This window comes from Misgurnus anguillicaudatus, chromosome 24, assembly GCF_027580225.2.
Source record: "Misgurnus anguillicaudatus chromosome 24, ASM2758022v2, whole genome shotgun sequence".
Lineage (NCBI taxonomy): Eukaryota > Metazoa > Chordata > Actinopteri > Cypriniformes > Cobitidae > Misgurnus > Misgurnus anguillicaudatus.
In genome coordinates, this window is record NC_073360.2 from 13,906,590 (window position 1) to 13,978,678 (window position 72,089).

Here is a 72,089-nt window from a genome sequence, read left to right on the forward strand (position 1 = left end):
TATTGTGGGGTCATTAAGTCCCTCCACCCAATTGATGTTACAAAAATCAACTTCCTTTTGGCAAAAATTTTGTAAGCGCAACATGTAGCAATCATAGCTGGTATGAACTTGAAATAGAAGTCACTCCTCTTAAGAAGCCTCCATCTAAAGCCATTTCAATGCTCACTCGGACTGAGCTAAGGTACACATTGAATGACTCTTGGGCTGAGGACAAATTAGGGGAGTTGACATAGCCTTTCATTAGCCAGAGAAAGAAAATGTATTCCTCAGTCTGGTGTGTATTTCGCATGACATTTTATAGGCCACTAAAGTATTATGAAATGCATTTCTTGGTCTAAATACAACATTATACATGTTAAGTCATGATTTCTTAAATCATGCAAGACAACTGGAGCGTTTACAGTGATCTAGCCACAATTTGTCTTGGGTACACTCTTAAAAAAAACACTGCATTTTTCCATTATTCAAACTTGAATTATTTTTAGTCACACCTGTTCCTTATCAACTGCGTTAAGTAATGTCTTACCAGCATCTGTCATCGACTACAGTCTGCAGAACATATAAAGGCCAGCCTTTTCTATTGGTGAAAAAGGATAGGGATAAGACCTATTACTTAAGGGTTAAAATGAGCTTCCTGAAATCTCTGTGCGATTTCTGATGCCTCCTCTTCACCTGGCATTTGTGTCAGATTTCTTATTGGCCCATTCATAATTCCATTGCAAAAGATATACACAAACTTTTTAACTGTGCTCTTGTGAACACCAAATTGATTTGCCAGAACACGATATTCCTCACCGCTTCTGAGTTTGTATAAAACAACCTCGACACGCATAATTAGAGGAATTGGATTTATTACGGTCTCTTTCTCTGGTGCCATAAATTTCTCTACCAGTCCACACAAACGCGTGAATGACCGGCGACTTATGCGAAAGTTTAGTTTCCATTCCAGGTTACTAAATTCCAGCAATACAACTTGCTCCCTCCAGTCCTTACTATGGACCTTCATCCAAACACTTCTGCTTTTAAGAGGAGTGAGGGTAGTATTGAGATGCTCCTTAAACCCCATTCACACAGACCTCTGGTCCCAGAAAATACCCGTAAAATTGCCAGACAAGCGTCTGTGCGAACAAAAACTCGTTCCGTTAATCTACTGGGATCGTTGCCGGAAACAGGACCTAGTAAGATACGCGGGTAACCCTCTGTGTGAACAAGAAGCCGCAAGAATGCCGTTATGGGCGTGTCGAAGTGAGGACGCGCGCGTCATCATCACGACACAAGTTATGGTTCAGCTCCTTACAACGAGAGATAACATGCATGCAAACATTCACCACGAGAAATGTTGCAAACTAGATTGAAGCAGTTATCAGGAAATTATAAATGAGACGCATAAACAATGACGCACATGCCGTAGTGAGGACGCGCGTGTCATGGCAACATGAAGTTGGTTCAACTCTTTAAAATGAGGGATTTACAACATTCACGACGAGAAATGTCAGCAAACTGGACTGAAGCAGATATCAGGTAAGTTAGCTCGTTACTTACTGCGTTGAAACGGAGATCATTCAGCTGCATAAAAGAATATCGCGTCACGTCCTCATTTGAGCTATAATAACGAAAATACCCGCACGTCATCCCAACAAGATATATCGTGCAGCTCCTCAAAATGCGGGTTTTAAATGCATATAAACAATCACGATGAGAAATGTCTGAAAACTGTATGAAAGCCGAAATCAGGGAGCTCGTCAAATATCCACTCTGAAGCTGAGATCATTCACCAGAATAGAACTGTGCGTTCACGCGATCCTTTGTAGTCTTATCATAAACAAAAATGCACGCGAGTTGTTTCTCGAGAGAGAAAAAATAAATAATATGCAAACTTCAGACGCTGCGTAGAAGAGAGGGCGGGACTTTGAACAGGTCACGTGTCTTTCCGGGACCAGGTAATCATGTCAGTGTGAATGAATAAAATATCAAACGGTCCCGGAAAATTCCAGGATGCCTGTCCCGGGTATGTTACGGAATATCTGTGTGAAAAGGGCTTTAGAGATGCACAGCCACCAAAAAGGTCAGCATCCTGCGTTCATCTTTCTTCATACCTTCAAGTAGTAGTATGCCTACAAGTTCACACTGTTGCTTAAATAACAGCAACACTTTACATAAATAGCACGCATTATAAATAATGGACCCCTACACTGACAGGAATTAAAGACGACAAACAGATCAGGCAATGTGCGCATTGTTGAAAGTTGTTCTTCCGATTGAAAGCGCTGGCATGTTACGATTTCAGCAGTAACAACATAAACAAATGGCTTTTTTGGAACACAAGTAACTTCCGGTAAACTTCACAAAGAACCAATAACAACAAAGTTCTTTTAGAGTAGTTTATTTCTGATAATAAACACCACGTAGATTACCTAAGTTCAAATCATAGCTTAAGTGTATCAAAAAATTACACTGAGCTAACATTACACTGTAAAAAAATCCGTAGAAATTGCAGCTGGGTTGCCGGTAAATTACCGTAGATTTTAATTTATGTTTTTTACTGGCAACATTTTGTTCACAGTTAAATGAACATTAAACATTTACAAGTCTTTGTCTTTACAGAGTGAAACTAAAAAAAAAACTGCATCAAGCAAAACATTCTAGGAAAAAAATCTGAAGCAAAAACAAGAAATAGGTTGATGATGATTTCTGGTTCCCAGAATGCTTTGCATGAGGCCATTATTGTATGGTTTTATTCTGTAAAGATAAAGACTTGTTAATATTTCAAATTTACTTTGAGCAAACTCTTGCCGGTAAATGACATGGATTTGGATCTACGGTAAATTACCGGCAACCCAGCTGCAATAACAATGTAATTTCTACTGATTTTTTTTACAGTGTACTGTGTAAAATGTGTACTATATAATTTATGCAATTGTCACAAGAGTGTGTGGAGTGCAGTGGGTGAGTCTTTTCCTTTGCTGTGTGTGTCCACTTGGAATTTGCTGTGTCCATGTCGTCAGCAGCCATCGTTTAGGCCGGACAGAGTCCTGCGAAGGAAGTGAGCATAGAGGCTGGCGAAGCAACCATCTTCATCTAGATGCCGTTGGTGACATCCTGACTTCTTTCCCCCCACGTGATGGTGGTGAGCCAGCAACACCAAGTAAAGACCCGGTTGCCCCTCCTGTATAGTCACTGTACGCCCAACGCTAAAGCCAGCCTAATGTGTCGTAATACCCACCCGTATGCCCAAGTGAAGCCACAGTTTGCCCTTCTATATACTCACCGTATGCCCCAAAGCTAAAGCCAGCATATTGTGTCGTATACCCACCCGTATGCCCAAGTGAAGCCCTAATTTGCCCTTCTTTATACTCACCATATGCCCCAAAGCTAAAGCCAGCATATTGTGTCGTATACCCACCCATATGCCCAAGTGAAGATCCAGCTGCCCCTTGTATGCTCACTTGTATGCCCAAGTAAAGACCCAGTGCCCTCCTGTATGCACACCGTACGCGCGGAGCAAAGAGTCCAGAGCACCTAAAGCCCCACTATGAGAGCCCAAGGACAGAGACCTCTTTTCTTAAGTATTTAATCCCCCCCACATGCTTTTTAACATTTAATAAAACGTGTAAATTTTTATTCCTTTGTCTGTCTGGTCATTGGGGTGTTTTGGGACCTCCTCAGGGAGGAAACAGGAGGAGCGTGACCCGCGACAGGGGCAGTCCGCTTCTCGACCTGTGACACAATCTTAACTACAGATCCGCTGCCAAACCTCCCATCAAATAGCGGCAAACCATGATCACCGTCTTCCCTCGTCTTTAGCAAACCAAAACATTTGTTATTTTCAACGAGTTATTTGTTCCAGAGTTCAGTTTAACAACTAGTCAGACCATTAAACCAACAGAGACAGGAAGTAAAGTTCCGCTCAGACGTGTAAACGCGTCACCACATGTGCATTCAATGAAACCATCTATAGACATCAGTTACAACATAAATAAACGGCTTTCGTGGAACACACGTACTTCCGGTAAACTCCACTAAGAATAAATAACAACAAGTCTTTTTAAAGTAGTTTATTTATATAACAAGCAAAATAAACCACACGTAGATTACCTAGGAAACCAAAACATTTGTTATTTTCAACGAGGTATTTGTTCAAGAGTTCAGTTTAGCATCTAGTCAGACCATCAAACAAATAGAAACCGGAAGTAAAGTTCCAACCAGACGTGTATACGCATGTGTGTCCGATGAAACCGTCTATACACCATATCGAATCTTTAAATCTGAATTATTTAAATCAGAATGGCAAAAAAGTATACATGTAAACGTGGCTACCGTGTTCTGATCAAAGTTAAAGTATAAATGATAAAATATAAAGGTTACCAAGTCAAGTCAGGAAACTTATTTACTATGATTTAAGTAAGGAATTACAAGCAACTACACAAGCTGCTCCCCTATGACTCAAACAAATCTACTCCAATAAAGGACAGCTTCCTCCTATCTGTGGGTTAATGTCACTCTTGCCGTAGGTTAGTTTTTGTTTTCATGTGGTATAAAACGAGTCGCTGAAGTTGCTTGTTCATAACTTTATACAGTAATGGACTCAAGTCTCATTATCTTGTGGATGCTCCTGACATCCACCTGCACTGGAATTAAACTTGAGGGAAATGGATACACTGATATTGTGGTTGCGATCAGTTCAGCAGTACCAGAGGACAACACACTCATTAATAAAATTGTGGTAAATATATAGGTGTTTCACTCTTTAATGAGCAACATCTGTTGTTTTTAGATGCCAATATGTATGTTTAAATATTTTCTTACTTATGCATTTTATTTTATTCACAGGGCATTTAAAGCATGATTATTGTATAGGCTGTGCTTACTTAATATAAATGCATATTTATTTTTATTTGGACAGGAAATGTTCTCTGAAGGTTCTTTGTATCTATTTGAAGCAATGGAGAAAAAGGTCTATTTCAGACATGTGACAATATTAGTTCCACCTCACTGGAACAGTAAAGAATATACCAAAGCCAGAACAGAGTCATATGAAAAGGTAACGAACATTAAAACACTTGTCTTTTAATACAAAACAGCGATTTCATTCACATGTTTTTGACACAACTGCATCTACAGGCTGGAATAAGAATTGATAAAAAAAATCCAGTACATGGTGATGATCCATACACTAACCAGTATGAAGATTGTGGAAAGGAGAGTCAATACATTCACTTCACCCCAGACTTTATCCTAAATGATGGACACATTCAGACTTATGGCTCAAGAGGTCATTAGTATTTCATTATCAATATCATGAAATTATAAAAAGTAAATATACATATATGCTGCACTGTCAGAAAAAAGGTACAAATCTGTACATTTTTTTGTCGTGGTGATACCCTTAGGTATCGTTTTGTTCCTTTACAGGTATATAAACATAATACAATGTTGTACCTTTTGGGGTACATTACTGTTCCTTAAGGATCTATTTTGTACCCCTAAAATTTAACTGGTACAAAATTGTTCCTTAAGGTACACAATTGGTCCTTAGTGTATAATATTGTACCCCATAAGGTACAACATTTTAATGTGTTTTATACCCATAAAGGTACAAAAAGGTACCTTTTAGGGTACCATCCCAGTGACAGAAAAAAGGAACAACTTTGTACCTTTTTTTCTGACAGTGTGTAGTTTTTTGTTTCATCTGCTGGGCTGTTTCATTTATAGGAAGGGTCTTGGTGCATGAGTGGGCTCATTTGAGATGGGGGGTGTATGATGAATACAATGAAGACAAGCCATTCTATTTCTCCAATCGTGTCGAAGCTACAAGGTGAAAAAACATTTACTCATTAACAAAAAATGTATACTTCTTCTTCTTTTTATTATTATTATTATTTTATTATTATTATTTAGGAAGTACAATCAACATGGTCTTCTTATTTATTTATAGATGTAGCAAACACATTACAGGCCAGCATAATGATTTCTCCGCTGGATATCTTCAGCCTTGCCACAATGATCCACAAACTTCACTACCTGACAAAAACTGTCAGTTTTTTCCAGACCATAATCAAAAAACAAAAAGCCCCATAATGTATTCACCGAGCATGGATTCTGTAAGTACTCATTTTAGCTAACCATGACAATGATGATCCTAGTCAAGAAGTTAAGTGACATTTATAATGTAGTGCATCAGTGTCAGACCAACATGAAAATATACACCCTCAGATTTCAGTCAAGTTGCTATAATATGAGACCCTGAACCAGCATTTTTTTAAATGTAGATTTATGCATCATTTAAAAGCTGAATTAGTAAGCTTTCAATTGATATGTTTTGTTTATTGGGATAGGACAATATTTGGTTGAGATACAACAATTTGAAAATCTGGAATCTGAGGGTGCAAAAAATCTAAATATTGAGAAAATCACCTTTAAAGTTGTCCAAATAAAGTCCTTAGCAACACATATTACTAATGATAAATAAATTTTTTATATATTTACTGTAGGAAATGTACTGTACAAAATATCTTCATGGAATGAGATCTTTTCTTAATATCCCAATTATTTTTACATTTAAAAAAACTATAATTTTGACCCATACAATGTATTGGTGGCTATACAAATATTGCGAATTATGACTGGTTTTGTGGTTAAGGGTCACATTATTCACATATAACATGAAATGAAAAAGCATTAAAAAGCAGAAACATATTTAAAAAATGCGCAATGAAAGTTTTGAATCTTATATCTGCAATTTAGCCATAAACTTAAACATATTTTTTAGGTAGTTGAATTTTGCAGAGAAGATGAGCACAATGCCGCAGCCCCAAATATGCAAAATGATAAATGTGGTAACAGAGCTACATGGACAGTAATATTTGAGGATTCTGTGGACAGTGCTGCACTTCATTCTTTGCAACCACTGCAATCTCCTGCACCAGCACCATCTTTCAATGTTGTACAGAGAAAACATCGTGTCGTTTGTCTCATCCTTGATGTCTCTGGAAGCATGCAAGTATGTAGAAACACACATTAAAAATTTTCATTTTTGCTCTATCAAACCAAACCAACCAGAACTGTAAAAATAGTGATTATTAAAAATAATGATAATTTAGAAATGTTATTATTAAAGATAAAAAGGTATTGTAATTTTCAGATTCTCTATTAAAAAACCTTCAAAGTGATGTATAAAAATCGAGTAAAATCACTGCAACCATACTTTACAACCACTGGTAATACCAATATTCATAGTAAAAATATATGAAGAGTTTGGTTCCAAAACGCAATAAATCCATTTTGACAAATTTTGGTAAAAACGTGTTTTCTATACCAAGAAAGTGACAAGATGAAAACAACTATTTTCTGTTGCAAACTTTCACACAGCATCTTTAGGTTATAAAAACATAAAAAATTCAAATCCATAAGTTGATTTTCAAAGATTTATTATAAAAACGGATTATTTTTTCCACAAAATGCAATAAATCCATGACAAGTTTTTATTCAAAATGCTATAAATCTATTGAATCAATAGCCTATATAAATGTGCATTCATCTTTGCCATGTTATATTCATTTAGTTGACTAGTTGTACACACTAATTAAAAATATAAACATTAATGTTATTAATCAAAACACTTACTTTGTCATATTAAGAACCCTGTCATTGCGGTTATACTTGACGTCTTCGCTTAACGTCTTTCACAGCGATCAGCTGTAAAATGTTTTTGGTCCTGCTCGATTTTCGTTGACTTTGAGTAAAATTATGGAAAGTTTTTCATAAGATCCTCTGGGGTTAATGTGTTAGAAGCTTGATGCTGTTGGGAGAACAAGCACCCGTCTCCCGAGTGCCTCTCAGGGAAATTATTACATGTTGATGGCTTACGTTTCTTTCCCATCACAGAAAACCATCACAGGTTTATCAATGCAATTAAAGTATTATTTTGTTTTGTTTGTTGATCACAAAGTACAAAGTAGATGAGGAAAACTAGGACTCCATGTACTCAGCGCGCCGCCATGTTTGTTTACATTGCGTGAATGGTGCGCTGTGGGATTTATTGCGTTCTGTAAAAAAGGGGGAGTGGCGTTTATCGCATTTTGGGAAAAAAGGGAGAAAAGATGACAGAATAACACGGCGGATATTGGATTTTGCGTAAAATTAAGAATTTACTTTTAACTGCTGACCTGATATAATGCTGATTTTGGCAGTAACTCATTTTTTTCAAAAATGGCGTTTATCGCGTTTTGGAACCAAACTCTTCATATGTTAAACCCTTTTTTTATTATTGTTTCATTTTTATTTTTTTTGTTTCTGGCTATTTTTAAAACTGAAATCCTGTGTATCTCGTGCTATACATGGATTTGTTGGCTACGTCAGAACTGCTTGTGCACGCAACCGAGAGGCAGTTGTTGTGTTGTAGGATAGTGGTGTCCGTAAGTCAAAATGCCAAGTAGTTGTTGCATGGTTAATTGTACAAACAGAGCCAGTGCTGGGTGCTGATGTTTAACATACCAGTAGATGCAGCTATTACGTTACTAGCTTAACATGATAATTCATACATGTATTAGCCTGACATTGTCATACTCAATTCTAGTCAGAATTTGAGTCTGATACCGCTCCATTGGGCTATGATTATGAGGCGTGTCTCAACCGAAAAATGCCTCTGCACTCAATTGGATAGACCTATGACCAATCAGAGCAACGGAGTGTGTGACGTATGTTGAAATTACGTCTTTTGCAGCCTGACCGAACTGCTAGTTATTTTGCTACAATGACACTAACATTGTGATTATACTAAGTCTGAGTAAGCGAACGTACATCAATACCTACTATGTTTACAACATTTAATTTATATCACAACATTAAGTATTTACTAAGTCATACAGTAAGACTATCTCTTACCATTTGTACATTAGTTGAACTTCATCCACAACGATACCCATTATGTTTGCTTGAAAAATATCAGAGCCTAGCATGTCCCTCCACTTATTCAGCAGCCACGATTCCAGGGTTCCGAAAAGAATCTGGCAACGACCGCTAATTATATCCTTCTCGTTGTGCACGCCGAGTTGCATCGCCGTGATACAGATTTCAGTTGCTTATTTAACTTGGTCCTCCATAAGTGCGACCAACTTTTGCAGAATCCCGTAGAAAGGACGGTAAAAACATCTTTCCGATCAACAAATGCCTTGATCGCGTTTCTCTGTTCCTCTTTCAAAATCAATGCTCTGTCGATATCTTTTAGAACAGACTCAATGTTAGAATCCATACATCTGAATTCTACAGCGGCAGCCATTTCATCGTACACAGATTCAACACACGCGCTCTTTGGTGACGTGGTTGATTATGTTACCATTGATCACGTTACTGTTGATCATCATATAAAGCCCGCCCTGACAATTTGATTGGTCGAACAGCTTTGGGTCTTGCATAGTATAGTATAGTATAACAATAAATCACCAAATAAATACATAACTTAAAAGTTTTTACATTTGTTAAAAATTAAAGATGATAGTTTTATCACATATCTGTAAAATATAAAGGGAATCACAAAGTGTCCAGATTTGTTTACTTACAGCAGATTAGTGCAGTTTTAAATAACAGCACTTGAGGGTTAAATATTTCATTACTATATGAAGCATTGTGATCGCTAGACAAGGGTGGGTCACATATTGTATATCAGTGCTTCAGAATAATTTTGATACTCATTTGTTTTCAATTAATTTTCAAGGGCTCAAGGATTCTTCGACAGCAGCAAGCTGCCACACATTTCCTGCAGTACATCATTGAAGATCAAGCTTATGTTGGAATCGTAACCTTTAGCGGTGAAGCTTACATTCTTAAAAATTTGACGCTAATTGACAATGATATCACAAGAAAGGAGCTGATCAAATCATTGCCAACCACAGCAGGTGGAGGGACATACATCTGTACAGGACTCTTTAAAGGCTTAGAGGTGCCCTATTAGTTGTATTCATATACATTTTGTGTTGTTGGTGATGTGTAAAGTATAAATGTTTAATATCAGTAATCTGTATCTCTTTTAAAACCATCAGGTACTTAAAGCGGACAATTTGGATGCACTAGGAGATGAAATAATTTTTCTCACTGATGGTGAGGCATCGGACGACCTCAAAACTTGCGTTCCAGATGCAGTACAAAGTGGTGCCATTATACACCTGTTAGCTTTGGGTAAAGATGCTGATCCAGCTCTGACACAAATGGCTGAGAGCACTGGTAAGTGACAATCGCACAATTTAAAGCAATCAACAGTTGGACATTTTTGGACATTTAAGTCTTACAGTTTTTTCTCAATTGCTTTGGCTCATTTCTTGAAACAGAAATTACGTTTTCAAAACTCTAAGATCATTTGGCAAAAGATTCTTACAGTTCAGCACAACACTATGGGCCCTATCTTGCACCCAGCGCAATTGACTTTGTCAGTGACGCATGTATCATTCATATTTTGCACCGGCACACAGCAGGTTTTTCCCTCCCCAGACGCACGTCGGCAAACTAGGGAATGAACTTGTCCTCCCTGGGCGGTTCAGCGCAAAAAAGGAGGCGTGTTCCGGCCCAAATCATCCCTGATGCTATTTTGCAGTATCAAAAAACAATTGCGCCACTGACCAAAAAAAAAAAACTAGTCTAAAGTCAGTGGCGCGTTGCGCGTGGTTCATTATGCTAATTCTAGGGCACATGCTTGACCATAATAGCGTGCACAACGCGCACACACTTTGATTATCTAATCTACACAGAGGCCACATTTATTTTTGCAAATCATAAATTTTTACAATAAAAAATATGAACACATGAGATAAGGGAAATCATTGTGGTGAGCATTGTGGTGATAGTTTTTATTTATTGTGTGGCTGCGTTAAAAAATTCTCATGCAAATAACGATTAAAATATTTTCATAAGTTGGCTGTATTACGTTTATTTTATGTAAATAATAATTTAAATGTTTTCATAAGAAACCTTAAAGGAATAGTCTACTCATTTTCAATATTAAAATATGTTATTACCTTAACTAAGAATTGTTGATACATCCCTCTATCATCTGTGTGCGTGCACGTAAGCGCTGGAGCGCGCTGCGACGCTTCGATAGCATTTAGCTTAGCCCCATTCATTCAACCATTTAGATATAAAGTTAGAAGTGACCAAACACATCAACGTTTTTCCTATTTAAGACGAGTAGTTATACGAGCAAGTTTGGTGGTACAAAATAAAACGTAGCGTTTTTCTAAGCGGATTTAAAAGAGGAACTATATTGTATGGCGTAATAGCACTATTACGCAGTAACACCCTTCCTCTCCCATAATGAGAGTGAGAAGGGGAGCGGACTTTTCAGGCGAGTCGAAGTACTCCCAAAAGTGCTATTACGCCATAAAATATAGTTCCTCTCTTAAATCCGCTTAGAAAGCGATACGTTTTATTTTGTACCACCAAACTTGCTCGCACAACTACTCGTCTCAAACAGGAAAAACGCCGATGTGCCCGGTCACCTCCAACTCCATCTCCAAATGGCACCATTGAATGAATGGGGCCAAGCCAAATGCCACCGAAGCATCGCAGCGCGCTCCAGCGCCCACGTGCACGCACACAGACGACAGAGGGATGTGTCAGCGGTTCTTAGTTGAGGTGGTAACATATTTTAATGTTGAAAATGGGTAGACTATTCCTTTAATGTATATGAACTTGATTTGTAAGTGTACTTTGGGGTTGGACCTTGCTTGCGTTTCTTGGGTCTGATTTCAAACTCCCTAAACTACCAGCGGTGAGGGTGGACGCAGCGATGTCCTCTGCTGGCGTCAGGTCCTGTGTAGAGGCAGATCCACCTCCCGTTACACGGCGTGCCCGATTTATGCTGGCAAGCTTGGGATTCCCCCGTCTCCTGACATCATTGTAGCGCTTGGCGCAATGATGGGGATGCCAGCTGATGAGACAATTGTGGCTATTTTCTCTCACGCCTGTTTAACCTACACTGAGTTGGGTGGGTTTCTCCCATCCCCATACAAAACAACTTCTCTGTCTTTGACTGCTCTTACAAGAACGTGGGTCTCCTCGGCTGTAAACCGCTCCTGGCAAATCCGTCATAATAATAGCAACCCGCCATGGAACTTGCGCCCTTGCGTTTAAAAGGAATGTTGGATAGCGTTCTGATTGGTTTATTTGACGTTACGCCCAAACCACACCTATGAATAATGAACCTACTTCCGACCAACCCCTTATTGATTTGCGCCTGGCACAAAAGTTATTTTTCCCGCCGGGAAAATAGCAACAGCGCCCAAGATCCGCCCACAAAGTCACTTGCGCTTTGCGCTTCGCACTTGCGTTTCAGATCGTTAAAATAGGGCCCCAGAGCTCACTTGCAAAAGCTCATACCTCTCCCAAAACAGTTCACTCATTTGTCAAAACTAAATTTCTTTCTCATTTAAACAGTCAGTGCCCCCAAAATGCTTCGTCCCTGTGGCATTGTGTGAGCACTGCAAGTCAAAATGTTTAGATGTTTTGTCACTATGGCAGAGGACCATTGAAATATCCCTCCTGTCCACCTTTCAGTCTTAGCCCAGTCCTTCATTGACAATGGTTACTGTACTGTTTTTTGTCTAGCTAACAAAACACAATTGCGTATAAAACTGAAAAAAAAAAGAATTAGGATTTTAGGGTAAGAGTAGCCTCCAAGGTTTGACATCACATATTGCACTCATACTGCCAAGGAAATTGTAACCATTATCATTCACACACATAAAGTAACTTCCATACATCAGAGTAAAAAATACAATGTATACAGCATAATATGCTGTAATATAAACACACAAACAAAAAAACAATGAAACTTATATGCAGCCTACAATGCTGTAAATAAAGCTGAAGTTTCACAACTAACAGTTCTTCACTGGTAGCTTTCCTCACCCTCATGGCCACACCCTCATGTCTGCTGTCTGTCTGGCCATAGATTCTCTTCCACATCACAGCGTTTATTCTCCCTTGCGATGCAACGAGGGAAGAAACAGCGTGCATGTCGCAACCATCACCTACACTGATCTCCTGTAATATCCTAACACACTGTGTCCATTGCATGGAGCAGGAACCTCTGATATTGAGCTTGATGCACATACACTCTTCACCTCCAAGGGGAGAAAAACTACTCATTAGGAATGAGGAAAGAAGAGTAAGGTGGTAGGAACACTATGATCATCCTTTGATGAGTTGTGAACCAGACCCTGATGAGCGGGCCACAGTGGAAATTCACATTGTTCCATACAATGACATATTGTGGTTGTGGTACGAGACCTCTCTCATTTTTAGAGATCAAATCAAAATAAAGGCGGTCCAAGAAGATGAGGAGCTGGATATGTTGAAAGGGCATATAAAGTGGATCTAAGGAGAGGAAGCGGAGATGGAGGACAGTGAAGCAATTTGTTGGACAAAAGCTTCGGATAACTGGGACGAAGAGTGAGCATCAAGTGTTTATTCACCACCCAGTCTGTTTGAGTCACTGTTGTGCGTGGGAGTTAACGGAGGAGAAGAAGGAGGAGTCCTAGGATCGTGGCTTCTACGCTTTCACGTGCTGCCCTCCTGCCTCTGTCGTTCACTTATCCAGGTCTCTGAACCCTAGCCGAAGCCATGACACTGACCCTAATTCACTGTGAGTGTAAGGATTGTGGTGGGTGATTTTATTGAAGTGAGTACATGTGGAGAAGTGTAGTGCTATGCTGTCATCAGTGTTTGTCAGTGGTCATATCCTAGGCTGAGGAAAGAGCCCTGCGTATGAAGAGCCGAGTGGTGGCATTGGACAACGGTTTCCATACACGTACATGACCGAAGGACCAGTTCTACCTCCCTCCCGTCTGGTGGTGGCGCTGTGGCTGTATAAACTAGGACTGATTCGATTATTGTGCCTGGTGTCAGAAGAGAGAGAGTTTGTGTTTACCAGAGGCGTACCTTGTCAACAGGCAAGGCAGGCAACTGCTTGGAGCCCCGAGCCACTAGAGGGCCCCCGAGTTTGTTTCTCGGATGGCCAGCTACACCCGGTAGATGAAAATAGATACTCAACATGACTGCCTATCAAAATTCCGATTGGATGGAATGTTGATTGACATGGCTTAGCCTAGTCAAAATCCAACCCAGGTGGATAACTTGCTAGTTTCGAAAATGAACGTAGCGAATTGGTGACGTTGTATCGTTCAGTAGAGCTGTCGCACGACCCATGGTTAGGCTCGCATGTGATTCCCAGATTAATACGCAAATTTAAATAGGAAAAGTTTATCACTCAAGTGATTTAAAACAATTTAACCACAAAAAGGCGCTAAAGTGAGCATCTCTCTTACGCACATGTAGTTAAATGTGTCCGGTCCAGCTCCAGTCAGGCACGTGCCCGAATGTAAATCTTTTGTGCCCCGGTGTAAATCTCAAGTTTAAATTTTATCAGTTAACTATTGCAATCCTTTACAAAGACAATCGCGGCAAAAACGGATCTATATGCAATTTAGTTACCTAATTTTATGCTTGTAAAAGCGACAAAGCAGTCGCAATCACGCGTGCATGCACGTATTCATGTCCGTGCGCGTCTTTGCGTTCATTCGCGCACAACCGCAATCAAAAGACACCACGCGAGTGAGTTAGCTTATGAAAACATGACGAGACTAAAGGAAGTTTCTAAATAACAATGCTAATCTTATTTTGACTCGATCACTATTGGCTTCTGAAGATGTACATCAGAAATGTTTTGTGCAAAGCAGGGAAAGGAAAGAAGAACGGAGAGATAATGAGATTAAGGGAGGTAAGACAAACTACATCCTCACCCTGTCAGGTCTCAAACATTATCAAACAAATCTCAGGAAAACCTTTTGTCAAGTCTATAGAATTGCATAGTTGCTGAGAAAATCAACAGATGTATGTGTTATACTGTTCTGTATTTTTAGATGTATGAAATTAATATTTAGTTTACTAATATTTAACTCTAGGACACTAACTTAGTTAGCAGTAACTATGACTAAGATTATTTAGTTTAGCTTCATAAAATGACTGGTTTCTTAAAATATTCTTGTAAAATATTCTTGTAAAAATAAGTTATGAATCATTGCTATCATTGTATAATTTAGAAAATATTTCTCTGCTGTCATTATTTCCCAACATGTTATGCTATTTATGCATCCAAACATGTTAATAATGTTAGGTATGATGAAGATTACACTTGTATATATGTATCTTTCGCAGTAACTGTTGCACTGTAGAATAGTGGGTTAAGCAAAAGACATTGTATAGAAGTTTTGCACACTTCTTGCACACAGGGAATTTTCTGCTTGGGGCCCCCATAGACCCTAGAATCGCCTCTGGTGTTTACCTGTTGAGTGCTTCCAGATCCCAGCTTGTGCTTAAACGCCCCTAAAAGCCCAGTGTACTCACCTGTATCCCCAGAGCTAAAGCCCAGTGTATCCACCTGTATGCCCAAAGCTAAAGGTCCGTGTACTCACCTGTCTGCCTAAAGTTAAAGGTACTCACCTGTACGCCTGAAGCTAAAAGCCCCGTGTACCTATCTGAATGCCCCCCGTATGAGTCCGAGAGACGAAGGCCCGAAGACCTGCCAGCCCATGTGCGAGGCGAGGAGATGGCGCCAGAAAACTCTTTTTTTATATTTAAACCTCCCTTTTCCTTGTTTTTAATATTTTATAAATTTGTTAAATTTTATACCTCTCGTCTGTTTGGTCATTGAGGTGTTTTGGGACCTCCTCAGGGTGGAAACAGATGGGGTGGTCCGCTCTGACCTGTGACACTTAGACATTTGCAGTTTGATGAAATGAATGAGAAATTGAATTCTGTTTTGAACAATTGCCAAGTGGTTTGGAGGTTTGTCCATGTTGTTTTGAAAATGTAATTTCTGTGTAGCAAATGGCTCGGAGTCAGATTGAGGCCATTTGGCATCTGGATCGTAAACAGCCCTAAAATTGTGACTTTAGATAACCCTGTGTCCTGATAACACAATCACCCAGATATCTACCACCTATCAAGGCTGTAAAGTGGGCGACAATTAAAACAAATGCAGTCTTCAAAGGAGGTTCAAAGGGATCCCACCAGAGAAACCTGAGCGCCGTTCGTTCGACGAGTGCCAGAGACACAGCTGGGGGCACAGACTATATGTCTGTGATGAAACCACATTTAAAAATCACAATGAGCTGTTTTAATGTATATATATGTTATATCCCTTTACTGCATGATCATGTATGTGTGATGTAACTGTGTGTTAACACTTTAGTTAGATTTTGTTCACTGTAGCATGGTTCATATCTTAGGTATGAAAGTATTATTCAACGTGATCTTAAACCCATGTCTTGTCTAGTATCAAATTAATCTACTCTTTATTTCCCAATCATTTCTATGTATCATATTACCATAAGCCGCATCAATGTCATTTAGTATCGATTTGAAGAGTTATGGAAACAAACTTTTATCATAATGCAAATGTGTTGTCTGAAAGAAAAAAGGCTTGTTAAACCTCGCACACATTGGCCGTACACCCAAAATGGGCTGGGCGTGTGAAAGCTCAAAACGGCCTATCGCCCAACTCATTTAGCTCATTTGCTCGTTGATCATCGCTCAATCGCTCAATTCGAACGATTCGCTCAGTATCTCAGTCAGTGGCTTAGTTCACTCATGAGCGCCCAGTCGCCCGGTTACCCAGGTAACCCGTCAGCGCAGTTTGGAAACTCGCTGAGACTCACCCAGAGTCCCTTGGATTTATCATCTTTTCTCTGAGCCCTGTCCTACTCTTCGGGACAGTCTTCCTGGCTTGCCCTTTGCGCTAGAGTTCGGAAAACCACGCGGACCAATCCGCCCTACGAAACAACTTACGGACTTCCATCTTAAACGAACACACCTGGATTCTCTCTCTCTCTCCTTGCTCGCATCGCGAGCATAAGAAACTTCGCACCGCATCACAAAGAGCCAAAGCAAGTATAAACTCGTTTTACTCGCTCATGTTTAAGCTTTACCCCTTATGAAAATTAAGGCGATCCTTAGAGATTATCCGATGGTTTGTGCAGATGTTAAGCAATAGTGCTTTGCCAATCTTTTACTCTCTCTCTCTAGCTCTTTCAATCTTTTCTTTCTCATCTATGTTTTATGTTATTGTATGTGTGTATGTTTAGTTAGTCGTTATGTGTACTTCATTTTATAGTTAATAAACCGGTTTGCATTTTCACAATTGAATTGTTTCTGTGTTCAATGCTCCTGAAAGTAAAGTCACTAATTCTGCCTTTTGATCCAGCTACACGCTGCGAGTAGCACTGTATATCAGTGAGAAGGTTAATTTTAAAGGCCATGAAATTAACATTTCTTAGACGTTAATATACGATTATGGATATATGTCTTCGGTGGACGAACATATTAATTAATTGTTATTATTAATTCTGCTACGCCAGGTAAAACCTGATAAACTTGTATAATTAATTACAGTTAATTATATTCCCTTTTGAACTAAAATCTAAGATTCCCTTGGGAATCCCCGTAGTGTTTCGGTCGGAGGTTCATAGTGTTTCAAATAACGTTATTTCCCTCCTCCCGCAAATTCGCTACATATAATGGTGGAGAACGCGCGGGCAGATTTAAACATTATTGTCTGAGCAAACCAGTTACAAATCAAATGTGTTTTTGCATTGTGTGAATGAAAAAGAACTATCAGCTATAACTGATTTCGTTCTTTCTTTGTATGAATGAAAATGTATTTTCCTGTATCATTTTCAGGACGTAACAGACTCGCGCCCCTGTTATGTATAGTTAACTGCAGTCTTTAAGGTAACCGTATTAAAAAAAATACGCTGCATTACCGTCTGATTCCGCCTAATAAAGAGTAGAATTCCTTTATTTAGAGCGAAGCGGTGGTCGAGTGAGCACTCCCATCTGATAAGGCCTTTTTGTTAAATCTCCAGGAAATGATTTACAATTAGAGAAGCTGTCTATTGTATTTTTCCATTTTATTCACGTACGTGGATTTTTAAAATTGTAAGCACCGAGGGTAAGACTTTTCAATTTTAAAGGAGATAAAAACTTGATCAAGTATTTATAGTCACAACGTATGATAAAGCACGTTGGATTCTTGTTTATTTCGTGTCCCGGTAACGTAAGCCAAAAGAGGCACCGGCTGAACACGAGCAAATTACATCCGTCGTCTTAGCAACGCAGCGGCCGCCGATGTAATTACTGTATAGAAGCGAATCTTTGTCAGTTTAAAGCGTACTACCTAGTTCTAACACTAGATGTCAGTCTTGAGTATCTAACACTTCTTCTTCTCCATTACTCTACGTCTGACTTCCGCTTTCTTTGTTTGTTGGGCGAAATATCGCCATCTAGTGGGAAAAGCTCGTTTGGTCCTCTCATAAACTCTTTTGGGAGTGTGTGACAGGAATCAAACTTGGATTTTTGACCTTACTTCAATAACTAGGTTATTCTACTACTTTGTAGTTTTATTTCCTACATATTGAATGTTATGGTCTTAAATTATAAATAATAATTAATATTGCTATGGCTTTATTAATTTATTATTTCTTTATTTAATTTTTATTTTCATTTTGATTTATTTTATTTTTATTTTATTTCATTTTTTTTTTGCTGGTCTCTCTCACTCCTTACTCTCCTGTTCTCTTTTCTATTGTAGAGATTTTATTTTTAATTAAGTTTAAATTTAAATTCAATGCAGTTTGATTTATTTTAAATTTTAATTGAATCAATTCTTTACTGTGAATAGAATTCAGCCCCATAAGTCCCATTCTCAGTGAATTCATTTATGTTTTAACTGGTGCAATAGGATAAGCCCCTGTGCATCTCTTGAAAGCTAACACTTGATAGATGAATCAGAGGCTTCGCCAGCGGTGAGTTCTACAAGAGACCGGTCCCGCTGAACTGACTCGAGTGTGTACAGTCGGGGTGCTGCGGTAGCTCCCTCCTTAGCACCTTAGGCAGCAAGACACAGTGCAACCTCTGCCACCGGGCACTCCAATCGCTAACCTTGCCAGCTGACACACAAAAGCCCTAGCGGCAGTGCCAGTTGGTGGGTGACACCTTTGAGTGCGGCCCGGCGGTGTGAAGGGTGTGACTGTTGAGCGGTCGAGGTGGGGAGGGCAGAAGGCCCGGCACTCTTGGCTGCGTGCTCAGGGAAGCGCCTTGTCTCTGTGTTCCACCCTGGGTTGTTTTAAATAGTCAACAAGTGTTGGTGTAAAAGAGATGCACTTTTCTCCCCTCTATAGCCACTAGAGGCACCAGATCCCTATCAGGTTGGGTCTAACCCAGCCAATCTAGCTAAGCCACTCCCCTAACTCGCATGACTCCATAGTGCCCTCTCCCTGTAAGGCCCTGTCATCAAATTTAGGGTAGAGAACCTGCTAAGCTGAAACAGGAAACCCCTTTTTCACCCTCCTATCCTCTTCATTTTCCCAGCCTTAGGACTTCGTCTGTTGGCTGTCTCAATTCCCATTTTCAGTTTTATTTTATTATTATTATTATTTTTTCTATTATTATTTTTTTTTATTATTTATTTGTTTTTTTTTCTCTGTTTTCCCTTTCCTGTTTCATTACATTTCCAGCAACCTTGCTTTATGTTTTATTTTATTTTTATCATTATAATTAATTAATTTTAATTATTTTGATTCATTTTATTTTTGGGCTGAAAGAGCAAAACTGCACAAACCATTAGGAGAATTCATTAGTAATACGCTCGAATAACCAAATGTCCAAGGCGACCTATAGGTTTTAACAAAGCGACAAATTACTAAAAATTTTTCCCATATTTCACCACACTGATTATCTGTGCAGCCGGAGAAAGGCCCTGATAATAAGCGCATAGCCGACGTATATATATTTTATTGCCGTAGCTCGCTGAACTGTGCGGACTCGCATTGGCTCTTTGTGTTTTCTCTTCTACCAGTGTGTCAACATGTCCAGATTACCAAGCCCTGTCAACCACTGGGACCAGCTAGAGGCCTGGCTCAGCGCTGTGACATCTGAACTCCTGCCCAACCTCGCCAATGAACTGCAACACCTGGAAAGAGAGCAACTCGACGGCACCCTGGACAAGTTCATAGCCCACGACCCAACGAGGAGCTACAGTCACAAGGATATAGCCAAGATCACAGGTGCCATTGCTCACAACCTCATCATCCAGCTTAAACTGGGCGAAAGGAAAATCGCCCAACTGGAAGAGGATGCAGCAGCTCTACAGCTCCAAGCAGCAGAGGCACGGAGGAATCAGGAGGACGCGCAGAATCGTCTAGATCAGCTGACACAGGGATTAGAGATTCAACATCCATCGACGGAGGAGGATCACTGGAGGCTAAAGGACGAGATTGGACAACTCCAAGAGGCCTTGTCAAAACTCCGCACAGACACAGAGCACAGGGAGCAACAGGAAAAGACAGCCAGAGAAGAGCTGTCTGGAAAGCTCCAGCAGGCTGAACATCTTCTGGTGAGAGCAAAGGCAGAACTGAAGGAACGTGATGCCAAGCTGAAGGCCTGTGAGAATCACCTGCGAGCGTCTCGAGATGAAGGTCGAGCTCTGGCTCAGCAACGAGACCAGGCAAGGGACGACCTTGACTCCGCCCAAAGAGAACTCATTTATGCATATAAACTGCAAGCTGAACAAGTAAGGGAAAAAGCAACCTTTCCCTTTCATTCAACCAGTGAGCCTGCACCCCCCCACCAAAGCTTTTCTGTTGAAAAGGGGGGCGGGAGCCCACTGTTAAAGACATCAGCCAGCATCCCAGAACCTCTCACTACCATAGGGGGGTGGGGACAGACGAATTTCCCGAGGTCACCTGCAGACATGCCCGGCGTGGCACCCAAAGACCTCGACAAGCTGGCTAGAAATATCCCAACATTTACCCCAGAGCCTGCAGGTGGCCATGATATCCACTCTTACCTGCAGGACATTGACTTTTATTTGCAAACACTGCCAAATGTAACCACAAGAGACAAACTGTATCTGCTACGGGTTACTTCCAGTCGTGAGGTGAGGAGTTTCCTTGACCGGCAGCCAGAAAACGTCAAGATGGATTACGAGCAGCTGCAAAAGGCCTTAATAGAAGAGTTTTCGGATCCAGAGTCGGAACAAGGACTTGTTACGGCGATGGACCTCAAACAGAGCCGAAACGAAACTCCACAGGCCTACTACAACAGACTCAGGCGAGCTTACTTTGGCTCACGGAATGAGCCAGGAATGGAGGAGGATTTCAACTTCAGGACCCTTTTCCTGCGAAATCTTCACTTCACAGTAAGCCAACACTTAGGGGTTATGGCCTGCCCTCGCACGATGACAACCAGGCAGCTGCGGGACTTGGCCCATAAAGCTTATAGTAAACAAAGAGCGGCCTCTGAAAAGACTGTTAAAAACCCTGTCATTCTCCCTGTCTCTGAACTGTACCCTGAACTACCACTGGAGGGCGCACGACAACGCCACAGTGAAAGACCTTTCAACAGAGGGCCAAGAGGGTCAAGAGACTTTACAGCCAGCCAGGAATGGTACGGCCATGTAGGGGCTCGTCCCAAGCACCAAATGGGACGCGCCGAGAGGTCATGGAGCCGGCCAAACTCATCAGACAACCAGAAGGGTGGCGGCTCGTGGGAACCTGGCCGACGACCTAGAGGTAACCGTCCTGCACCTGGCAGATCAAATACTGGTAACAGTCAACAGAGAGATCAGTCTCGATACACACAGAGCAAGGCTAAGTCTGAGCTACCCCCGAAACAGAGTGACACAGACACGTTTGAGACAGCAGAGATTCTGAGAATATTGAAGGAGTTAATCCAAAAGAGGCCCCACAAGGAGGACCACGAAGACAAACCCGACTCCTTATTCATCCCACAAACCAAAGGCTTTGGCATACAAACACTATCTCAAACACCAACCAACCAAAGCCTGCAAGTACCAGAGAGTGCTGTGTTAAATGTCTCCTTCCCTACAGAGTCACAAGAAACCAGCCTTAACTGCCTTCCTATTAATACCACAGCCCCAGTACCAAGCCTCCTGGGAAACCTGATCGAAAGAGGAGAAGCTAAAAAGCTATATCTATCCATCACCTTGGAAAATGAGGTTGAACTAGAAGCCCTCGTCGACACCGGAGCTGACCTAACGCTGATGTCATCCCAGCTTTTCACCAGACTCCAGAACAGAGCTAAGGCCCAAAATTTGACCCTTAAACCCCAAAGGTGTATGCTGAATGTGCAGTCTTACAGCCAGACTGAAGTTCAACTGCAACAGGTGATTCCCATCCACCTGACGATCGGTCCTATGAGCATTATACACCCTGTGTACATCTCACCAATGGACTCATACCCTCTCCTCATTGGCAAAGACCTGCTAGACCGCTTTGAACCCTTAATGGACTTTAAACAGTTAAAAATTTGGGCTCAAGTGCGAGAACCTTTACCCTTTCAATCAGCCAGATCATCTGAGGTAAACTGCCAGGTCACACAGGTCATGGACGACCCCCCAGCCAGCCGCGGGAACTTCGTCTCAGACCTAAACTTCAAAAGTTCACTGCTCTGCACTCTGCATCCAGCCAAAGACTCAGAGCCATACCCAGGACTTGACACACAAGTTCAACAAAATTTAAAAGATGCAGATGCCATGCAGGATGATGCAGATCATCAGAAACTACAAGCCTTTAACATCGCTACCCAAGCTACGTTAAACCACCTCTCAGACCCCTCCACCTACCCTATCACAAACTCTGACCTGTCTGCTGCTCCAACCCGCAAACGTCTCAACGATGTCAGGCACCTGCTGCGCATACAACACAACATCCTCGGGTATGTCCCTGATGACCGCACTACACCTGCGCTTGTGGTTCCTCAGGACCATAGGGGGGTCATACTAATGTATGCGCATGACACAGCATGTGCCGCACACCACCGCACAAAAGCCACTTATGAAACACCGAAACAGGTGGCATACTGGCCTGGAATGCAGCACGATGTAGCAGAACACATCAAGAAATGTCTGGTTTGCTGCCAGTTCCAACCGGCTAAGCCAAACCATGGAGCACCACTTCAAAAAAGAGGTGTCAACTTTCCAGTGTCAGACCTCCAGATAGACGGGGTTGGACCATTACCCAGGCCAACGAGGGGCAACAAACACTTTCTCACGGTCATCTGCCAATTCACAAAGTTGGCAGAATGCTTTCCAGCACCCAATGACACCACTCACCAGTATCTGGATGAACTTCATCCGGGAACGACCTTCGCTTTTCGAACAACCAAGATCTGGTCTTACAGTTTCGCCCCGCCAATTCAGACAGCTCACCGACTGCTGTCAAAGAAATTTCTGCCACACTGGACAGGACCTCATGAGATTGTGGACAAACTCTCCCCCATTGCATCCCAGATCAAGATGGGCAGGAGTCAGAAGGAACCAATTTCCAGATGGGTCCACCAGAACCAAGTCAAGAGACACTCAACATTATGGCATGATAGTAAAGGGGGGACGAACCAAACTTCTCCACACTGCCTCATCACTAGAACTCTGCCACCTAGGGAACAGCCGCCAATGAAAAGAAAGAGAACTGTCCTGACCAAACAAGGACCTGTAGTGCTCGCCTATTGTTCTTTCTCTCTCTCCCTCTCTGTCACCAGGATGCTGCTGTTGATCACTGTTCTGTACATCAGCCTACAGGGGGGGTGGCCGCAACCTGAAATCGTGTCGCCGGGTCCCGTCTTAGGCATCGTCCTTAAAGAGCAACCTGGACTCCTGATCACGAACTGCAGAACACATAGCCAAAAAGTCTATGTCCGACTCAACCCCCGTGAGGTCTACAGAGCACACTACACAGCATCAGCACCAAAAACCAATCGGGCAGGAGAACGATGGGCACAGAACGCTATGATTCACGCAGAGGCTGACATCAAACACATGCTGTACCAACTTCAGAAGATGACTGTCACACAGGCAGGTCTTGGCCGACAAACCAAGCGTCACAAGCGGTTCCTGGGAGCCCTACTCGGAGCCGCCGCAGCAGCCATTCCACCCTGCGTGGTACCCCTAAGCCTGGTACAGACCATTTTACCCTCCGCCACTGCAGGCCCAACAAACACCCTGCAGGCGCATCTGGCCTACTCCCTAGGTAGCGCAATTCCATTAAGCATAGCCCCTGAACAAGACGAACTTGCTTTTCTGATAAACCTGCCAATCATCGAGTCACACAACATCTACAGACTCAAAGACATTGTCAATGTTGGCTTCTGGCAGGGAAACACTCACATCAGAATACGCACCCCCACTGTGGTGGCTTACCATGACAGCAATGAACAGCTGTACCTTGCACCAAACCTGCACATGTGCAACCTCACTAAAGACATTAATTATCTCTGCCCCAGCAAACCTTTCCTTCAGGACAACACTGACGGCATCTGTGGGCTGCGGCCCATGAAGATTGACTCTCGTTGTCCTGCCTCAGCTAAACCACGAGCCGAGGTCACTAACACCCAAGCTGAGATCGTAGGTGACCGATGGCTGGTCAACACCCCAGCCAGCACGGCCACTTTGACCTACGACCAACACGACACAGCCACCCGCATCAGTGCACCAAACCAGACGATGTGGATCCAAGTTCCAAAAGGTGCGATTCTTCACATCGATGAACTCGCACTCTATCACCTTCCCAGTGAGGAGTACCACACCGAACTGGAATTTTCAACTTTCTTCAGGGACCACAACTTCACTTTAGACCCTGAACTGGAGATGAGGATTGCAGAAGGGGGGACCCAACTAATTGATGTCACGCCCATCGACACTGCCCTCCAGGCACTTGCTCGCATGCCAGCTCTGCACAGCCTCCCTGTTTTCAGAGCCTGGACCGCCGCTGATACGGTACTGTGCCTCTCCACAGGAGTAGGATACGCCCATACTCTTGGCCTCACTTTCATCCTGTACCGAAGAGTCAGCGGGATGCAGGAAACAGTGAACAAGTGCACAGCTGCCGTCCCTCGAGCCTTCAAGCGGAACCGTGGGAAGCAAGACACACAAGCCGAGCAAGAGCCCAACCTCATCGAAATCACCCCTCTGCAGGCATGCCGAAGCGCTGCAGAAAATTAAGATACACCTGCCATCCAGACCAAATGACCTGTATAACCATCGCCTATTGAACCATCGCCCACCAAAGTCTCTCAAGACCCTGGTGGCCATGAAGGGGGGATATGTAGCAAATGGCTCGGAGTCAGATTGAGGCCATTTGGCATCTGGATCGTAAACAGCCCTAAAATTGTGACTTTAGATAACCCTGTGTCCTGATAACACAATCACCCAGATATCTACCACCTATCAAGGCTGTAAAGTGGGCGACAATTAAAACAAATGCAGTCTTCAAAGGAGGTTCAAAGGGATCCCACCAGAGAAACCTGAGAGCCGTTCGTTCGACGAGTGCCAGAGACACAGCTGGGGGCACAGACTATATGTCTGTGATGAAACCACATTTAAAAATCACAATGAGCTGTTTTAATGTATATATATGTTATATCCCTTTACTGCATGATCATGTATGTGTGATGTAACTGTGTGTTAACACTTTAGTTAGATTTTGTTCACTGTAGCATGGTTCATATCTTAGGTATGAAATTATTATTCAACGTGATCTTAAACCCATGTCTTGTCTAGTATCAAATTAATCTACTCTTTATTTCCCAATCATTTCTATGTATCATATTACCATAAGCCGCATCAATGTCATTTAGTATCGATTTGAAGAGTTATGGAAACAAACTTTTATCATAATGCAAATGTGATGTCTGAAAGAACAAAGGCTTGTTTCCCCGCGCACACATTGGCCATACACCCAAAATGGGCTGGGCGTGTGAAAGGTCAAAACGGCCTATCGCCCAACTCATTTAGCTCATTTGCTCGTTGATCATCGCTCAATCGCTCAATTCGAACGATTCGCTCAGTATCTCAGTCAGTGGCTTAGTTCACTCATGAGCGCCCAGTCGCCCGGTTACCCAGGTAACCCGTCAGCGCAGTTTGGAAACTCGCTGAGACTCACCCAGAGTCCCTTGGATTTATCATCTTTTCTCTGAGCCCTGTCCTACTCTTCGGGACAGTCTTCCTGGCTTGCACTTTGCGCTAGAGTTCGGAAACCCACGCGGACCAATCCGCCCTACGAAACAACTTACGGACTTCCATCTTAAACGAACACACCTGGATTCTCTCTCTCTCTCCTTGCTCGCATCGCGAGCATAAGAAACTTCGCACCGCATCACAAAGAGCCAAAGCAAGTATAAACTCGTTTTACTCGCTCATGTTTAAGCTTTACCCCTTATGAAAATTAAGGCGATCCTTAGAGATTATCCGATGGTTTGTGCAGATGTTAAGCAATAGTGCTTTGCCAATCTTTTACTCTCTCTCTCTAGCTCTTTCAATCTTTTCTTTCTCATCTATGTTTTATGTTATTGTATGTGTGTATGTTTAGTTAGTCGTTATGTGTACTTCATTTTATAGTTAATAAACCGGTTTGCATTTTCACAATTGAATTGTTTCTGTGTTCAATGCTCCTGAAAGTAAAGTCACTAATTCTGCCTTTTGATCCAGCTACACGCTGCGAGTAGCACTGTATATCAGTGAGAAGGTTAATTTTAAAGGCCATGAAATTAACATTTCTTAGACGTTAATATACGATTATGGATATATGTCTTCGGTGGACGAACATATTAATTAATTGTTATTATTAATTCTGCTACGCCAGGTAAAACCTGATAAACTTGTATAATTAATTACAGTTAATTATACATATTCCCTTTTGAGCTAAAATCTAAGATTCCCTTGGGAATCCCCGTAGTGTTTCGGTCGGAGGTTCATAGTGTTTCAAATAACGTTATTTCCCTCCTCCCGCAAATTCGCTACATCTGTTTCAAGAAATGAGCCAAAGCAATTGAGAAAAACTGTAAATTCAGCTTTTCTCACACCCAAAATTTGAAGTCAATTCCTCTGTATTTTGTTAATCTCTTTGAGTAAATCATATTACCGCAATTTAAGTGTGAGTTTATTATCTAATGCTAATTTCTTCTATATGTTCCATGTTGAAAATAGGAGGGAAATTTATCCTAGCCACCGATGATTTAACCTCCAATTTGTTAATGGATGCATTTGCTTCACTAACATTATCAGATGGAGACTACACAAAAGAACCAGTTCAGGTTTTGTAAATGATTGTACATTACTCATTTTATTATTATTAACTGTCTGTAATATTTTGTGTAATATTAATGTTTCCATTTGCATTGTGATTACAGCTCGAGAGTATTGGAATAAAAACAGCTGGCTGGTTTAATGGAACTGTATCAGTGGATCAGACTGTTGGTAACAAAACCAGCTTTTTAATCATATATGAAACCAGTTTACCCACTGCTTACATACAGTCACCAAGTGGGTTTATCTACAGTCAGACAGATATGACTTCAGATACAACAGCAAAGACAATCACGCTAAAAATTCCAGGAACTGCAGAGGTATAACAACCTACACAATATATGAGTCAGTAATGAGTTTATAGTTCAAACCATCAGCTTGTAAATATGTGTGCTATTATAATGCAATAAAAAAGCATTTAGGCCAAAATGTCTTCATAATTAGTAACTAAAATGTTGAAATCTTTCCCACACACTAAGCAAAAACACATTTATCATTACAGTATGATTCTGTCAAAGTCCTAAAGATTTCTTTTTTTCTTCTTGTATTGGATAGGCTGGTGACTGGAAGTACAGTATTCTGAGTGGAAGATCTCAGTCGTTGACTATAACTGTAACCAGTCAAGCAGCAGATGATAATGTTCCTCCTATCATTGTCAAAGCTCATGTTAACCAGCAGATCAGTGACGGCAGTAAACCCACCATTGTGTTTGCTGAAGTTAGTCAGAATTACAGACCTGTAGTTAATGCTGAAGTTCGGGCCACACTGGAGTCCGAAACTGGGACCTCAGAAATCATTGAACTCCTGGATAATGGAGCAGGTAAATTTCCCATAATCCTTTTCTCAATTTCACCCTTAACAATTAAGAGCTTAGATGCAAAACCCTCTAAGTGCATCTGACAATGTTTAGTCATTTCATTGGCATTTTACAAATTTAACTACAAACCCCTCTTAAAGCAATACAATGAAAGTCTAGCTCGCGGGGTCCCCCTACAGTTGGGAAACAGTATTGTCTTCTACTACTGTCGTAAAATCTGTCATGGTTCCAGGGGATACACGTGCGAAACCCAGAAACTCTGCATATATTTCAGCATATTATATATTAAATGATATGACATCATTATACAATATACAATATATACACATGCACTATATACAATATATTTTTTTTCAAACGCTGAAAGATCAGAATGTAGCCCCACCAAACTTGTACACGCGATTTAAACATAGGCTAATAATAATAATAATAATTTGCTCATCTACTAGTTTTGCTTGATTCATGAAGAGAAATGGAGGACCAGATAGCTTCCGAAAAACAGAGTCAGGCAGACAACAAATTACTTCAATACTTACTAGTCTAACAGCATGACGGCTAAGTCAGCATCGGTCAGGCAGCCCAACGCCAGGCTTGTGCACAATTCAGAATTTCAGAATTGGCCTCCTTTCAATTCATGAATAGGAATTTTAATTGAATTGACTCCGCCCTACAGGATTGGAATTGGAATGACAGGAAGTGGAATTAAATTCATGGCAATTCAAAGAAATTCCACAGTCACACAACAGAAAGAATCTCACATACATTCAGTGTTAGGAAAGTTACTTTGGAAAATTGTTTGGCAACCATTTTAAATACTTGGTAAAATTAAATCATTCTGGGAAATGAAGTCATGTTACATCGTGTTCCATAAAATTACAATTGCAAAAAAATCAAACTTAATTATTTGTTATGTGACTAGAGTTTTTAAAATGAATTGCTGGGGAAAACATTTCTTGTTAATGTAATCTGTACAAACGAATATATTTATAGAATATGTAATGCAATCATATCTGACATATACTGAAAGCTTGATTTTTAACACTTCACTTACTGTATAATATGTATAAGAATTTGTTTGAATTTCTATTGAATTGCAATTCTGCTTCCTTTAATTCAAATTGGAATTGTAATTCTAGATCCCGTTTTGAAATAAATTCAAATTCAATTCAAATTCAAGAATTGAATTGGAATTTAGGAGTCATTCTCAATTCAATTCTGAATTGTGCACAAGCCTGCCCTCCGCCTCCTTTAGCTCACGTCAGCGAGCAAACTCTGTACCAATCTATATCATCGCCTTTAATTTTGTCACTCTCTTCCTAGACTCCTCAGACAAAACCTTTGCCTCCTTGGGTTTTGTTGCTGCTTCGGCGGACATGATAACAACATACACCCGTGTGACAGAACAAACAAATGCTAGTTAGGCTCTGACGTCTGAACTTGACAAAATGGGGGTGGGGGTGGAAGTGAGGTATGCCGAAAAGCAGTCTGATTTTGAAGTTCTTTTAGTGCTCGGGTTACTACCCGCACCCCGAAGTTCCGTAGTGCCAGTAAAAGCATACAGACCCCGTCAGGCTATGGCATACGTCTCATTCAACCTATTGTAAGTCACTGTACAAGGGTCTTGGAAATATATTATGAAGGTTGAAAAACTACTTGGTGTTGCTTTAAGTACATACAAGAATCTTCAATTCTACAAAAAAAGTTTCCAGACACTCTTCACTGTCCTTTCTAAATAAAAACCTTTAAAATTTTGTTAATATCCTATTAGGTAAACCTTTTTAAAAACTCTTGAACATTGATGTATGCATGCCGTCAGTCATCCAGTTCTTCTGCTGTGCATTTAGAGGACTTTGCTAAACAGATTCTGTATTTCTCAATGACTTGAGGCCGGGATTAAACAGATTTGATGAATGTATAATATGTGCAGAGAGCATTCGATCAATATCATTATCTTATTTTTGTCGGAAGTGACGTTTAGCGGCTTTTGCATCTGAGCTCTTCACTTTCAGATTCAATAAATCAACGGTTTATGTTTTACAGGAGCTGATGCTTTCAAAGATGATGGGATCTATTCCAGATATTTCACAAAGTTAGTGAAGGGTAGAACCAGCTTGAAAGTGCGAGTGAGGAATAAAGTTGGACAATCCAGGTTAACTCTCCACAGAAAGAGTGGTGCTCTGTATATACCTGGATATGTGGTGAATGGTGAAGTGGTGATGTCAGTATCAGTGTTATTCTGCTTTATATTGGCAGTAGTTTTGATAATATGATAAAACTTGAACTGTTAGTAAAGGTGTGATCTGTAATCGTTGTGTATGTTGTACTGGCCAATATGGCAGATGTTTGGTGCTTACACTGACACTTAGTGGCATGAGTGCATTGCATTGCGCAAATGCATTTACAATCAGACATGATTCATTTACTTTTCATTTATATGTTAAACTTTTAAAGAGGAAAAATAAAAAACAGGTTTCTTGCATGTAAATCAACTTTTTCAGGTAAAGTGGAACTGAATCCTCCAAAGCCTCCAGTTAATGAACAACCACTGGTGGTAGGAAACTTTAGCAGAACAGCCACTGGAGAAAGTTTTCAGGTGTCTATTACAAACCCACCAAATTACCCTCCTAACAAAATCACAGATCTTAAAGCGGAAATCAAGGAGGACACTGTACTTCTCATCTGGACGGCTCCTGGTGAGGACTTGGACCAGGGAACAGCTAAAGCAGATTTTACTCTAAATTTGTTTTTATAAAGGTTTAAATATTCTAAAATTAAGAAATATTCATATGAATTACATTTGTTTTCTTTTCAGCTGAATCCTACAAGATCAGATGGAGTGAAGACCTTGAAATGCTTCGTCTGAACTTCAGCGATAATTCTTTAGTCAACACATCTGCAGTCTCACCTCAGGAGGCTGGATTAGTTGAACAGCTTTCATTTCATATGACAATCCAAAATGGTACCACACTTTTCTTTGCTGTTCAGACTGAAGACAAAGATGCTGTAAAATCTGAAATATCCAACATTGCTCAAGCATCAAAGATCCTGCCTGCTCCAAAACTCCCAGGAACCTCAAATTCAAGCCTGATTTTGATAGTTATTATCGTTTCTGTTTGTGTGTCAACTATAGTTGTGTGTTTGATTTTTGCTGTTACAGTATGGGCAGTTAAACAAAAAAAACATGTTTATTATTTGACATATTAGACTATCAAGTTTAAACAAATGCCAAAACCAGTACTTATTCATAATTTGAAAAAATTAATCAATTTTATAACGATTTTGAAAATTTTGAGAAATCTTTGCAACAAACCTGTATTTCTAAATGGCCTGAGGCTGGGATTAAGCAGATTTGAGGTGAAAGTATTTGATAAATGTAAAATATGTGCCTAGATCATTTGGTTAATATCATTATCTCATTTTTGACAGAGGAGGTGTTTGGTAGCTTTTGCATTTCATTGTTTGCTCATATTTGTTCATTCTACATTTAATATACGTTTACAATAAATTTATATGCTTAGTAAATTGAGCTTTCCTCTACTGTAACCTTATTATCTTATTTCTGTACTGCAAATGTATTTAAATAAACTTTCATTAGGAAGGGAGTTATTACTTTCATTGGATAGTTCTGACCTCAGAACTTTTAAATATACTTTTTAAAGTGTACAAGAACAAAATGACAGTTTAACCTGGTAACATGGCATGGACAATATACAGTAACAAATAATATATAGTAACAAATAGTAATACGAATTATTAAAAGTCGGTTCTAGACTTCTGGGGGGCCTAAGCAAAACTTTGTGAGGGGGCCCTGCAGTGGGTTCATAAATACCCATTCACAATATGTAAACAAAATGTTAACAAATAACATACGTTATTTTATCTCATGTATGTTTTTGCCATATTACATTGACACTCATCAGAAGCCCTTAACCTGTTAGAATATGTCCACTGCCAAATATATTCTTAATAGATGTAACATCAAGGAAACACATTGAAAATTAAATAGTTGTCAAAGAAACCATAATAACTGAAAAGATTTTCCAAATGTCGATTTGCTAACAAAACAAAAGCATGATCAGTATAGTTATATATATATAGTATATAGTTTTATACTTTAGTGATAAATATGTGAAAATACATCAATATTTCTACAAATATGCAAACATGCAAAGTATCAGAAGAACATCAGCGACAGCTCCAAGGACAGATTGACCCATTAGGTGGAGCAAGAGACTAATTTAACATTAGAAATCAGAGAAAATACAACACTTATCACTTACACAAAAAAGTGTATATTTTGCAAATTAAAGGTCCTTGTGACTGTTTACTATTAATGATGTTTTAGTGATGTGAATTAATATCATTAAAGTGACGCAACTCCCCCATAGGCTAGACCGTCTCATTTCAGTTTGCTTTGTGGCCTTTAGAGGCTGCCGCCTTCAAATATCGAGCCTTGCATTCAAAGTCCACGGCTTTAAAAGGCCGCAGCCCCTGAATTGGGATTCACCCACCTTTACACAAAGACATCAGATTGATGGTACTCCAGCCTAATGGTGCTATAGGGGAACTGTGGGAGCAGTAATCACATTTTAAGGTGGTTGAGCCCAGATTGTGCTATCCGTTGGACCAAGGGTATGCAAATATTTTTGTTTTGAAATACATTTGAATAATCAAGACAAATATAGCTTTATTTATGAGACATTCAGTACTCTTTAGTATATTAACTTAAAGGATAATTTCGGTATTTAACACTTTAAGTCTCATTTCTGGTTTGTTTTGGATGAACTACAGTGATGGACACAGAAATTTTCAACGTGGGTCGTGTCTTGAGTTTTTGACTCGTTTAGAAGCGTCTCCCGACTGCCCCAGAATGGAAGTCAATGGCCATGCACAAACATGTCATTAAAACAACACTTAACATTCATTTTCAAAACTGTGCTACTCACCGAGTGGCTCGCGGCGCTCGTTGATGACCAAAAACAAGTTGTGTGTGTAGCGAAATACAGTTTCTGTCGTGTTTTATTTGGCATTTTGTAAAATTCCATTGACTTCTCTTGGAAGACTCATTGCTCGCTGATATATCACTCCACCGCCGGGAAACAGAAAATGGTCTGTTTAAATGTGGTTGTAGTTTTTTCGCTCGGTTTCTCTCAGAAGAAATTTTGACCATATTTGTAGGGCTGGACCAGAATATTCGAATATTCGTTCCGTGGGTTGACATTCCATTTTCAGTTTTGAGATTCGAATATATATATATAAATATTTAATGCAGAGCTTTTGCCAAGCAGGAAGTGCGCTTCACGCTCCCGCTCTATAGGTGGCGCAGAGAGACCAACATCCATAGCCAACAGCCACCAAACGCACACCAGTGGAAGAGATCTCCTCAACGGAAAGCGCGCTTCCTGCTTTGGCATTCACGCTAATAGTGTTGTAAATAACGTTCAGTTTCTTGCAAAAACTGATTGATTTGCTTCACAAGATGTCAATATGTCACACGGAGTTATGGGGGATTACTGTTGTATTGGATATATATGCTTTAGCTCTTAAAGTGTGCGGATCGGTTGACTTGCATGACGGAGCACTGGGGTTTCTGCAAAATATCTTCTTTATTGTTCTGCTGATGAAAAAAACATATTGGATGGTGTAAGTGTTATAAATAAACTTGATTTTGAAAGTATACTACCCTTTTATTACAGTTTGTTGGACTATATCATTCATGCTCAAATATAGAGCGGAAGTATATATATACGCAGTTGTGAGGTATCTGAAAAAATAGTTCCACTATAGCAAATAACACAAATTTGAAATCATACATTGCGCCAATATATTTGTTTTTAATCATCAACGAACACCAGTTTTGAAAATGAACGTTAAGTGTTGTTTGTGCATGGTCGTTGACTTCCATTCTGAAGCAGTCAAGAGACGCTTCTAAATGAGTTGAAAAGTCAAGACACAACCCATTGTCAAAATGTCTTTGTCCATCACTGTAGTTCATCCAAAACAAACCAGAAATGAGACTCAAAGTGTTAAATACCGGAATTATCCTTTAAGTGAATCTGTAACAAACACTGCAGTATACTTTAATATTCACTATGGTATTGTTAAAAAAAACATAGTATCTTGGAATTCTACTACAATTTATTTAGAACAAAGCAGTATTTTTCATGTGGGAGTGTAACAGATTAAAATATTGATTCACTATCATCAAATGTCTGCAGTTAAATTTTATTTCCACAAGGGGTCCTCAAACACCGCAGGAACAGGAGCAAGATAAGATCATGATAATGGTATGTGTAAAGCAAAATTACCAGCTGCATTTCTTAAAGTCTATTCTATTATACTGTATACTTGTTTACATGTGATATTTGATATTGTGAATAAACTGTTATGTGATAAAAACAATTAAATAAAAGTTATGGCAATAAATCTATAGTTATGCAAAAAAAATCATAAGCTATTTGATTCAGTCGATACAGTGCTGTATCGTCACAAAAGTTTATCATTTCACATGCTTTCAGGCATTGCCAATTAAGCACAAAATGTAAAACATATCTCAACGAAGTGCTCACACCCTATTTAAGTAGTTTTGTGTGTGTGTGTGTGTGTGTGTGTGTGTGTGTGTGTGTACCTGGTAATTATAATTGTCCCCACAAAGATAGGAATACCAGTGTTTTTGTGACCTTGTGGGGACATTTTGATGTCCCCATGAGGAAACAAGCTTATAAATCAAACAGAATAATGTTTCTTGAAAATGTGAAGTATCAGAAAGTTTTCTGTGATGGTTGGGGTTAGGGAATGGGGTAGGTAAGGGGAATAGTTTGTACAGTATAAAATGCATTACGTCTATGGTATCGTTTTTTTCTATTTTCATGCCAATATTTATGTTCGATCAAATGTAAATATTAGATTAATTAAACAAAAATGTGTTAATTAGATTAATGAAATTAGCATATCATGTGAATAGTTCATTAATATATTCTCTTGACTGCCCTAATCAAAACCTTTTGTCTTCCAGGTCTTAAATGGACACTTCTAACCACATGAGTTCCACATGAGTGTTCTGAAAAAGGTTAAAATATAAAGGTTACCATGTTTTATTATTACTTATAGGAATTACAGGCAACTAGACAAGGTGCTGCCCTATGACTCAAACATATCTAGTCTAATAAAGTACATCTTCCTCCTATCTATGGGTTAATGTCACTCTTGCCGTAGGTTAGTTTTTGTTTTCATGTGGTATAAAACGAGTCTCTGAAGTTGCTGTTCATAACTTTATACAGTAATGGACTCAAGACTTATTGTCTTGTGGATGCTCCTGTCATCCACCTGCATTGGAATTAAACTTGAGGGAAATGGATACACTGATATTGTGGTTGCGATCAGTTCAGCAGTACCAGAAGACAACACACTCATTGATAAAATCATGGTAAATATATAGTTTTTTTACTCTTTAATGAGCAAACACCTGTTGTTTTTAAATGCCAATATTTCTTGCTGATGCATTTTAATTTTTTCAGAAGGAATCAAATGTGCTTTAGGTGTATGTTCAAGAGTGCATTTAAAGCATGATTATTGTATAGGCTGGGCTTACTTAATATAAATGCATATTTTTTTATTTGACCAGGAAATGTTCACTGAAGGTTCTTTGTATCTATTTGAAGCAATGGAGAAAAAGGTCTATTTCAGAAATGTGACAATATTAGTTCCCCCTCACTGGAACAGTAAGAATTATACCAAAGCCAGAACAGAGTCATATGAAAAGGTACAGAACATTAAAACTTTTGTTTTTTATACAAAAAAGCGATTTAATTCACATATGATGTTATTGACACAACTGCATCTGCAGGCTGGAATAAGAATTGATAAACAAAATCCAGTACATGGTGATGATCCATACACTAACCAGTATGGAGATTGTGGAAAGGAGAGTCAATACATTCATTTCACCCCAGACTTCATCCTAAATGATGGACTCATTCAGATTTATGGCTCAAGAGGTCATTAGGATTTTATTAACAATATCATGAAATTATAAAAAGTAAATATACATTTATGCTGTAGTCTTTTGTTTCATCTGCTGGGCTGTTTCGTTTATAGGAAGGGTCTTGGTGCATGAATGGGCTCATTTGAGATGGGGGGTGTATGATGAATACAATGAAGACGAGCCATTCTATTTCTCCAGTCGTGCCGAAGCTACAAGGTGAAAAACCATTTACTCATTAACAAAAAAATATTATTATTATTATTTAGGAAGTATAATCAACATGGTCTTTTTATTTATTTATAGATGTAGCAAACACATTACAGGCCAGTATTATGATTATTCTGCTGGATATCTTCAGTCTTGCCTCATTGATCCACAAACTTCACTACCTGACAAAAACTGTCAGTTTTTTCCAAACAAATATCAAAAAACAAAAAGCTCCATAATGTATTTACCAAGCGTGGAATCTGTAAGTATTCATTTTAGCTAACCATGACAATGATGATCCTAGTCAAGAAGTTAAGTGACATTTATAATGTAGTGCATCAGTGTTAGACAAACATGAAAATGTACACCCTCAGATTTCAGTCAAGTTGCTATAATATGAGACCCTGGACCACAAAACCAGCCATTTTTAAAATGTAGATTTATGCATCAGTTAAAAGCTGAATTAGTAAGCTTTCCCTTGATGTGTGGTTTTTTTTAGTATAGGGCAATATTTGATTGATATACAACCAGGGGCGCCGTAAGGGGGGGGGGGGGGTTGGACGATTCTAAGGGCCCATGAACTTTTGAGGGCCCCAGCCAAGGACTGTGCCGCAAACGCAACCCCCTTTAACTGAGCCCTCTTAGCTCCGCCCCGTCTTTACTCTGCGTGTTAGCGCCGTCTTCAATCCACGGTCTCACAGTGCGCGTGAACTTCAGAAGAGAGCAAGGTGTGTGTATTTACTGCTATTTGCTATGATATCTGCATAAGTGCGCTTCCTTACTATAAATGCAGTTTACACAATGTGACGCTGGAGCATTACAATGCAGTTTTCTTTCCGCTGTAAAGTCTTCGTTCTGATCACCCCAGTTTAAAAATAAACAAGGTGATTTACGTTCCCTGTTTTGTGTTATGATTCTGACGCGAAGTCAGCCCTTATAAACTGTTTTAATTAACGTAGCCCGTATAAGATAATTAACATAAACTAGAAAGGCGATCGATTAAACACTCCAATCTTTTGTAACGCAATATGCCAAGAAAGGATTTTTATGCAGTTGTGAATCGAGTTGGTTGTGATAAAACTGAAATGCAACTAAAGCTAAACTAGTCCAGTTATGTTTATTAAAGCTTCTCACCTTGCAACAGCTTTAAGAAATCAATGGAAATCTATGTCGTTACCTGCTATAGTTGTCATTCATTTCATTTTAGAGTCCCGTTGATTAAAAAACAGTCTGAAGAATCATTTAATAACAGTATAGCTGTTTTCTTAAGTTCACGGTTTCAATGATCTGTCGTTATTTTTGCTTTACTGAAGCTGCTGGTGTGTGAAACTTGTTCTTTACCTTATAAATAATGATAATAATTATAATACAAGCTTTGGTCAAGCATTTTTGACCCAGTCTTATTTGAGGCATAATGTAAATGTATAGAAAAGATGCATTGTTGTTGTTCACCATTTTAAATGTTACAATGTTATTGGTGTGTGTAACAGCTCAAGTATACAGTATGTCACTGAGACTGCCTGTGAAAATCATACTAAAGTCTCAAATCTTATTGTGAAATAAAAAGCATCACAGTTTAATTTCAAGCATTAATTTCACTATGATTTCAATCGCCGACATGACATTACTCATGTCAATATTAAAGATATCAAGTTTATATTTTCACAAAATGTTCTTTACATTATGTAGGATGAATTTATGTGGGAAACAGTAAATCACATAGAAATACTTCAGCTGGGTTTTCACAGGCATGATCACATTTATCTTTAATCTTTAAGAATGTTGCATCTTCTCTGAAAATTCGATTAATGTACTGTATTTTTCAATTAAATTTACATTGCACAATAAATTATCTTAGCTGCAGACATTGTAGGTGTCTATAAATACTGATAATTGTGGTCATAACAATAGCAAAATAAGTAGTTCTGTATTATTAAATTACAGACAAAGATTTTGAATAGCTACAGTAGGTTGGATTGTATGTTTGGTGCGAAATGGGTATGGTGGGGGCCTGACCCCCTATTCTTTCACAGGGCCCAAAATTGCTAGCGGCACACCTGTATACAACTATTTGAATATCTGGAATCTGAGGGTGCGAAAACTCAAAATTGAGAAAATCACCTTTAAAGTTGTCCTTAGCCACACATATTAGTAATGATAAATAAATGTTTTATACAACGAAAAAAATAAAGACTGTATTTACTTAAAAATATAGTGCATATTTTTGATGGAATTGCTTAAAATTCAATGTGAAACTTACCTTGAAAAAATATTGCAAAAATGATGCACTTTTATCCTAATGAATTTTACATAAATAAAAAAAAACTATAATTTTGACCCATTGTTACAAATATACCCATGCGACTTATGACTGTTTTGTGGTTAAGGGTCACATAAAACATGATATGAAAAAGCATAAAAAAGCAGAAAATATTTGAAAAATGCACAATAGAAGTATTGGACCTTACACTATATTTGCAATTTAGCCATAAATATAAACATATTTTTCAGATAGTTGAATTTTGCAAAGAAGATGAACACAATGCCGCAGCCCCAAATATGCAAAATAAGAAATGTGGTAACAGAGCTACATGGACAGTAATATTTAAGGATTCTGTGGACAGTGTTGCCCTTCAATCTCTGCAACCGCTGCAATCTCCTCCACCAGCACCATCTTTCAATGTTGTACAGAGAATGAAGCGTGTTGTTTGTCTCATCCTTGATGTCTCAGGAAGCATGCAAGTATGTAACTTTATTCTAAATTACAAAAACTTTTAATTCACATACATTTTAATAATGACATACAATAAGTAAAGATGTCTAAATTATTATAATTTTATACATTGTGTATTAATGAACCAGAATCAAAATGACAAAATATTTTGAAATCCAAACATTTAATTTGAATTCATTTTCAAGGCGCTAGGATTCTTCGACAGCGGCAAGCCGCCACACATTTCCTGCAGTACATCATTGAAGATCAAGCCTATGTTGGAATTGTAACCTTTAGCAGTGACGCTTACATTCTTAAAAAATTGACTCGTATTGACAGTGAGACCACAAGAAAGGAGCTGATCAAATCATTGCCAACCACAGCAAGTGGAGGGACATACATCTGTAAAGGCCTCAGTAAAGGCTTAGAGGTGCCCTGTTAGTTGTATTCATATACATTTTATATTGTTGGTGATGTGTAAAGTATAAATGTTTAATGTCAGTGATCTGTGTCTCTTTTAAAACCATCAGGTACTTAAAGCTGACAATTTGGATGCATTAGGAGATGAAATCATTTTTCTGACTGATGGTGAGGCATCGGACAACCTCAATACTTGTGTTCCAGGTGCAATACAAAGTGGTGCCATTATACACACGATAGCTTTGGGTGACAAGGCTGATCCAGCTATGACACAGATGGCAGAGAGCACTGGTAAGTGACACTTGTACAATTTAAAGCAATCAACAGTTGGACATTAAGCTTTTCTCACATCCAAAATTTGAAGTCAATTCCTCTGTATTTTGTTAATCTCTTTGAGTAAATCATATTACCGCAATTTAAGTGTGAGTTTATTGTTCAATGCTAATTTCTTCTATATATTCCATGTTAAAAATAGGAGGGAAATTTATCATAGCCACTGATGATTTAACCTCCAATCTGTTAATGGATGCATTTGCTTCACTAACATTATCAGATGGAGACTACACAAAAGAACCAGTTCAGGTTTGGCAAATGATTGTACATTACTCATTTTATTACTATTGACTGTTTTTAATATTTTGTGTTTAATGTTTCCATTTTCTTTGTTGGTTCAGCTCGAGAGTATTGGTTTAAAAACAGCGGACTGGTTTAATGGAACTGTATCAGTGGATCAGACTGTTGGTAACAAAACCAGCTTTTTAATCATATATGAAACCAGTTTATCCACTGCTTACATACAGTCACCAAGTGGGTTAATCTACAGTCAGACAAATATGACTTCAGATACAACAGCAAAGACAATCACACTAAAAATTCCAGGAACTGCAGAGGTATGACAACGTTTACAATATATGAGTCAGTAATGAGTTTATAGTTCAAACCATCAGCTTGTAAACATTTGTGCTATTATAATGCAATAAAAAGCATTTAGGCCAAAAGTTCTGCACAATCATTAACTAAAATGTAGAAATCTTTCCCACACACTAAGCAAACACACATTTATCATTACAATATGGTTTTGCCAAAGTCCTAAAGATGTCCTTTTTCTTCTATTGGATAGGCTGGTGACTGGAAGTACAGTATTCTGAGTGGAAGATCTCAGTCGTTGACTATAACTGTAACCAGTTATGCAGCAGATGATAATGTTCCTCCTATCATTGTCAAAGCTCATGTTAACCAGCAGATCAGTGACGGCAGTAAACCCACCATTGTGTTTGCTGAAGTTAGTCAGAATTACAGACCTGTAGTTAATGCTGAAGTGTGGGCCACACTGGAGCCTGAAAAGGGGACCTCAGAAATCATTGAACTTCTGGATAATGGAGCAGGTAAATTACCCATAATCCTTTTCTCAATTTCACCCTTAACAATAAGGGGTTGTGCACCCCAGAGGTGGCGGGTAGAGTACCCAAAATCTGTAGCCTACTCAAGTAAAAGTACAAGTACTTATACAAAAATGTACTCAAGTAAAGGTAAAAGTATCAAATCTAATTATTTACTTGAGTAAGAGAAAAAAGTATTAGATGAAAAAACTACTCAAGGGTTTTCACAAATCTCTGCTTAAAAGTCTCATTGTTCTGCTTATATACAAGTAAAGGAGCCTATCTCAGTTCTGCAATGGGTACATTAACATCACATAACATGTCATTTGAGAAAAAATCTCAAACACACACACACACACACACACACAGATATTTTTCTGACGGTTAACATGCAAACAGTAAACAAAAATGAATGTGTGTGTCTGTTTGTGATCATGTTTTTATATGAATAGGTTATTTTCATTGCCATTAAAGTGCAATTACTGAACATAAACAGGAGCTTAATAAAAATGATAATTTTAGCTTTTCATATGGAACTTAAATCAACTCTACATTTAATGATGTTTTATTAACAAGGTTCGGGAGGAGCACGATCAGATAATTAACTAATCAAGCACAGGTGCATCTAATTTGGTAATCAGCCAAACACTACATATACAGACATCCTACCTACCTCAGTCTATTGAGATTGTTTTCGGATATCCCTCCACCACCCCAATTCGCCACTCTAATCTGTTCTATCCCAGTTTGGGATGGGGGAGTTCTCTGGGTTCGGGCCATATCCCGGATTCGGAGTTCAAGCTTCACTCCGGATCCTGAGCCCTCCCCCAGGACAGCACGCCAAAATTTGTTTCCTTTCGCAATCAGATTAGATGTAAGGGCGAACTCGTGAATTATAATATAATACATGTTTCTTTAAAATCAAACTTTGTTATTTTATTTTTATTCATTCATTCTTTAGGAAGGTTTTAAATAAAATACAATCCCGTTTTTATTTGAATGTTTTTTCTACACCTTAGTGAGGTGTCTGGATTTGTGTATAAATGCAAGACGTCGCTACATTATGCTGTTCAGTTTGTTTAGTTGTGGGGAAATGATATGGAAATGTGCAGATGTGAACGTGCTGTTTGTATGGTTTAACTTACACTAGGTTTTGTCATCGCTTTGCACAAGAGTAGGCTACATATGGCAAAAAAACTCGGAGACGGAGAGTGTGTGAAATGACCATTAATAGTGTTCAAATAGACAATACTGTGACACTTACTTCAGGTTGGATCTTGAATTTCTGTACGCTGAGAGATGTCAGCTCGTTTAGTGAACAAAGCATGCATCACATTATGAAACTATTCTTTTTGACCTCTTGGAGTGAAAACATAGACCGAATTTGAAGCCACGCATGATCTGCCTCCGATATCTCGTACAACGCACACGCGCCCTCATCTGCTTCTTCTTTCATCTACACGCGGTCGCACGCGCTAAAGGGTGGAGAAAGCTGAGTGCAAGCTTTCTTCAGCTGAGCGCTTTGGTAGCTGTGATACTTCAGCTGTGAGCCGGTTGGTTGCTGTGGTAATGTCCCGCCCCTCCTCCACTGTGATTGGACAGCGGTGTGAGAACTGACATTGACGAGTAGGGCTGTGACGATACATTGCGTTCCCCGTTAAAAAGACTTGCCTGAAATCGATTCTGAATCGCAAGGTTTACTACGTCTCTGTGATCAGTAGAAAGTCCTTATCAATCTAAAATCACTATGAGTTTATAATGTGAATTAAAAAAGCAACCCTTGTCAAACATAATCATTCAAAATATTTTTATTATTGTGAAAATACCTAAAACAATCTAAAGAACAGCGATATAAACATTCTTTTAGACATTTGCTGTAATAGAGTTTGTAATGCTCCTTCTTCTGTGGCACAAATGGCGTTTCTGCACGAGAGCGCCCTCTGGCTTTTGGATGTGGCAGCATTTCACCGTAATTCATTCAAATGAATTCATTGAGAAAACGCGCATTTGCACGATTAATCGTCACAGCCCTATTGATGAGCAGAGTTTTTCAACTCAAATTTTTTCATATTTTTCAACTCTCAGCACAGAAGAAAACCGCTAGCTGCTGGGTTATTTGTGCACACTCCCTTAAGAGCTTAGATGCAAAACCCTCTAAGTACATGCAAGAATCCTCAATTCTAAAAAAAACTTTCCAGCCACCGACTCTTTACTGTCCTATTAGGTAAACCTCTTTAAAAACTCTTGCACCTTGATGTATACATGCATATTCTGCCAACAAACCAGTTTTTCTGAATGGCCTGAGGCCAGGATTAAACAAATTTAAAGTGAAAGTATTTGATGTATGATATGTGCAGATAGCATTCGGTCAATATCATTATCTTATTTTTGTCGGAGGTGACGTTTATCGGCTTTTGGATCTGAGCACTTTACTTTCAGATTCAATAAATCAATGGTTTATGTTTTACAGGAGCTGACGCTTTCAAAGATGATGGGATCTATTCCAGATATTTCACAAAGTTAGTGAAGGGTAGAACCAGCTTGAAAGTGCGAGTGAGGAATAAAGTTGGACAATCCAGGTTAACTCTCCACAGAAAGAGTGGTGCTCTGTATATACCTGGATATGTGGTGAATGGTAAGTAGTGATGTCAGTATCAGTGTTATTCTGCTTTATATTGGCAGTAGTTTTGATAATATGATAAAACTTGAACTGTTAGTAAAGGTGTGTTCTGTAATCATTGTGGATGTTGTGCTGGCCAATATGGCAGATGTTTGGTGCTTACACTGACACCTAGTGGCATGAGTTCATTGCATTGTGCAAATGCATTTACAGTCAGACATGATTCGTTTCTGATAGTTTAAACAAAAAACAAAGTAATTTTCATTTATATGTTAAACTTTTAAGAGGAAAAATTATAAAGACCAAATCAACTTTTTCAGGTGAAGTGGAACTGAATCCTCCAAAGCCTCCAGTTAATGAACAACCACTGGTGGAAGGAAACTTTAGCAGAACAGCCACTGGAGAAAGTTTTCAGGTGTCTATTACAAACCCACCAAATTACCCTCCTAACAAAATCACAGATCTTAAAGCGGAAATCAAGGAGGACACTGTACTTCTCATCTGGACGGCTCCTGGTGAGGACTTGGACCAGGGAACAGCTAAAACAGATTTAGCTCTAAACTTGTTTTATAAAGGTTTTTATATTCCAAAAATATTAACTTTTCATAATTAATTTTTTTTTCTTTCAAGCTAAATCCTACGAGATCAGATGGAGCGATGACCTTGAAATGCTTCGTGTGAACTTCAGCGATGCTTCTTTAGTCAACACATCTGCAGTCTCACCTCAGGAGGCTGGATTAGTTGAACAGCTTTCATTTAATATGACAATCGATAATGGTACCACGCTTTTCTTTGCCGTTCAGACTGAAGACAAAGATGCTGTAAAATCTGAAATATCCAACATTGCTCAAGCATCAAAGATTCTGCCTTCTCCAAACCCCCCAGGAACCTCAAATCCAGGCCTGAATTTGACAGTTATTATCGTTTCTGTTTGTGTGTCAGTTATAGTTGTGTGTTTGATTGTTGGTGTTACAGTATGGGCAGTTAAACGTAAGAAACATGTTCATTCTTAGACAATCAATGGCAAAACAAATATTAAAAACTCATTTATCATTTAAATAAATATGTTCATCAATATTGAACAGATTTTGAAAATGTTAAAAACAATAATGTCGCATTCATTGTCATTAGTTAATGCATTAGCTAATATGAACGAACAATGAGCATTATATTTGTACAGCTTTTATTAATCTTAGTAAATGCAAATACAATTATTCATTGTTGTTGTTTTTCTTTTGTTGTTGTTTTGTTTTTTAAGAGAGCCTTCCAACATTGTACTGGTCTTACACATGCAATCTTATTATCTTATTTCTGTACTGCAAAAGGCATTTGATTAAACTTCTATAGAAATGCCAAACGTTTCTTTGGATATTTGTCTTTACATATTTGTGTTTCCAAATAATTTGACCACTCCATAGCAAACCACACAAATTTGTTTAAAAAAAACAAAAAACAGAAATATTAAAGCAATAAAATAAAGGTGATTTAAAAGTAGTAATCATAAGTTTATTTATCATAATTTTCCAAATCATTACACATCATTTTTATCACACATACTAAACAAAGTTATAAAGTATAAATGATACTCTCCAGGTAAAATCTTTAGCAGGTCATTCTTTCCACTAGGAAACTTTTATGGCAGTACAATAATAACATTACAGCACTATGTAAGGTGTAAAATTGTCCACGTAATAACATTTTTACGGTAATTTAATCACATGAAGTAGTCATCAACATTTTATAGTTATATAAAACTATTGCATATCAAATGTAATTGCTTGTTTGTATAATGATGTCATTGCTAACATTTGACTGCTAAAGAAAAGTCTGTTCGTAGGGCTCATTTTACCTAGAGCTACTGTAACACCATGTCCTAACTACACACAATGACGGATGAGCAATTTGACTGTCCATACCAGACACAATGCGACTGGAAGTATGCTACAAAATCAACATTATGTTGACAGTTTAAACATTCTTATATCTATTTATTTATTTTCAAGATCTGATTCAAGAAATGATATTCAAACTCACATTAGAGGCTTTTAACATTATGTAAAGCACATAAAAAGTACCTGAGTTTGTGTTGTTCAGAGACATCACACAAAAATAAAAAGCGTTTCTAAATCGTAATGTGTTGCCATCACGGCTGGTTAGGACAAAAAATCTCAGATTAATGTGGAAAAGAGAAGAAACTTACCTTTTATCGCATGTCGCTAGGACATGTTACTGTATAATGAGTGGACTACATCATAAAGCACTTTACCAAACTTAAGGGCCACACCAAAAGACTTTTTAAATACGAGAGACCACAAACATGATGAAAGAAATCTACGATTTACCAGTTTTGTTCATATAGTGTGGAGTGCTGCTATGTGGCCATCACAGCACACATACATCTTCAAATTCCCTTCACAAACAATGCAGGTCTCGACCGGAAAACACAGGAAATTTCACGTAAATCTCGTGATGTCTCTCGTGACCCAACAGAACTTTACAGTAAACAAACATATCAGAGGACAGACATAAAGAAATGTCATTAATACTGTGGACTGCTTTTTACATCTTAGGGAAAATCTGATAAAATAATCTGTTCAACCATGAAGACGATTTAGGACCTAGGATTGTCGTAAGGGAGAAATCGAATTCAGCCTGATTATTTTTTGTGTGTACCGGGCTTTTAATGTTAATGATGGTGTTACCTGTCAACCCTCTCGTTTTCCCCCGGGATTCTCTCGTATTTTACCAGCCTGCCATAATCCAGTTTAAATAATTTCCCATATTTCTTCTATAAAAATCCCATGTACTGGCCATATTTAATGTTTGCTACATTTACCTCTGATAAAGCAAGCAGCATTCTGTAACATATCACTAAAAAACACCCGCCAACAAAACAACAAGAAGAATAGGTTCAAAGAAGAAGAAAAGCTTCCAGAGGAAGGGTGGAGGATGATGAGTCACACACAAAGCTACAACTGCCATGTGTGCTTAGCGGCACATCCGCCAACTTTCTGTGTACACAAACTTGCACATGTGGACGTGCGCATTGAGTGTGTGTCGGGGTGTGCAATTTTATAACTTTATATGTTGGGAAACACTGCTGTTTGAGCTTTACTGCTTAACTCAGAAGTTGTTAAGGAATGCAACATTTGCGACCTAGGTGTATAACCATAAAAATAAAAGAAAATTATACCCACCCATTCCCTTGCAAAGTAGGACTTTTATTTTCAGATCCAATGTTGACAGGTATGGTGTTATCTGAGGCACTTCTTAAAGTGCACATATTTATTTTGTGTATTTGGTATAATACATAATTTTCCACATAGGCTACTGTATATTTTTATAGCTCCAGATATCCTGCCTTCCTCAAATGCATTGATTTTGTACAAAACTCATCTAATACACACTTACACACAAAAGGAAATGTAAAAAAATGTATGTGACATTAGTTGCTCTTTAATATTTTTTTGATCTGAACTTGGACAGGATATTTGAATATTAGTATACAGAATCATGTTTGGAGGGAAATTAAATAAGGAGGTTAAATAAATACAACTGTAAATATAAATTTGTGTAAATATATTACACTAAATACTATACACTCAAAAAAATACTGGGTTATTTTTAACCAGTCGTTGAGTCAAAAAGGGACAAATCCAACCAATGGTTTAAATTAACACAGAAAATGTTTATATTTTACCCAACAACGGCAGGTGTGCATTTCTGGTGGTAAAGGCCCATAAAAGGAATATGGGGTCAATCAATCGTAACGGATACCTCTGTTCGAAAAAAAAAAACGTTCCGAAACTTGAGTTTGGCCCAGAGATACTCCGTCACAAGAAGCTCAAATGTTTTTGCACTTTACTTATGTTTAGCCTGAGGGTTACAACTCTTAAATGCCAGACTCAGGCCGTTCAGAAATACTGCTTAGTTGGCAGAAATTTATATTAGATGGTTTAAATTTTGTGAAATGACTAAAGTGACGTTTGTGGAAATAAGACAATTCAGTTACTGACTAATAACCTTTCACTTCCCTACTGAAAAATCCAGCTAAGACCAGCATAAACTGGTGAGCTGGTTTTAGCTGGTCCCCAGCTTGGTTTTAGCTGGTTTTGCTGGTGTAGAAAGCTGGTTTTGCTGGTGTAGCAAGCTGGTCTAGCTGTGTTTTGGACACATTTTAAGCTGGTCTAGCTGGACTTAGCTGGTCATGCTGGAATACCAGCTGGCCCACCAGCATGAACAGCTTTGTCAGGCTGGGAGGACCAGCGTAAACCACCTTAAACCAGCTAAAACCAGCTACCAGCTTATGTAGGGTTCCCATTAAAGTGAAATTACTGAACCTAAACATAAGAGCATGAGAAAAAAATATGTTCAAAAAACATGTCAAAGTCAGACACCTAGGGTTTTGCAACTTCTTAAATATTGATTTTAGGTTGAAAAAAATCAATAAAATCATAAAAATGACTTAGCTTTACTTACTGGGTTACATATAATAAAATGTATATGTTTTTATGAGTGTGCTTTCTTTCCTTGTCTGGAAAATGAAGGGTGTGTGCGATTGCACTGTGACATCGTATTCCATCTGATGCTGTCATATACTGTATGATGTTGTTTAGTGTTGCTCAATATAGACCATTTCAAATGAGGCAAACACCACTGGTCCAGAAACACTTCCTGTCACAGTTTGTGACCGTTTTTGTATTTCACATATATTATTATCTTTAAGATGTTTGTTTAACTTCAGTTAATTCAGTTCTGTATGTTCTGTTGGTTTATTTTATCCCAAAGTGTATCTAGTGTTAAAAAACTGAAACAGGAAGTGCTCCTGGACCAATGTTGTTTACATCTCTTGAAATTGTCTATATTTCAAGCAATGTTGCAAGAGGTTTAAGCTGTGGGTCTTATCAATCACCACACTGTGTTCATATTTGCCCTGTGACAGTTCTATGCACGTGTTTTCAAAGCACTTGTCTTCATCACAAAATAATAATAATAATAATTAAACATAACTTTCTGGGACCTTATACTTGTAGACTGACCATACAGTCCAAGCCTTTTGTCATAATTCTACACTCTTGTCATTTTTTCCCTCTTGGCCTTGAGGCAGGCCCATGTTTTCTGTGGTAGCACATGGCCTTTGATAAGACACTTGTCTCATTGTTAATCACCTTCCCTGTGTCTCAATTCGTTCCATAGCTCCCGAGGTCGTGAATCAGTATATCATGTACAATGTACACAGGTTCAGGCACTTGTAAGGACCCTAGCTCACTTGACATTGGGACACTGTTCAATTATTTTTCTGTCACGCACGCTTAAGCACCGTTTAGCGGTATTCGAGATAGGCCCTGTCCCAGTGGTGTAGTCTAGATTTTTGTAGTGAGTATACTGTGATTTTCCATCCACCCTTATGCTCACTCGTCCCAGCGCGACACCCCATAAGCACCACCACACTCACAGATGCATACAGTATGGATCTTTATGTAACAGAGCATTCTGAAAGTGTACTCATAAACACATAAACTGAATGTGTTATCAACATGTCAGTTTATTATAAGAAAAAAAAACATGTTAACAGTCAATGGGTTTACAGCTGGGGAAACTGGATGGATTTTTAGACTGGTTTAGTGTTAATCAACATCTAACTCAGGGCCAAAAGTTACTCAACTGTTAATTAAAATTAAATAAACTGTTTACAATCTTTAATCCGTGGCTAACACATGCATTGAAGGAGAAAAAAATATCCACTCTTTCAATAGCTATTATTTGACAACTATTGATAAAATTACCATGTGTAATTTAATGGTGTAAATGTTTTTAATGAATACAAATTTAAGATGACCATGAATTAACTCTAATTTGCATAGTCATTGATATAAAAAGCTAATTTTTTTTTGCATATAATACAAGCATTGTCTAAAATTGAAAATAGGCTTTTACTTAACTATTTCACCGCCAGCATTTTTTAAAAAAGTTGCCAGCCAGCGCCAGCGTTTTTCATGATTTTCACAAAAGTTTAATGCCTTCCAGAAAATGTTTTTCTTCAAATATATAAACATACAATATACCAAATGAAAGAACAGACCCTCTGCTTTCAAACAACAACAACAACAAAAAAAAGTTTCATCCTACCTTCAGTAGTTCTTTTATAATCAGCTTTTGAATATGGGTAGGTTTCTGCAAAAACACCACATTTTGAGCAAAAAGCAGAACTTATTAAATTTTTGTGACGGACTTTTCATAGAGATCCCATTCAGAGCGATATTTAAAACAGACACGGACATGCAGCAGCTTGCCATAGGGCAATACTTCCCGTTTTAAAAAGTTGCGGTATTGCGGAATTGCGGAAAGACAGAAATACTCATCATTGGCGGGGAAGCGTTTTCTCTTGATTGACAAGATATCTCGTCAATGGCGGGGAAAGAGTTAATTATTATTACAAGACCATCATGTAGCCTAATATTAGACACCCAAACCAAACAGAAGAAAATGATTTTTAATTTGCAAGTCTGAACCGAACAGACGTAACAGACATGAATTTCCTCACAGAAGTTTAAGATCATATACATCTTGAACGTAGATAAATGAACACAGAGAAAGGAAGTTTAACACTGTGAAGCACAAGCAAACATGCTGAAAGCTAAAAACCATCAGGACATAAACACCTCCAGATAAAGTAATAAACTGGACTGATGGTTTAAATGTTGTTTACTCACATGTGCGTTGTTAACTCTCCGGGTTTAATGTTGCAGCACTGTTTCACTCGTTCACTTCTCCATATGGACTGTTTGTTTAAAGTGTCGCGTGAGCAGCTACACTGCAGGTTCGACTTCATTTGCACTAAGCAGCGAGAGCGATTCAAAGCAGATTTCTCCACGTCATAACTGGAATCGCTCTCGCGGTACTTTGCTGTCACTCGCCTGTGGGTTCTTGTGGCGCCACACCAGTCTGCTTCGTAGTCACTTTCGCGCCGCTATAGTAATTTGATTTCATACGCCGATCGGATCACGCAGTTCGGCAGGAAGTCAAACACACCAAATATATAGCCTAATACGTATATGCATTTTACCCGCTAAAGTAGAAAGTGTAGCATGCTAATGGTAGTGGTGCTTCACATCTAAATTATGACTAAAAGTTTGAAATGTCACAAAATCATCCTGTTACGCATCCTCACACTATTTTTAGTGGGTATATGAAAATCCTTGACAATTGCTAGTGGGTATACGGCGTATACCTGCGTATCACGTAGACTACACCACTGCCCTGTCCCAAATGGCACACTCCGAACTTGTGGTCCTCCTCAGAGTCCACACTTTGATGATGTTATGTAGTGCAGACTTAAGGGACCCTTGATGCGAATCCACGTGGGTGCACCGGAGTCGTATTTTGGGACAGACACAAGCATCACGCCGGAAATAGGAAGAGAAGTTGCCCGTCAGTGTGAACTCCTCCCTTCCGTCGTCTGTTGTAAAAATTGTAAAAATGACAGATGGGACACCCTACGGACTCGTAGACTAAGCAAGCACGCGCAATTTAAGGCCACGAGACCGAAAGCTCACATGAAGTGGGCCATTTGGGACAGGGCCATAGTGTCGGTGAAGGGCACTGCACTTTGCCAGTTTTAAGACATGGGACAGTCTTGCGCACTTACTTTCTTTTGCGTGCAGATGCTCTTGAGTTGCCAAGACCGCAAGTGTGGGTATTTAGATGCAACCTGAGTATATCTGAAAAGTTTTTACCCTACTGCTCTGGGTGGTAGTAAGAGGCTTGCAAAGGCCACCAAACACCACAAGAAGAAGACTGTGCTCCCACAAGTCTGTTCAAATGATTGAATAACTGATCAATTATTAATAATAAACTTGTTTCATTACTGGATGAATCTTTTTTTTTTTATAAATCTCTTGGATGAATATCAATGACAAATATTTTTAACAGTCAATTGTGCCACCTAGGGGTAAAACTATGTAATGAATATCCAATTGTTATTTTAAGCATTAAGTGTTTATATGCAAACTTATACAAGTATTTCTATGATCTTTATGTGATATTCTGTTATCATCAATATTTTGAATATACTGTGTAAAAGAGCTAAGTGCCAAATGCAGATTTGAATGTTCTGGTATGATTTTGTCAAAGGTTTAATTGGTTATCATCTATGAGTGAGATTTTAAGATCAATTGTGCAGATGTAGCATCTTGTTTTTGCAATTAAAAATTCTTAGTTCCCTTTTCTCTTAAAATCCATCTGCTTCCACTCTGTGGCTGAGGAAACAAGTGTGTTCTCCTCTGGTTATTCCATTTTATGCTACTTTATGAAAATTTAGTTTCTTTATCGTTGCTACTTCCCCACCTGACCCCTAGACTGGCAGGCGAACAGAACAATTGGTTAAATAACCAACAAGTGGTTGTGACCACAACTTCTCTAAATGTAATTTCCAATCTTTTTACGCTCTCCTTTTGATGTGTATTTTGATTATTGTTATTTGTCTTCACAAAGATAATGCAGATCAGAAAACAACAGTTTCTCGGGAATCTAACTTAATTTCCTCATGAGTGAATTAGAAAATAATTTTCACTCACATGCATAAATTTAATCTCTATTAAAATGTCAGTATTGTTCATTATCTTATCTGCTGCAATATTAGGATATGTTGGGAATATGTCTAATCACAATCTTATCCTTAGGTGGGTAACTAAAAAGTATAATAAATCGTTCTTATTGGTTTCAAAGCTTTCTGTATGAGTAACTGCAGAGAGCCCAGTAAATGTTACTTAGGACTAGTCCACACGTAAATGGTTACTTTTAAAATTAAAATGAATCTCATACATATAAGCATGTTTAAAAAAAAATCTCTGTAGACATGAACAAGGGAAAAAAAACAATGCTGTGAAGAGCATACCAAACAGGTTGCGATATAACGCTAACCGTAAAGCCAGTTTGTCTGATTAGAAGCCTGAAAAAAATATGACCAGTTCTGGTAAGCTAACAGCATGTTGCACTGATGGAGGGTGCAAAGACTTGGCTCATGTAAACAAATGTGATAGCGGCGCGCAAACTGACGTCTAACAAAGGAGATAACAGCGCACACTCTGACATCATAAGCCAAAATCTCAGACAACAGTGGAGCTTTTTTTACAATTCTTATCCATGGTTATTCTAATGAAGAAGTTTAATTTTGTTAATTTCTTTCATCTTTATTTTTGCACAGGTTAGGTAACTCCTCTGAACCAGTGGTTCCCGAAGCTGGGGTAACTTTGTGGTGATTTTCAGAAATTACATTTTTCAAATGATTATTATTTGCATATTTTATCCATATTTGTAACCAATTATCTTAATTGTAGTTAAATAAAACGTAAAACCATACAAATAAAAAGTGACGGTATTAGCAACAACATTAGTTGCAGCAGGTCAGTTTGCAGCACCATGTTAAACATTCCTGCACGTTGGTACATTTTTTAGGCTTTACCCTTGGATTGTTTTTGTCCAAATTAAATGTTGGTTAATATCGACCAAAGGCAACACAGGAAGGCCATCAGAGATGCCAGAAAAGGCTAACGACCTTTGCTACCTAAAAAGATGCATTTGTATAAAAAGGACATCAATCAGCAAGCTTCCTCCAAATGTTGAAAGTGTTGAGAGGATTCACATGCGATATCATCAGTGGTGTAAAAAATCCAGTTTAGTGTGCACTGAAGTGACTACACATGAAAGCCTAAAGGTGAAACAGTATATGAATAGGTTATTTGAACCCAGTCTCACAGAAGTGTAAAAATTTTGCAATACTTTCGCCAATTTCCACTTTGGCGTGCATATGATACCCCAGTCCTTCCCATTCACTTAAACAACGCATCCTTTTTTATTATTATTTATTGGTTTCTCAATTTTTTGGGCAATTATTTTTACAATTTTTGCTTGGGTTTAGGGTTAGAACAACTTTTTGTTATATAAAAATGAGATCCTAAGCAGAACCACAATTCTATCCCCAACTCCAAGCGACCATTGCTTATGGACCAAAACATGGAGAAACCTGTATAATAACCACCTTAAGCAAATCTCAAATCTAACCATAAACCCAAGGGAAAATGGTTTAAAAAAAGAAAAAAATTTGAATAAAATATATACAACCAATAAATAAAACAACAAAAAAAGCTGCGCCGTTTAAGTGAATGGAAAGGACTGGCGTATCATATGCATGCCAAAGTGGAATATGGCATAGATATTGGACGATTTTTACACTTTGTGCTATTTATACGCATCTACATGAGACTGGGTAGGTTATTTCCATTGCCATTACAGTTTTTTTTATTCGCTTTGGTACTATTTTCACAAGTAAGGTGTACATTTTCAAAACTCTTAGTACAAAAATCCAAACTGATCACACTTGTAACGCAGCTAGTCATTTCTTCAAAACCTGATGTAATGCTTTCAGTGAGTTGCACATGTTTTCAGTCCACATAATCATTGTTTCAAATGCAAGATTATTGTAATATGTAATGAGAACATTTGGTTTAATCACCAAAACACAACGATATGTTCTTCTTTCAGTTTAGTACTTTTAACAATCAGTTCATCCAATTTTTCCAATGTTTGCTACAATACAAGATACATGTTTCAAATCAGCCTTAAAAGTGCTGAAATTAATATGCTACAGTACTATAAAATACATATTACACAGTTTCACATTAGGCAATACACTTACATTACTTACATAATCTATAATTTCCAAAATATCTATCCTATATGTAATCAAGTGAAGGATCAATGAAGACATCCTCTACAATCATTTGAGCAAATTACAGTAGTTTATATTTTTCAGATATAATTGTAACATAGCTATACTTTCTATAATGCAACTAAATGAGAACAAAACATAACATTTAGTGCACACATTACATTACATTACAGTAATTTGGATCAAGCCTGTCTTGAGCATTTGGCCGTAGATTTTTGTCCACCTCTTTGACCTCTCTGTTGGTGCCCATGCTCACCTCGCTGACGGATCCCTTGTCCACAAGATCTTCTTATTCCTTGCTGTCTGTCCTGCTCCGTGTTGTAAGAAATTGCCAGTGTTTACACTCCCACTTTTACAGTATATCTACTGTACCGTAATGACCAATTGTGGTGCACTGTGTAAAATCAATTAGCAATAAAGAGTATTTTACAGTATCATGTGTGGTTACACATAATTTATATGTTCGTACAAACACACATTTTATTTCGGTAGTTCTCAAAATCCATATTGCTGAAATGAAAATATATAGATTTACCTAATGGTTCAGTGATTAACCATTAAGATCAGTTGGATTTAGTGCTGGTCAAATGTATTTACGCATATGAGATGAGAAGCATATCAAAAGCATTGTGAAAGACAGTTACTTCATATGAAAGGTATTTCTTTGATGACACAATGATTAAGTGTGGTGAAAAAGTGAAAGTACAACACACAAAATTATACAAAGTCAATTGAAAATGTGATTACATGTTTTAAAAAACTGACTATTTGATGATCTGCCTTGAGTTTTGTACTAACAGTTGTGAGATTTTACCACATACTTGTGAAAATAGTACCAAAGCGAATAAAAAAAACTGATCATAAACAGGAGCTTGATAAAAATGATCATTTTAGAATTTCATATTGAACTTTTCTGTTTTTGCAAATCAACTCTACATTTATTATAGTATATTATACATGTTTCTTTAAAAACATCCTTTAATATTTAATTTTTAGTATATATAAGTATATAGATTCTTTAAAAAGGATTTAAATAAAATAAAATCCTATTTTTATTTGAATGTATTTTCTACACGTTAGTGAAGTGTACGGATTTGTGTATAATGCAAGATTTTGTCACATTATGCTGTTTATTTTTTTTTGTGAGGAAATGATATGGAAATGAGCAGATGTGAACGTGTGTTGTTTGTAAGGTTTACAGGATTTGTCATCACTTGCACAAGAGTACATATGACGAAAACACTCAGTGTGGAAATGACCATTAATAGTGTTCAAATAGACATTAAAGTGTTGTTTCAGAGCTTGAATTTCTGTACGATGAGATGTCAGTTCGTTTTGGTGCACACAGCATGAATCGCATTATGAAACTTTTCTTTTTCACCACTTGAAGTGAAAACATAAAGCGAACTTGAGGCCACGCGTGATCTGCCTCAGATATCTCACACAACGCACATGCCTTCATCTGCTTCTCCTTTCATATACGTGCGCTAAAGGGTGATGTGTAGCCACCTCTCGCAATGCACACAGCCTCTCTAACATCTCAAGATACTTTAGAACAAGCCCTATGAACATCTATGAAAACCAACTATAAGAAGAGGGACTGACTTTGTTCCTATTGTGCATGTGTGAAATTTTTTTTTGACTGGTTGACTGGTGCCTTTGACTGGTTCCTCAGATAAAAATTCCACTACGCTTATGCAAATGTAAGTGCTTGTTTTACAGATCATTTCCATGACACTCTCTGTTGTTAATGCATAGGGATTTGAGGACGTTTCGCGCTTATCTCCTGATTAGACATAAGAAATGCCCCAAACACTCCACAGCTGCAAATTATGCAATTGAAATTTTGTGTCAAATACCTTTGTGATCATTAAAATATTTTAAATATATAATGCATAAAGAATAATGATACTGTGTGATTCTGATGTGATTTATACTCACTCATTTTTATTTGAGGTTTCCAAGGGCATCATCCCCAGGCAAGTACTATGAGGAATAAAGCCTATTCCACTTGTGTTATTAACTGTTTATAAATGTTCTGCTTTATTTGTGCATTTATTATTTACCACACATATTAGGAGTTTAATATGTGTGGTAACCACAATAGATTTTGTCAAATTTCTTTGGCGGATGCACCCCCCCACATACACACACACACACGCACGTGCAGCAGTGCAGTAATAATAATGTTATTGTGGTCAGATGTTTGATTCATTTGGATGTTTTACAACGGCTTTGAACATGGCTCAACAAATCAGAATCAAGGATCAGAACTAACCGTTTTTAGAAATGCAATTAAACATTCTTAGTTCCCCTTTCTCTTAAAATTTGTCTGCTTTCACTTTGCAGCTGTGAAAAGATGTGTGTTCGTATCTGGCTTTTCCAGTTCTATGTTACTTTATATAAATTAAGTTTCATTTCCCTTGTTAATTCCTTTTTAATGTCTAGACTGGGAGGGGAACACAACATTTGGGTAAATAATTTCTCCTGCAATAAATTCTCTGTGACACTCCAAAATGATTGTGAAAAAATGCATGACCCTCTCCGACAATTTATTGATTTCTGGTTCGCACTTGGCAAAGTCATTGTTTTTTTACAACTATGACAAACGACAAGCCTCTGCGTACTTTGCACATCACACTCCCATTTCAGTAGATGTATTCACTAACATGGTTGTGGAAACACAATATAAAGCCAAACTTCCTGCAGTTACTACTCATCTCCGGTTAACTAGTGTTCACAAGAAATATAACAATAAAACATTGAGACCATTCAACAAAGCACAGTGGGTATAACAAATTCCACACCTTTGGTTGGTATGGACACTAGGCTTCCTCAGTCATTGTATATTTTAGCATTATAGGTTGCAGCTATTACCTTTAAAAGCTGTCGAACGCGGAGGGTGAATCAACTCCAGGGTAAGGCTAAGGATTCACACAGTTTTTTTATTACACATTTCATTAATTTAATTGTTTTTCTTTATAAACACTTTAGACTGACGTGCTTTAAAAACAATTCACGAGTGCTCTTACATTTAAGACATCAACACGCGATCTGTCCCTACGTTCCGAAAGAAATGTTACTTTTAAAATAAAGCAGGTAGTGTATGGGTGATTTGGCATGGCTAGTGTTTTTAAAGGTCTTGGTCTCTGTCTCAGACAAAGAGGACTCAGAATTTTATTTCAAGACCGGTCAAGACCACAACTGATGGCACATCCAAATTTATTTTTTATCATTAATTTTATGCAGTTTATTCAGGTTTAGCATATGATGCTGGCATTGTTTAAGCATTGTTTAAGTTTCTTCCAATGACAATTTTTCAAATTTTATTACTAAAAACACCTGCATTGTGTTAAGTGGATGGCAAGCCATGGAAAGACAGTTCAGATTAAATGGTTAAGTTGATTTCAGCTCTTTACTGTTTGTTCACTTTTACTTGCTTAGAGAGAAGTGCATAATCATTTGCATATTCCACATTTTATCATAAGTGTTTTAATGCAGTGACTTGCACTGGTCTTGGTCTTGACTTGTTCTCGGCCTGTCTTGGTCTTGGTCATGACTTGGTCTCGGTTTAGGTGGTCTTAACACTGATGGCGGCCAATAATAATAAATGGCTTATCTCATGAAGCCGTTTCCCAAACGGAGGGCTGCATCCTCACATTTACAGGCTGCATACACTATAAAGCATACTGTCTTATTTCAGATTATTATTATTATCAGATTATTATCAACTTAACTATAAAGTTTATTAAGTTTACTACTGCGTGGAAAAAAATCAAATCTTAATCACATATCAAGGAGTCCGTGGCAGTTGAAGGCTGCCAGCCCTAACACACGCTCTGCCCATGCTGCCGCAGCCAGAGTCGGCCTTAAGCGTTTCAATTACTAATAAGGGGCACCACCCACATAAAACATAAACAAAATAGAGAGCCCAGTCTCCTGAAGATGCGTATAAATAGCACAAAGTGTAAAACTCGTGCAATACATACGCCAAATTCCACTTTGGCGTGCATATGATACGCAAGTCCTTCCCATTCACTTAAACGGTGCATCTTTTTTTGTTGTTTTATTTATTGGTTTCTCAATTTTTTTGCTATTTTTTACCATTTTCGCTTGGGTTTAGGGTTAGAACAACTTTTTGTTATATAAAAATGACATCCTAACCCAAATCCAACTCTAACCCCAACTCCAAGCGATCATGGCTTAAATATGGACAAAAACATGGAGAAACCTGTATATTAAATAACCTCATTAAGCAACTCTAAAATCTAACCCTAAACCCAAGCGAAAATGGTTTAAAAAACAAAAAAAATTGAGAAACCAATAAATAAAACGACATAAAAAGATGCCCCGTTTAAGTGAATGGGAAGGACTTTCCTATCATATGCACGCCAAAGTGGAATTTGGCGTATGTATTGCACAAGTTTTACACTTCGTGCTATTTATACGCATCCTCAGGAGACTGGGTAGTCATATCCCCTGTTCAAGCGTTCTGGCGGCGGGGCCCGTTTCAATTGAAACGGGTGAAACATAGGTAAGGCAGCCTCTGGCCGCAGCTGAACATCATCCAAAATTCCATTTCTCAGACGAGCGTAAATTTGGGAGCTTGTATCCACTCCTGCCTTCTCAAATGCCTTGAAAATGTTGTCGTTTGCACAATTTCAAATAACCGGGACCGAAAAGATATTTAAAGAGTTGCCTATACACATTCGCTATTCACTGCTTCTCAATGGTTTTCAAACTTTTTCTAGAGCGACTTTTTTTACCAGCTCATTCATTTAACATTTATTTAGCATGTATTTAAAAGATTTTTCAGTGTAATTCTATTTAGAGTTTAATAATATTATCAATGTGCATCATGGGTTGGGGATGGTGCGATTTTAGTTGGGTCAGACCCATTTGCTAGCGATGGAGGGGGGACTGAGGGAGCTACTTGGAGCTACATAGAAAATAGGCACTCAACAAGCCACTTTGAATTTTTTATGTTTTCATGAACACTAAAGTTGAGTGACCCTCCCCATAGCCTAAAAAAAGTTGGATGACCCTCCCCTCAACAAAGAAAAAAAAGACATGACCCTCCCCTATTTTCCTCCAGTGGCCCCTTCCATAAATACCAAACAGTTCCTTACATCCACATACTGCACACGTTCTAGTCATCTTTTTTGTGATTTCCCCTTCAGAGACGGTAAAAGTGGAGTTACTCTTTGGTTGGGTTCGTCTGCCGGCTAACTTCAAGTTGACTTGAGTTGATTTGAGAGCAGGTTGAGTGGTAAAAGAAGTTATTACGTTTGTTCGACTTCATGCAGCGCAGTAAGAATCAACAGCCGGGTGACGTCAAAGTACCGCGAGAGCGATTTGTGAAATCATACCGAGGAGTTTGTTTTTAAATCACTCTCGCGGAAGCTTGATATCATCCGGCTGTCGGTTCTTGCGGTGCCACACAAAATCGAACAAACCTGAAGACTGCATTGGTTAGTGAGTGGAGCTAATGACTCAGTTTCGCGCAGTGCATTCTGGTTAGTTGAGTCCATCAAACACTGTTACGAAAATTCCGCTTTAACAATCAATGTAATAATCGAAATCGTGCAAATTTCTTTTTATTCTGATGTAAAATGCAAAATGGACATAAATTACCCATGATAACAGGTTAAAATGTCTAGGGTTCAATTCCGCTTTAAGCAACATATTGACCATACAAACAGAAAAATTACCAATACAAATGTGGAAAAATTTACTTTTAAAATTATAGTGTTGTTTATGATCTGATCTACTACAGTTTAAGGGGTACTGTATGTTGGAAATATGTCTAACTAAGAGTGATTCATGTAGCATTTAAAGGGAAAAGATTTTTTTCATGTTTAAGTGCTATAATCGGTTCCCCAGTGCTTCTATCAACCTAGAAAATGTGTAAAAGATCAACCCAGTAACTTAGTTTTGGTAAACCATTCTCTGCAAGCAAGTGGGAAAATAGGTAATTGAAATTTGGCTTCCCTTGTGACACCGTTATTGATCATCAGGTTAGGTGTAGGGGGATGTTCCCTTTCAATACGGTTCACTTCGCATTGCGTCAGTTGTTGGCGCTATGGGGGAAACTCCATAGCGTCAGCAACTGACGCAATTCTTGTTCATGGTTACGTGAGTTACGTAAATGTTCCCTTTCAATACGGTTCACTTCGCATTGCATCAGTTGCTGACGCTCCCATAGCATCAGCAACTGACGCAATGCGAAGTTAACCGTTATTTCAGGGAACCATGGTTACGTGAGTAACCTGAACATTATAGGGATAGAAACAAGTGAGCTTGAGCATTCATTAATAAATGTAAGAAGTTTTAATAAATATAAGTATAAGCATTAAATATGTTTAAATATTCAAGAATGGTTTGGCTGTAGCAGTTGCACTTGCATTCTTAAAAATGCAAACCCTCAGGCAGTGGCGTGTTTACCCACCACACAAACCACGCAATTGCGTAGGGCCTCGCGGGCGTGGGGGGCCCCCTACTGGCCACAAGGTGTGCGAAACGTTTATTCAGACCCAAATCTAAGGCACGGATAAAGTACGCGCGAGCGAGAGATGTGCAAGTATGCACGCAGAATAATATATGCGCGCATTCTTGCGAGGGCACATATAGGCTACTTCATGAGCGAACTCTACGGGACAGCGCACCTCTGCACAGTGCGCACAAAAGCAGCCACACAAGTGCTGGAATGAGCACTCGCTCGACTCTCTCTATGCTCTCGTAACTGCACAACATTCACTCGATGATCAAGTTTACTTTAAACACTTTGGGCTTTACACTTGTGATTGGTGGTTTGGTTTGATCAGTGACACGCATCTTTTGTTCCACAATCGTACAGGTATAAACATGATAAAGACACCACGCAGGGGTTTAAATCATGTCTAAAATCTTAGTCTTAGTAGAGCAGAGTTGTCTCGGGAGCCGTTTCCGGGCGGTCTTGTTTCCGCCTCTCACGCTGGAAGCCGCGGGGATGCGGTGAGAGTGTGACGCCAAATGCCGAACGCCGTGTGATGCCAAGGGCGTATAGACTGTAAACCTTCTAAGAAGGAGTCGGAAGGCCCTGTTGATCCGGCGATCACGAGGAAGCGAAGCGGAAAGAGGACGGGGCTGAAGAGAGATGACAATTACGAGCAGTTTATCCATGTTGTCAGTAACCACTCTTTAGGCTGGACATGAATCCTGTCCGCTCCGACCTGTGACATGAACATGAGAGTTATGTGATTCCCATCCATAAATTCAAGCAATAACCAACTTACAATATTGTTTGCTGGTGTTTGTTAGTTCAGTTTGTTAGATCAGTCTGAATCATAATCTAATGCTTCCACTTTTTCCTCATTTAGTTTATTTAGTAATATGTCAGACACCGAAGTTGCAGTATTAATTACATTGTTTTAAGTACATCCTATAAGACATTTGCAAGCAAAAGATATATCTGAGAGGGGCGCGAAACCTTTTTTTTAAACCAATAATTTTTGTCATACCAAACTATCAATTTAGTGTTATTGTAAGCAGTGTAAAACAAAATAAACCCAGTTTATATATATCTCACTTAATTCTATATACTGAATATTATTGTTGTGCAATTCAATTGAAAAACCTTGGGCAATGCTGGGGCATGGGGGGCCTTGGTTCTTGGACTTTGCATAGGGCCCCCAAAATGGTATACACACCACTGCCCTCAGGCTTGCACTTTCAGACACATGCGTGACACATACTTCCTGGCAGCAACGTCACTTGCAGTTGCGAAAAAGGAAAACGTTTTTTCGCGTTGTCAATGGAGGCTGGAATTATTATTGGAATGTACTTACCATAGCAAAGAAACACGTTTTTAACAAAAATAATTTTCCTTGTGTTTATCGCAGGATTAATTTTTTTTTTTCGTTTCAAGTGAGACACTTGTTTATATTTAAAGTAAAGCATCATGCGCCCTCAAAAAAGAAGTCATCAGCCGACACTGGATTTGTGCATCTGCGAGAACAGGACAGATGAATGATATCAGATTTGCTTACATTGACACTAAATTTATTTGTAATTTCACTTAATTAAGTACATCAGTATATTAACATAAATACGTCAACAGCACTATTACCTACATTTCATTGCAAAAAGGTGAAAAAATAACATAAGAAATATAAAAAATAAGTAAATTTATACCACAATCATTTTTAAATACCTAATTTTCTTCGTAGACCAGTATAATTACTTAACATTTTTAAATATCAGAAATGAAAATTTTTACCAAAATGTAGAAGCATATATTGACAACAATACATTCTGCAGTAATTAACGAACTAGTTTTCTAACACTCGCCATTATGAGTCAACTGCATGTGATGTTGCGAAGTTGACCTAAGTGCATCAGAGATTCCAGGTTGTGAATGCAAGTGACATCACAGCCAGGAAATGCATGTGTCTGCGAGTGCAAGTGCTGCAGTCAGAGCCCCTTGAAATATTCAGTTTTTTTATTAGACAGTACATAGTACAGTATATGAGTTTGCATACCAAGTGTTTCTGTAGGTCACTTAGTTGAGCATTGCAGTGTAGTAAGGCAGTTTGGGTGATGTGGGGAGTCCCCATTGGTGAAGCACAAGGGCACTCCAGCTGACAGGTGTGACAAGCAAAAACTTACCTTAAAACAACAGGTGTCATCCCAGCCTTTGTTAGTGGGCTGACATGCAGTAACAGAGACGTTTGATGAGTTGGGAAATAGAGTTGACTGATTGAAGATATCCATCTCTGCCTGGCCAATACTTCTTGGATGTTAAAGGGAAGAAGGCCGATGTTCTGCTCTTGAGAAAAAATAAGAGAAGCTGGCCAGCAGACATGTTTACAAGTCTAGTTCTCAAGTTTCTCAGATCCAAGTCTTAATCAAGTCTCTGGGGTTCAAGTCTCGTTCAAGTTCATTGGAAACAACAGGCCAAAAGCTACATATTGAACACAAGTAATTCTGCTTGTAAATCTCTTGTCATGTCGGTCAGATTCTCAACTACAGACAGGAGCCGTCTGCCTCATGAGTCGTGAGTTTAGAGTGACGTTGAGGTGGAGTCCAAGTCAAATCTCAAGTCTTTGTTCTATTTAAGTTCTTTCAGCTAGCTATTGTCATAGTTGTACAATAAGTTATTGTTAATTTTCATGTCATATTATCAATTAAAAGGTTTAGTTCATTTAATTATTATGCGCAGACTGCAGTTTCAGTAGCTGATGGCAAGCAAGTCACCATTTATACTGATTATATACTGATACCTGTACTGTTCTTTACCACAATAAGGTTGGGGCTGCCATAAATGTTATTCTGCTGTTATTACAGTATGTAAATGTCAAGCTTATACAAAAAAAGATTATTGTATTTATTGGATTATTTAATGCCAGGGCACCCTCTCTTCAGCCCTTATCAGGGACAATGACAAATTTAGCTTTACCACTTTCTGTTTTTCTTTCAGTTGTAAAATCATTTGCAACTTTAAAGGAGAAGTGTGAGTAGCAGAAGTGTGGCTGCATTTTAAATCTGTCTGTCTGGAATCTAGTGCTTATATTTTTCAATATTCTGCAATATATGGATGAAAAATGTATGGGCAAATATTAACACATGTAAAATATATATTTAGCAATAAGACAAAAACAATACAACAAACTACAGTATGTCAAAGCTTTGCGGAGATACAGCCTCATAGTCTGGCACCATGTTATTAAAATTGATGATGCAGTATATGAATTCCTACAGTGGTTTTGCCTGGATTGGACTGGCGGTTTCAAAGATATTTGTGAAAGCTGTTTAAATGCTAAATCACAACGTTGCACAAACCATAAGGCAAAATCTAGCAAGTTGCCTCTAGTCACACTTGTGATGACGTGTACTAAGTTGGTCCTAAAGCATATATATGTATGTGTAAATATGAGCAAAGAAAGCTATAAAAAATACAACAAATCTATGTTTGTTTTTTTAATAAAAAAATCACACAAAAAAAAAAAACATGTTTCACTGACATATTACATTGAAGTAAAACAATTGAAAGTGTGAGGGAAATTACATTATAAAATAAATGTTTTTCTCTAACTGGCCACCCTAAGGTACACCTGTGAAATAATCATGCTGTCTAATTAGCATATTGATATATCACACAGGTGAATGGATAAAATCAGCAAGGTAGAAGTGCTCACTAACACAGATTTAGACAGACTTGTGAACAATATTTAAACAATATTTTGTGTACATAGAAAAAGTCTTTGATCTTTTGAGTTGTCAAAAACAAGTGTTCTATTTATAATTTTGTTCAGTTTTCATTGTTTCTTCTTTTCATCTTTTATTTTAAAAATTCATGCTTCATTGAGGAGAAATATTTGAAAGTGAAGTTGGGGTGGTCAACTTGTGGTGATGGAGGTACTCTTTTCCTGATTATTTTTTTAAGCTTTCTGATCCCAAGATTCAGCTTATTTCTCTATTTGTGATCCTCGGAGAGTCTTTGTCCACTTAAATTATTCTCCTTTCTGAGCATTAAAACGACATAGACGCATGTCCTCTTTTAGGCAGATTTGCAACATCTCCAGTCAATTAATACTTCTTTATTATTACCCTGATTGTGGAAATAGATGTTTCTATGGTTTAACTATTTCCTTAAAGGCACTTTCTAATTTGTGTAGCTCATAAATCTTTTGCTGTTTTAACCATTCTTGGGCTTTGTGTTACTTAATTTTTATTCTCCTGTGACTTCAGATTTGGGGTACTAATAAACTGCTTAAGCATTTTTAAGAGTTGATTTTTTTCTTCGGGATAAAGATGAAAGAATTTTGTTTGTAATTGGGCTGTGAATAATCATTGAGATGCTTTTGGGCTAGTTGTAAGTGTCCATTGGGATGGTTTTGATACACAAATCTGGCAACTCTGGCTGTGCGGTTGTGCAGACGTTTGGTTCGGATTATATAAAATTCAGTGTACATGTAAACAAACATTCAATCAGTTTGCAATGTTTAGGGTACATGTAAACTATATTGTCCTAACCTGCAATCGTATAAAATTCGGTTGGATTAACAAAATTCTGTACATGTAAACATAACCGCTAAATGGCAGCATGTTTGTTTAGCAGCCATGAAGCCCAGTAGCCATTTGTACTGCAAGCAAGTAACCATTTCCAGTGCTGGGACAAGGGCATAATGCACCACTTGTGGTATTTTCATAGTTTCATCTGAAGGACCTTTACAAAAAAACTCAAGACCTATTTTAGTGACTATTCTGGCCAGGAATTTCTGAGATGACTGCTTTGTGTTATGGTGGATTAGACCCTCTGGATAAGAAGGAAGAAAAGAGGGCATTTTCAAATATGCTGAACATAGAGTTTGCTTGGTTGCATAATTGCCAAGCCACATGTTTCTCTTTGAAATTGAAAGAAGTAGTACTGCATCCACTGGAAGTACTTTTCATTTTGGTTTCACTTTGATTTTTGATCATTTTGTTAATTCTCTTAAAATTTTATGTTGGAAATTTTAGATTTTGATTAACATTTTAAAATTAGTCCAAGTGTCAAAACAATACAAATCCAAATTCTTTAAATGGGCCTGTACCATAATCAGCCTATATGTAATTGTATAACCTGATAAACCAAAATGAGCCATATTACATTTAGCACTCATGCATTTATTTCCCATTAGTGACCCAACTAGCCAACCTGGGTTTTCCCATATGGGACCTACTAGGTTGAACCAAATGAGCCCCAGATATGTTGCCCATTTTGAGCCCATGTCCACTCTGTACCCCTGTAGCCCATGTATAACCCATATGGGGCCCACATAATTGTGTTGATGAACAGGGTGGTTAATGGAAAATACTGTAGATGCAGTTGAAATGGGTTAGTTCGCGATTTTAAATGATTCATTACAGTTGTTTGGTTGGTTCCTTAGGTTAGTTGAACTTTTAGCAGGGATGTCCACTCATGCTCCTGGAGGGCCGGTGTCTCTGCAGAGTTTTAATCCAACCCTAATCAAACACACCTTATCCAGCTAATCAAGGTCTTACTAGGCAGAGGGCTGTTTCTCAATATGCGTTCTTCAGCGATCTTGCATCCTTGTGTCCTGCTACGTCATTATTAACCGTCGAAGTTCAATTCCAATTTTCAAGAACACAAGTACAGAGGACACATGAAAATACCCCGATGTGTTCTTGATATCGAGGATGCATCGAGTGAAGACTTGCACGCTGAAATCTGGGGAGGTCAAGTGACCAACAGGAAGATCGCACGCATCTCAAATCTCACAAGTGCGTTCTGTGTTCTTGCGACCTTCTGAGTTCGTTCTTCCAAGGTCGCCAATCTCCACGAGAACGCAAGTCCGTTCTTTGCGTTTTTAGAATTGAGAAACAGCCTAGATACTTTGAGGCAGGTGTGGTGAGGGAAGTTTTAGCTAAACTCTGCAGGACACCAGCCCTCCAGGACTGACTTTGGACACCCCTGACTTTTAGCAAAGCACTCTTTACAAAATGTATTATACAATATGTAAATTCAGGAGAATGATTCTACACTTTTTTAAATGTTACTTATTCTTAATAAATTAAAATTGTAGAAATGAATCTCTATCATTTTTGTTTTAATAAGGTTGTATTTGTTATCAATGCATTAGTGCATTAGCTAACAGTGTACAATACTTCTACAGGATTTATAAAGCTTAGTTCATGTTAATTTCACAATTTACTAATACATTTTTCAAATCTAATGTTAACATTGGTTAATGTACAATGAACCCACTAATATTAACAAATATTATTAAATGCTGTAAAACTATATTGCTTATTGTTAGCGCATGTTAGTTAACAAATACAACCTTATTGGAAAGTGTTACCAGTTATACTTCAAAGAAATGGGAAATGCCTTAGAGGTAAGAGCCAATTACTAAACGGAAGGAGAAAAAGAGGAAAGAGAAATAAAGTGAAGAAATTGAGGAATACAGATACCCGTGCCAATGCCCGAATTATGTAAAACGATCTGTTCTGTAGATGATTAAGATTTTTCTACGTCATTCTGAAACTTCTTACACCTTGGGTGGGAGGGGTGTTGAGGCCTATAAGTACAGTATTTGTGCTGATCTTCACCTAAAATACGGCAAGTATAGTTAATCTACAGCAATGGATTCAAGATTCATTGTCTTGTGCTTGATGCTCCTGTCATCCTCCTGCACTGGAATCAAACTGGAGGGAAATGGATACACTGATATTGTGGTTGCGATCAGTTCAGGGGTACCACAGGACAACACACTTATTGAGAGAATAAAGGTGAATATACAGATTTTTGCACCTTATCTGTTCTTTTTAGAGGCTGTTATGTATTAGTTACATTTTAAAATTCTGTTCAGTATGATAAAAATAATAGGTGTAATACTTGTGCAAGGAAAAATGGGCTGTTGAATTATTTGAAAATAATGCACAACCAAGGTGGTAATGCAGCACGAAGCGGAGAACAAGATTGGAAGTGTTTTCTCATTTATCTGGACAGGACATGTTCACTGAAGGTTCGATGCATCTGTTTGAAGCAATGGACAACATGGTCTATTTTGGAAAAGTAACAATACTAGTTCCACCTCATTGGAGCAGTAAGGATTTTACCAAAGCCACAACAGAATCCTACGAGAAGGTACAAAACATGTTTTAGTCGTAATTGTACAAAATGTTAAATCACTTAATTTACATGAAATTTTTGCATCATACGCAGGCCGGCATAAGAATTGATAAAGCTAATCCAGGATATGGTGATGCTCCGTACACAAAGCAGTATGAAGATTGTGGATCGGAGAATGAGTACATTCACTTCACTCCAGACTTTTTCCTAAATGATGATCTCAAACACTTCTATGGCTCAAGAGGTCATTAATGTTAACATTTATCATGGTATTATAAAAACAACTACACATTTATGCAGCAGTCTTGTTTCATTAGCTGGATTGTTTTGTTTGTAGGAAGGGTCTTGGTGCATGAATGGGCTCATCTGAGATGGGGGGTCTACGATGATTACAATGAAGAAAATCCATCCTATTTTTCTAATGGAGTTCAGGCTACAAGGTCATAAACCATTAACTCATTACAAATAAAACATTGTTGCTGCTGTTTATGAAGTATGACCAGCATTGTCTTCTTGTTTATTTATAGATGTAGCAAACACATCGCAGGCCAGCATTCAGAGGTGGGTATAGTAGTCCAAACAAAAATCAAAACACAAAAAGCTCCATAATATATTTACCAAGTGCGGGTTCATGCATGATTTGACAACAAATATGAGTCGTGGTCAAAAAGTTTAGTACATTTTTAGTGTTACAGACATAAAGATTTTCACCTGAAGATTTCATTTAAATTGCTATGATAACATAATGTGTACACTGTTAAAAAATTCAGTAGAAAAACACTGTAAAAAATTTGCTGCTTTCATTTTTTTTATCAGCTACAAGTCATTTCAACTTACTATTATTTATCTTGACTAGAGAGGAGTTATTATAACTTATAAAATATAGTTAAAATATGTCAACTTTATAGCAAAACATTGTTTACAGTGTACAGGAATACTGGCAACTGTTTGCAAATAACTTACTGTAGATTTAAATGTATGTGATTTACTGGCAACAGTTTGTTCAAAGTGAAATAAACATTAAACATTCGCAAGTCTTTACAAAAAATTAAATTAAAATAACAGCCTCATGCTAATTATTTTGGGAACCAATCTGAAGGAAAAACAGAAAATTGATGAGGATTTCTGGTTCCCAGAATGCTTTGCATTGCTGTTATTTAATAGTTTTATTCTTTAAAGACAAACATGTTTAATGTTCATTTAATTTTTAACAATCTGTTGTTTCAGTACAAAAACATTTAAATCTACAATAAGTTACTGACAAACAGCTGCATAACTACAGCATTTTTAATGATAACCATATTACTTTTTGAAAATGCAAAAAAGTTTTTATATCTGCAATAAACCTGGAAATATGACCATATTTTCCAGGAAGTTGCATTTTGCAGAGAAGATAAGCACAACGCTGCATCCCCAAACCTACAAAATGAGAAATGTGGTAACAGAGCTACATGGACAGTAATATTTGAGGATTCTGTGGACAGTGTCGCCCTTCAATCTCTGAAACCGCTGCAATCTCCTCCACCAGCACCATCTTTCACTGTTGTACAGAGAATGAAGCGTGTTGTTTGTCTCATCCTTGATGTCTCAGGAAGCATGGCAGTACGTAACTTTTATTTTAAATTATTAAAACTTTTAATTCAGATACATTTTTATAATAGGAAGAGTTTGGTTCCAAAACAAGATAATCTCTTTTTTTTTTTTTTGCATTCCAATTAATACAAATAGAACTGTTGATTTATGCCTTTATAACAAAAAATACAGCTAAGTAGCACAATAAAACACAATAAAAACATGATAACGTAATAATAAACAAAAAAAAATGGAATAATCTAGTTTTGGAACAAATATTAGTTTCCCATGGGTTTTTCTCTTATATGAGGTTTTTTTTACCCCTTGGGAGTCAGCTGACATTAGCTTAACTTATAATTACGTTACGTTACATATACGTTGCAGTATTAGGGGAGAATCGGGGTGAAAGTAACAAAGGAAGAAAGTAACAAAGTGATTTTCTCCGAGCCCTGACTACATTTGGATTCCAAACTGACAGCATCTTTAGCACGCAACCCTTAACAGAGCTGACAAGTACCGTGTTATTTTGTCATCGGTTTGCATGTGTAGGTCCAGAAAGCTGTTTTTAACCATAATAAGCAAGTCATTTTTTCTTACGTGTTACTGATCAATCTACAGGGCTGGGTTTCCCGATAACGATTGAACTTAGCACTTAAGAGGGCTTTCTACGAGCTACTTAACGAACATTCGTTGTTCATTTACGTGCGTTTCCCAAAGATGCACGTAAAACGATCGCTCGCAGCTGGGTTTTAAGTGCTACTTACGAGTCGCTATCCATTTGTCAAGTGCTAAAATGTCACCAATAGAATGACTCGAATTTGTAGCAGAAGCTTGTTTAGGCTAATGATCTTCAGCCGATGTGCACTAATATTTTTAATAATATGTTTTCATTATTGTTCAATGACTTTTTAAGTGTTTTAATAATTTATTAAATATTATTTTCTGTATTTAGTAAGGACTCGTCCCACTGCGAAATGCCTTCTGCATTTCTATTATAGTTTAGATTATTATTATTATTATTATTTGTTGTTTATTATCTATGTTTATTTATTATTATGGATTATTGCATTATACCGTAAATATTTATTTGGTTTCTTTAATTAGATGCCATTTCCCTTCAAAACAATGTATAGATGAATTATAGCAGCAATCGGTATGAACCGTTTATCAATTTGCTATACCAACTTTTACCAAAATACAAAAAACTTTTACCAACTTGTACAAAATACGTTTTCCTTCTTTATTAATGTATGTTTAGTCATTTAAATTTGATTTCTCATTTGAATTTTAAATATATTATATTATATATTTAATATAAAATAAAATAAACTAAGAAGAACCCAATAAATAAATAAACATTTAAAACATTACATTATCGTCATTGCAGGAGTGCAATTTGCTGGTTGTCCTGTATGACTCTGTTGTCTTACGATGCACTTATGAATGAACGATTACTCCAGAGCACTCGTAGATCTACGATGATTTTCAAGGGCAACTTAAGTTACGAAGCTTTTGGGTAACAGCCCGTAATTCTAAGATGATTCGTACGATCGTTTTTACGATCTACTTAGCCTTACGATGCTTTTGGGAAACCCGGCCCAGGTTATTTAGTGCTCTAACACATCCTGAAGTTTGACTTCTCAGAGTTTTTCAAAATAAAACTAAATCGAGTTTAAATGTGAGGAGATCCTGTTGGGACGAAAGTAACACTTGTTTCCTTTGTCCCGCTGCTAATGCTGTTGCATTATGATGAAAAATGATATTATTCTTATTTGATTTAATTTCATTTTTATTGTGTTCTTACTGTTGAAAATGTTTTTATTCTCAACAATTCAGGTTTGTACTATCAGGTTGCTTTTAAAATATTTGATAAAATTGAAATTTAAAATAAAAATGTAATTCGTTATTTTTTTAAATGATAAATATTTATACAGTATACATTTAATTTATATTTATTTTCAAGGGCTCTAGGATTCGTCGACAGTGGCAAGCCGCCACACATTTCCTGCAGTACATCATTGAAGATCAAGCCTATGTTGGAATCGTAACCTTTAGCAGTGAAGCTTCCATTCTTAAAAAATTGACTCGTATTGAAAATGAGACCACAAGAATGGAGCTGATCAAATCATTGCCAACCACAGCAGGTGGAGGGACATACATCTGTAAAGGCCTCTTTAAAGGCTTAGAGGTGCCCTGTTAGTTGTATTCATATACATTCTGTATTGTTGGTGATGTGTAAAGTATAAATGTTCAATGTCAGTGATCTGTATCTCTTTCAAAACCATCAGGTACTTAGAGAGGACAATTTGGATGCATTAGGAGATGAGATGATTTTTCTCACTGATGGTGAGGCATCGGACGACCTCAATACTTGTGTTCCAGGTGCAATAGGAAGTGGTGCCATTATACACACGATAGCTTTGGGTACATCCGCTGCCCAGGCTCTGAGGCAAATGGCAGACAATACTGGTAAGTGACACAGCACAAACATTTAAAGTTCACACAGAGACTCAAGCATAGGTGTTGTTCAACACATTAATAAGTATAACATATATCCCTGTCAGTGTCAGTTTATATAAGTGTGAGTTTATCCAATGCTAATTTCTCCTATATGTTTCATGTTGAAAATAGGAGGGAAATTTATCATAGCCACTGATGATTTAACCTCCAATATGTTAGTGGATGCATTTGCTTCACTTACAATACCAACTGGAGACTACACAAAAGAACCAGTTCAGGTTTGATAAAACATTCTTCATAACCCATTTTATTATGTCATGAGAGGGTGCTAATGTGTTTTAATTTTAATATATAATTTTACATTGATTGTTCGATCTATCTGTGTACGCTCCTGACATAAAAGATAAAGAGAGAATAAGGAAAAATAA

At 38.1% G+C, this 72,089-nt stretch overlaps 3 protein-coding genes across 3 annotated transcripts in view; all 3 read left to right on the plus strand.

Moving 5' to 3' along the window:
- The first annotated feature begins 4,518 nt into the window (after positions 1-4,518).
- Positions 4,519-31,519, plus strand: LOC129437744 (calcium-activated chloride channel regulator 4A-like). The gene is made up of 14 exons (XM_073862702.1): positions 4,519-4,723; positions 4,904-5,041; positions 5,122-5,272; positions 5,713-5,815; positions 5,936-6,101; positions 6,770-7,000; positions 9,713-9,937; positions 10,038-10,218; positions 27,047-27,153; positions 27,250-27,465; positions 27,701-27,965; positions 30,003-30,167; positions 30,461-30,682; positions 30,778-31,519. Exons 1-14 carry the CDS (start codon positions 4,580-4,582, stop codon positions 31,164-31,166), a joined length of 2,703 nt encoding a protein of 900 aa, XP_073718803.1. The 5' UTR covers positions 4,519-4,579; the 3' UTR covers positions 31,167-31,519.
- Positions 31,520-35,215: 3,696 nt separating this feature from the next.
- Positions 35,216-44,642, plus strand: LOC129437746 (calcium-activated chloride channel regulator 4A). The gene is made up of 14 exons (XM_073862708.1): positions 35,216-35,388; positions 35,587-35,724; positions 35,809-35,959; positions 36,060-36,162; positions 36,250-36,415; positions 38,665-38,892; positions 39,069-39,296; positions 39,397-39,577; positions 39,762-39,868; positions 39,961-40,176; positions 40,407-40,671; positions 43,136-43,300; positions 43,606-43,822; positions 43,914-44,642. Exons 1-14 carry the CDS (start codon positions 35,245-35,247, stop codon positions 44,296-44,298), a joined length of 2,694 nt encoding a protein of 897 aa, XP_073718809.1. The 5' UTR covers positions 35,216-35,244; the 3' UTR covers positions 44,299-44,642.
- A 22,392-nt stretch (positions 44,643-67,034) lies between these two features.
- Positions 67,035-72,089, plus strand: part of LOC129437748 (calcium-activated chloride channel regulator 4A) — a 9,444-nt gene continuing 4,389 nt past the window's right edge. Inside the window, exons 1-9 of the mRNA XM_055196041.2 lie at positions 67,035-67,286; positions 67,507-67,644; positions 67,723-67,873; positions 67,967-68,069; positions 68,157-68,190; positions 69,001-69,231; positions 71,165-71,389; positions 71,490-71,670; positions 71,833-71,939. Coding sequence (XP_055052016.2) covers positions 67,140-67,286; positions 67,507-67,644; positions 67,723-67,873; positions 67,967-68,069; positions 68,157-68,190; positions 69,001-69,231; positions 71,165-71,389; positions 71,490-71,670; positions 71,833-71,939 — 1,317 coding nt within the window. The 5' untranslated portion in view covers positions 67,035-67,139. The remainder of the gene's footprint in view (positions 67,287-67,506; positions 67,645-67,722; positions 67,874-67,966; positions 68,070-68,156; positions 68,191-69,000; positions 69,232-71,164; positions 71,390-71,489; positions 71,671-71,832; positions 71,940-72,089) is intronic.

Excerpts from the sequence above, each read along its gene's own strand:
- LOC129437744 (XM_073862702.1), top strand. The coding sequence starts at position 4,580 with ATGGACTCAAGTCTCATTATCTTGTGGATGCTCCTGACATCCACCTGC. Across the intron at positions 5,816-5,935 it reads AATCGTGTCGAAGCTACAAG|ATGTAGCAAACACATTACAG; the intron begins GTGAAAAAACAT and ends ATTTATTTATAG. Across the intron at positions 27,154-27,249 it reads ACACAAAAGAACCAGTTCAG|CTCGAGAGTATTGGAATAAA; the intron begins GTTTTGTAAATG and ends TTGTGATTACAG.
- LOC129437746 (XM_073862708.1), top strand. The coding sequence starts at position 35,245 with ATGGACTCAAGACTTATTGTCTTGTGGATGCTCCTGTCATCCACCTGC. Across the intron at positions 35,389-35,586 it reads CACTCATTGATAAAATCATG|GAAATGTTCACTGAAGGTTC; the intron begins GTAAATATATAG and ends TTATTTGACCAG. Across the intron at positions 39,578-39,761 it reads ACAGATGGCAGAGAGCACTG|GAGGGAAATTTATCATAGCC; the intron begins GTAAGTGACACT and ends TGTTAAAAATAG.